Source organism: Glycine max, chromosome 12, assembly GCF_000004515.6.
Source record: "Glycine max cultivar Williams 82 chromosome 12, Glycine_max_v4.0, whole genome shotgun sequence".
NCBI classification, from domain to species: Eukaryota; Viridiplantae; Streptophyta; class Magnoliopsida; order Fabales; family Fabaceae; genus Glycine; species Glycine max.
In genome coordinates, this window is record NC_038248.2 from 41,138,972 (window position 1) to 41,211,060 (window position 72,089).

A 72,089-nucleotide genomic window follows, 5' to 3' on the forward strand; every position below is an offset into this window, starting at 1 on the left:
TTCTTTCACTCTTCGTTTGTTTTGCAAAAGTAGTTTTTCAATCAATTGTGATACAAGATATTAAAGCTAAATTCAAAGTTAAATCCTAAGATGCAAGTTGATTGTAAAAGCAATGAGTAACCCTTAGACCCTTGGATTAGACAATGATTCTTTAAGAAATGAGAAGAAAAATATATGAGACAATAATTTATACTGATTCAGTTCACATGGACTTAGATCCAATTGATCTAACAACCCTAATTATACCTTTCATTATAGAATAATGAGTTACAAACATTTTATACACACAAAATCCTATAGACCGGTCCTTCTTCTTGGACCCTTCAAGAAGTTAGCAACTATGTGGAACCTTACCACATATACCTTAGAAACCGTATCCAAGAACAAGATCCTAAATTAGAATAAGAAAGATATAGATTAGAGTACACCTAATCGTGTAGAAAATCCATCAATAATTCTTAAGAGTACTTTACTTCAATGACCTAGGCTTGATCCTTGATGAACAAACCAAACCATGTTGTAAGATGATTAAAGCTCTTCTGGAACAACCTCTAAGGTGTGTCTTCACTAACATATGAAAGTGAGTTTTTGAAAAGAGATAATAGGTTATTTTATTCGGTTACAAGCTGAATCTAATCGGTTATTTTATTCTTCACGTTTTAGGCTTTGAATTTGTATGCCTTTAATTAATCGATTAATACAACATGTAATCGATTAAAACGATAGCTAGACAACAAGCAAGAAAATAATCAATTACTACTTTTGTGTAATCAATTACACTTGAAACTTGTTCCTATTTGTCTTTAAGTCTAAGCTTGTGTAATTGATTAACTTGAGTGTAATTGATCACCAAGTCTTTTCCTCATTTTTCATATTTAATCAAAAACAATTTAATCGATTACATATTCATGTAATCAGTTACACATACATGCTTGCCCTCAAGTAATTATTCTAAATTAAAGACTAATACATTTTTTTATTAAATCAAGAAACCATTTACAGAGAGCCCCTCAATTTATTATGAACAAAAATGAAGAACCAAGAATGAACAAGAAACCACAATCACAAGATAAGTTCCATAGAATTTTGTTAGGCTTTCAATTTTCACAAACATATTTGGTTCCATAATGAGCAATAAATACTCATTTCACCACTCTTAGTGTTTCATAGGACAGAGACAAGTCACTCAAATCACAACTCAAAAAGCACACACTTAGTTCAACCCAAGCAAAAATTCTAGCATGCATGACAGGCATCATAAGGTGTATTGGGGCCAAGGTGCAATGAAATTATGAGTTAGTTAATTATGAAAAGATGGTCACTAACAAGTGATCAAATATAAATCAAAGTGATCCCTTCCAATATGAAAGTAAAGATAATAAAACGATACAATTAACTAAATAACATCGGAAAACTCAAATAAAATATAGAACTAGAGTACATGGGTACAACCACATCATAATTCAAACTCTAAAAGTTTAGCAATCATGGTCACAGTAAAACCAAACAACATACAAAATAGCATTGAGAATAAAAGAGATAAAAAAAACCCTTAAGAATTATGATCCCAAATGTTCGTTCCACAATCCTCTGCTCAGAAAACCTTCACAATAATTAAAAGTTAACCTAAAATGCCACCACTTTTCTATTTATGCTAATGACATTTAAAACAATAGCATGGAAATCAACATGGGTCGTGCTAAGTTAGCATGACCCATGTTGAGAGCAACATGACCATCTTTAAGAACTAGTGATGCTAATTCTACTTTTTGGTATTGTAAATAGTATGATTGTTCTTGGATTTGTGACGCTAAAGGAAGTTTTGTTTGCAAATCAGCATGATCATACTAGAACAACATGGCCTCCAAGTAGAGCAGGGGTTGTGCTGCAGTCAACACGGGTGATGTTCTTTGAAAATATCCAACATTACCTTTTTTTTCTCTCTTCTAGCTCTTTTCTCAACCTTTCAACTTATCTACTTAATTGTTTACACTTAACACACACTCATGAGCTCTGATAACAAAATAAGATCAATACAAGATAAAATGAGACTCAAGTATAGTCAAATAATGATTTATCAGTACACATTCAAATTCTCACTTAAAGATCAAGGCACTATGCACTTTTATGGGCTTCTCGGCTTAACAAAATATATATTACAAGCTACACACACATGCCTAGAGACTAAAACAATCAATATAGTTTCATTTGCCAAATTAGTTACAAATTTGTGGAACTTTGAATCAAAAACAAAACATAAACGGAACAACTTCTTTGTTGATTCATTTCCAACAATAATCCTTCTTATCTTTTATCGATAAAATAGTCGTTTTGTCATCAGCTATATGTCAATGGCGGCTGCTATAGCCGGTATTTCATCTTCTAACTATATGTACCTTCTTTTTTAACTATAAGTACTTGTTGAACGTTAGAAAAGAAAAAACCAAAACAAAAAATAAAATTAGAGAGTAGCAAGGACGATAGGTAAAGATCAATGATATATATATCAAACAAATTAATATATATGTAACATATTAAAAAATGCACATAAAAGCATTAACCTTACATCAAGAACCTATTAAACTTGACTTGGACACCCATGTGTTTCTGCAGCTCGCCTGAAAACACGGGCATACGCCAATTAATTGAGTTCAATTATTTTAAGGGCATTAATTGACACTTTTGATATAATGTTTGTACTGCATATACCACCCAATCAAATATGTACGCAAAAATGGTAGGAACCTAATAGTTTGATGAAACAATTTTGCACTCTCAATTTGCTGTACCTACGATCATCGAACAGCTTAACCAATGGCGGGTAGCAAATTCGGTAGAGCTAACGGAAATTTTCTTGTTTAAAATGTCTTCCTTCATATAGGGATGCTAGAAGTAGATACATTAGACATTTTCCAAAAAAATAAAAACTAAATACATTGGTAATTTATTTTTCATACATATGTACTTTTAGTAAATACATGCTTAATTAAATGAAGTTATGCTTGTGAACTAACTGATAAACGGATTAAAGCAAGATACTCCGTTTACCGCAAGCTTAATTTACACTAAAAGAGATTTGTCATTTACCAATGATCAGCTTTTGCAGGTATAGCTTTTATTTAATTAAAATTAAACTGTTAAAATAGATATATATTATTGTTGGTTGTTGGTTCACGTACATTAACTATATAAGATATCATATTAACAAATAATCATATTAGTATAGAAAATTGATAAATATTATTAATAAAATAAATGCCAGTATAAATTAAGTATTATATACATTGTTAGTATGAAGTTATAATATCTATACTAATAGTTTGCTTTCCTTAAAGGTTATATTAATAGAAATTATACTAACGCTTAGCAATTTTTTAGTGTTAGTTTGCCTGTTAAGTAAAATAGGAAGTTTAACTTAAAAAGACAACAAACGATTTTAGATCGTAGTTTTATATATCTAAACATATTTTTGAAATATATATGATTTACACAAGTAGAAATTAAATTATTAATATGAATATTGTACATTTACACTAACAATATAATATAGGTCTATTAACATTTATCTTAATATATTATATATCAAAATAGCAGACCTACAATATTTATCCTAATATAATTTAATTTTTGCTAGTTAAATGTCGCGTTACGTCAATGTAAAGGCTATTTTAACATTAAAGCGTTAGTATATGAAAATTTGTTTGTGTAAAATTATAATTTTCTTAGAATCAAAACTGATGCAAGATTATAAATTTATAGTTGTGTTATAAGAATTAAGGTGTAATTCTAAATTCAATTTTAATTTTACTTTAAATGAAAAGTCTAGAATTTGAAATCAAAATAAATTAAAAATATTGCATTAATTAAAAGGTTCTTATACTGCATTTTCAATATCTTTTAGTATTGATACATCGAATAAATAGACAGGTCTTATGAATAAAATAATATTATATCTTAATAGTTATTTTTAATCAACAATTTAATTAATTAAGTGCAGCACTTTTTTTTCTTTTTGCGAAGAGTAAATGCTGTCTTGAGAGATATACTAAATTGAATTGTTATTTCTCAAACGTATGTTATAAAATTTAATAATGAAGTCTAATTAATTTTGTCTCCAACTTTAAAAAAATTGCACATTTTACCTCTAAAATGCAACTAACTCTTTAAAAATTTGTATACAAATTACAAAACCTATTCTTTCTCTACAACTAACAAAGTCACTAAATATAGGATAGAACTACAATTATGTCTTTTTTAAGCAATATATTCCAATGTCTCTTGTAAAAATTTTACTATTTTCTAAAGAATTAACTGAACATAAATTAGGGGGGCAAAATAAGTAAAATTTTGAAGATAGAAGATAAAATTACATTTAAGTCTTTTTTTTTTAAAATAATATATTCTCTTGTTGCGTTGGTGACAAAATCTGTAAAATTATATAAGTTTAAAGTCAAAATACATACAATGCATGCACGTGCACAGACATGAAATTAAGAACGTGTCTAAGTGTTCAAATCTCACATCCAACACTTTTACTATTTTTTAAAGACTTATAAATTAAACACAGTTTAAGGGTAAAACGTTCAAAATTTTGAATGTAGAGGGTGCAATTAAGTTTTTTTGGTTTTTAAGACCAATTTGCCTGATTATTACAATATTAAAGACTAAATTGATAGATAATTTACAATTGAGGAGACTACATTATTCCATTTTATTTATTTTAAGGACCAACTTGACTATCTATTATAATTTCAGATGATAAAAATGATTGATAATATATAATATTATTAGTAATTATTATATGTCATTTTGTTAATTTATTGACCAATTTAATTGATCATACAATTTCAAAAACTAAAGTATCCTTCAAATAAATAACTTGCAGCATTCAACTTGTTAAATTAATTATTCTCTTTTGAGCTTCTAAAAATGATATTTAATGTATTCTCCATTTCTTTTTCAGATCTTATTATATCTCGTAATATAACTCATATTTTATGTTATGTTACGTTTCTTTTTATGAGCAAAGACAAAATATATTAAATAAGGGGATGTTTTATGTTTCGTTCGATCACATGGCTAGCTCCTCAAATTTTATGAAGATCTCCATATCTAAAATATGATCATTAATTATTAGCCTTCGTTGCCCAAGCTAAGTTTAAGACCCCATAAAATCTTTCCTCTACTGATGAATTGGGTGTTAATGCATGGAGCAGAACATATATAGCTTTTGTCTATCACTGTTTCTGCTGGCTTCGTTGTCACATTATTCTACTCCCAGCCATTATCTTCAAACGTTGCAATGCCTTTCATTTTCAGTCTCGAAGTTTTGTCCTCCCATGCCGACTAATCCCTTCAAAATCTTGTGCATCATAGTGTTCCACGTGTTGAAATCATGTTAATTGCTTCTGGAAACTTCTACCAAATCAAGGGACTTGTGTTGTGTATGTCAAAGGCAAAAGCAATGGAGTTTAATTACAAGAGGTAGGGCCTCTCACTCTATTGTACCTGCAAACTTGTAGTAGTGGTATTATAAAGAATTAATGACACGACAAAATATGTAGATGTCATTGTGTACAGGGTTGTATATCTCTTTATCAGTACCACTAAAATATTTCAACTTAATTAACATGCATGCGTGGTAAATTCCCCCTTTCTCTAGTCACTTCCCTTTTTCTCCCAAAGTCTTTTTCCTAGAGAGTATTTGATTCCTATTCCCCCATATTCATATGATTGTGACAATTAGAAGAATTCCCCCATATTCATATTCATGTGCGTGTGACAATGGAAAAAACCACTTAAATTTTAATCATCGTGAGATATACGGATGAGTGTATTAAAAATTTCACATTACAGATAACATGAAAAAAGAAAAATATATTAAAGTTGTACATTAATTAAAGATAATATCAAGATAGATTATATAGGTGAAGAATAATCATTATCTTATAGGTTGAGTTAGACTCAAATTTACTTTTTGCTATTTACATTAATCATTTTTCTTTGGAATCATGATTAGTTATATGATTTATCTCTATTGATATAAATTTTATTTAAATTAATAATAATTTATATATAAATATTATATATAAAATTATCAAACATGTGAATCAACTAAGTAGAATTATTTCATCTTAATTAGTAATCTCGTATTCAAGTCTTAGACACAATTATGTCGAATAATTGAAAAGAGAATTTAATTATCATTCATAATAATTTTATCTAACTCAAATATAATTATTTTTCATAAAAAAATAGATGAGATTTGTTAAAAAATAATATAAATAAATGATTACTAGTGCTCGTGCAACCACTTTACACTATAAGGTGATCTGCTTGTTTAAATTTAGAACATTTACAATATGTTATACTAGTTTTTTGGTTAATTTATTTTTTATATATACAAAATTCCAACTTAAACTCAAAAAAATTTAGAGTAATATATTTCGAGCATTCCAACAATACAAACACCATATTAGCTGCCATTTTTTTTATTTCTTTATTCTTATCCTATCATATTATTTGTTATATTTACACTTTTGATTTTATCTCATTTTAGGTACAAATAAACTAACTAATTAATACTTGAGTGTTTAAAGATTTTTTGCTACATTTTGAATTATGATAACAATGTATAATCGCACACATCTATATTATACATAAAAAAAAGTTAAAGAAAAATGTGTGAGAGCAACTGATAAGAATCTTACAGGGTGGTTCGTTTGATACAGGCTACGAAGGTTTGGATGACGCCACTTCCGGTGAAGGAAGATAAGTCAGGATAGACGCCACTTCCGGTGAAGGAAGATAAGTCAGGGTAGACGCCACTTCCAATGAAGGAAGATAAGTCTGGGTAGACGCCACAAGGATTACCTTGATAAGTCTGATAATTGGTTCAACAAGGAACCCAGAGAGAAACTCTCACCAAATTTTATCAAAATGCCAAAAGTTTTTTTATTCAAAACAAAAACCAATACTTATAGTGTATCTGAACAAAAAGATAAAAATAGACATGGGCCTTCTAAACAGTTTGGGCCAAAATTACAATAAATAAAAATTATAACTAAATAGAACATATTTATTATGGGCCTTCAAATTAATCTGGGCCTTCAGCAACAATTAATGGTCTTGATAGTGTCTCTGCCTCTGGGCCTTCATCCTTCTCCACTTGGGCCTTCATCCTTCTCCACTCGGGGGCTTTGTCCTTCTCCACTTGGGCCTTCGTCCTTCTCCACTTGGGCCTTTAGCCTGTATTTGGCCAGTTTCATGATTCTCATCATTCCCTCCTTCTTGGAAAACATTTGTCCTCAAATGTTCAGGATCATCACCGGGTTCAAGTACCACTTCCTTCCTTTCCTTGTGGGCTTGCTTGACATAGCTTTCGTTCTTCTTTGCAATTTGCACCTTTACTTGGTCATACAATCTTTTCACATACTCAACTTTGGCATGTGCATCCTTACGTTGAGTGTCTTGGGGATTGCTTTTGTAAGTTGGCCTGTTAGGCAATGAAGCTCCGGGGAGGAGATCAACTTGATGTTCTATGCCTCTTGAAGGTGGTAGTCCATGAGGAATCTCCTTAGGAAAGACATTTTTAAATTCCTGCAATAATGGTTGAACACTAGGAGAAATAGAAATAGTAAACTCATTAGAATTATCAGTAGAAATTTTACTGTCTTTGCAATACTGTAGATTGAGTGGTTCATGAGCAGGTAACACTTTCCTCACTTCACTCGCCTCTGCATAATAATTAAATTTTCTCTCATGTGTATCACTCTTTTCCTCGGGTGTATCACTCTTCTTTTTCATATTCCTTTGTGGTGCCTCACTATTTTCTTTCTCTTGTTCTCTCTTTTCTCCCATTCTGATTTGGTCATCACACACTTCTCTAGGGGATAGAGGTTTAAGAGTAAATGAGGAAGATTTGGCTATTCGTCTGTAGGGCTTTTCTTTGTTACGGTTCAACAAACGTTGCATTTATGTAGTCCACGCGTCCAGAAATAAGCGTTGAGATTCGTCCAGTTGATGATATACACCACCAGTGTCACCAGCTCTTGCCATGATTAAGGAACAAAGAATTTTGCAGTAAATTAAAAAAAATTCAGGACCTCACCACACTCTACTCACGTGTTTCTCTCTTTAATGGTAGTTCACTCGTGTTTGATGCTCTCAATATAGGCTTTTGTGTGATGTTTTCACTCTTGCCTTTTACCACTCACTCCCTCTTAAGTTCCTGGATGGATCGAATTAGACACACAAGGTAATATAAAATAAAAGGAAAGACAATATAATTATCAGAGTAACAGATTTGATTTGGGATAACAACTTGGACTTGATTTGGATAGCAAATTGGATTTGATTTGGATAACAGATTAAATTTGGATAACAAATCTGATTTGGATAAAAAATTTGATTTGATTTGATTTGGATAACAGATCAGATTTGGATAACAAATTAGATTTAATTTGGATAACAGATATGATAACAAATAAGATAACAGATAGGATAACAGATAAGATAACAGATATGACAAGTAAACCTCAAATGCTCATAACTTTTGCTACGGTTGTCTATTTGAGGCCCACTATATATCAAAACGCTCAGAATTCAGAGGAGAATCTAGATAAGGGGATTTGGTACACGATTTTCTGCCAAAAAAAAGCCTCTAACTGCCTCAATTTCGTGTTCAAAGATCAAACACCCACTTTCTCTTTTTTCTCTTTCTTCTTTTCTTCTCTTTTTTTTTTCAAAATTTCTGCAACTTTTTTTTTTTTTACTTGAAACAGAACCCAAACAATTTTTTTTTACGACACAAAGTCTGAAAGACACTAGAAACAAGAACAACAACAAGAACACAAACGTGACAAGAACAAGAACGAAACAAAGACACAAACAAGAACGCAACAAGACGCAAACAAGAAAAACAAATAACAGAACAAGGACAAAACACGAACCAAGACAAATTACAAAGAAAAATAATAGGATAAGATAGAATAGAACCTATATCAAGAGCCGAAGCTCTGATACCAGATGATGTGAACCTTACGGGGCGGATCACTTGATACAGGCTGTAGAGTTTTTGGATGACGCCACTTCCGGTGAAGGAAGATAAGTCAGGGTAGACGCCACTTCCGGTGAAGGAAGATAAGTCTGGGTAGACGCCACTTCCGGTTAAGGAAGATAAGTCTGGGTAGACGCCACAAGGATTACCTTGATAAGTCTGATATTGGTTCAACCAAATCTTACAGGGTGGATCGTTTGATACAGGCTACGAAGGTTTGGATGACGCCACTTCCGGTGAAGGAAGATAAGTCAGGATAGACGCCACTTCCGGTGAAGGAAGATAAGTCAGGGTAGACGCCACTTCCAATGAAGGAAGATAAGTCTGGGTAGACGTCACAAGGATTACCTTGATAAGTCTGATAATTGGTTCAACAAGGAACCCAGAGAGAAACTCTCACCAAATTTTATCAAATGCCAAAAGTTTTTTTATTCAAAAACAAAAACCAATACTTATAGTGTATCTGAACAAAAAGATAAAAATAGACATGGGCCTTCTAAACAGTTTGGGCCAAAATTACAATAAATAAAAATTATAACTAAATAGAACATATTTATTATGGGCCTTCAAATTAATCTGGGCCTTCAGCAACAATTAATGGTCTTGATAGTGTCTCTGCCTCTGGGCCTTCATCCTTCTCCACTTGGGCCTTCATCCTTCTCCACTCGGGGGCTTTGTCCTTCTCCACTTGGGCCTTTGTCCTTCTCCACTTGAGCCTTTAGCCTGTATTTGGCCAGTTTCATGATTCTCATCAGCAACTGCCCCCATAATGATATATTTCATGACTAGATCTGTTAATATAAATATTTTTTTTAGTGGAATATATGCGACTTCCGTTACAGTCTTATATTTTGAAAAAAAATTATTCCAAAATAATTGGTACATTTGCTTTTTTTAATATAATATTAATTTTATTTATTAATATCTCTAATAAATATCACTTAAATTTTTTAATCTAATATTAATATTACTTTTTCATCTATTTAATAATGTTAATTTTATAAAACTATTATCTTTTTATTTATATAAAATAACACTTATTTTATTATAAAGATAAATGGAGTAATTGTGAAAGCTGCTGCTAATAACAAGGCAGTACTAGTACAGCATGTAGTGTTAAAACATACGGAGTCGCGCTCACCACGTATATTTGCAACTCCATAGGTTGCCCACAAAACTAAATTAATGGCGTGCATGAGAAAATATTAATGTAGCATCGCCTGAGTTAGAATAGGTTTCGGAATTATCAAACCCAATTCAGACATCAAAACCAATAGTATTGCATATGATATTTTGTTGACCGACGAGACAGCAGGGAAGAAAATGGTAGAATTAACATCATCATTATGTGTGCAAAATGAAACAACAATCACTTCTAAACACGCCCACCCAAGAAAATGCTGGATGCAGACAAGCACATAAAAGAATAAATAAGGATATTCTCATCTTACGAGGGAGTGCTATTATATAAAAAATTAAAACTTCGAATTATTTATGCATAATTAATAATTTATAAATTTAACTTTTGTGATCTTTCTTAACTTGACATGACATGAGTATCCTCAAATATATTTTGGTGGAAGAAAATGACTAGAAAGAGAGATTTCTTTAGAGATCATCAGTTAGTCATTACTTTTTACTTTTGGAAAAAAAATAATCATAGGTGAAATATTTTTTTAACACGTTGTAATTTTATTGATTGAAAATTAAATAATTTGATGAATCGCATTTTTTACTTTAAAAATCATATTCATAATCATGTACTCTTTTTTTCACAATAAATATTATGTTAAAAGAAAAAGTAGGTTTTAAAATAAATGTATCATTATTTTTTAAGGTAAATTTATTAATTTTTATTTTATTTATATTCCTAATAATATTAGTCATAGACAACATCAATTATAAATAAATTAATCATATAATAAAATTAATTTTGTAAAATTATTAAATTATCTAACTTTTCTTAATTTATATAAAATAAATAAATTTTAGTCAGTAGAAAAAATATAAAAGAGAATGTGATGAAAGGTGTTGTTTTTCTTACAAAATATTTGGTTGAAGCAAGGTGATAGTTTGGTTACATCAGTTAAAAATACTAGTAATAGAAAGTTCTCTCTCTTTCGTTCTTCTCCCATAATCCCCATCCTCTTTGTGTGTGGTGGTGCAAGTGCAACAAACACACATAAACTCTATCTCGTGGGAGACAAACTGCAAGTCTAATCTCTGACTCTACCTTTGCCTTTCCCTTTCGCCTTTAATTGGCTTGCAGGGGGTAATTTCTTGACTTTCCACACACTTTGGCTTTCTAATCCTTTTACCTTGAAACTTACTTATATGGCACTCCATTCCCACGCATAATATATATCCACATTCTCTCTCACACACACTTATGCACCCTATATTCTTATATATCATCACCAAACAACCAAACCATATACCACCAAATTAAATTGCCTTTCTCCCACATCAAATTAACATCATTCCCTATGACAGATCCTCAGTCCAATTTGTTCCATGAATGGTTCAACTTCATGCTCCTCCACCCTCACTACTCCTCTTCTCAATCCAATTACCCTTTTGCTAATAATTACTCAAACAACAACAGGTTTGGAATTCAATTACAACAAGGAGCAGCCTCATCTTCATCTTCATCTTTCTATGCAGCTCCTCCTTCTTCCCCTCCTCTCAGAGAGGCCCTTCCTCTAATCAACAAGATAAGCCTCAAAAGTAGTGAGCAGCACCAACAAAATGAACCCTCCTCAAATGTTGTAGAGGAGAAAGAAGAGGACAAGAACAAAGTGGACAACAACAAACATCATGAGAGTGGTGAAGATGGTGATGAAGAAACTGTGACTGTTGCCCTACACATAGGGCTTCCTAGAATGGATACTTCTTCTTCTGATCTGGGGCCATCAAGGGTGGTCTCAACAACTTGTATGGAAATTAGTGAAAAAGAGGAAGTGAACATGATTTCTAAACACCCTTTGGATAATAGATTGAACAAGGGTCAGTATTGGATTCCCACCCCTTCTCAGATTCTCATTGGTCCTACACAGTTCCCATGTCCTGTGTGCTCTAAAACTTTCAACAGATACAATAATCTTCAGGTACGGTGTGGTCTCATTTGCTACTGTATATTTAAAAGAAGACTGATTCACGTATCATTACTCTCTTGCATAAATTAAAAAGTAGTAATCAACTACCCCTCTTGTCCTGTGTCTGTACTTTTCTATTGCTTTTTCCTAACTTGTTTATTAAAACGTCTTCTAGTTTTCAATTTTTTTTTCTTTTTAATAATTTTAACATTGAATCAGATCAGATATAGGCCCATCCTTGTGTGTTTCATCATTTTTGTTTCCTGTGTGTATGCAGCCCTTTTGCATGGTCTTCTTTTGTTTTTTGTTTCTGATCAACGTGCACTATTTGGTCTCGATCTCAGTACCTTAATTAAGATTTTGTTTCCTTTGAAAACTTGGAGTCTCTCTTGCTTCTGCTTTTATGTCACCTAGAACATTGTGCTGCACCAGACAGCAAAGTGCAAATGAATTGAAAGTAAAACAAATTATTAATAACAATGCGTCTCTCCTCAGGATTCAGATGTTCCTCATCAAAAGCCTGAACTCACTACAGCCTTTTCAAAGCACTGCAAACGGTAAAAAGAAAATAAATAAAATAAAATTGTTATTGATAGACTTGTTGTGTGGGATGAGATCATTAATAAAGAGCCACAGTCACATACACCAGATATAATTTAAGTAGAATTAGGAAAACATAATTTTTATTACTATCTGAACAAAGTTAACCTTTTTGTACAAATTGTACGAACTGAGTTACTGCTAACTTTTCCATCTTGTTGTGGAAATTAGAAATTAATTAGTTAAAACGTTGGCTGGGAAACTATGCTATTTGCCTATCAAATTGTGTACTTTGCTTTCTATTTTTATCATATGGCCTTCCAAATTTGCACATGAATATGAAGGAAGCCAAAAGAATCGAGGTTAATTTTGTAACTGTCTTCAAATTTATGATAATTAATCACTAACCACTAGTAGTATATTGTTTCTCTATGAAACTAATTAAAGCCCATGGAATTTACATATGCATCTATATACCCAGTAAAACTCAAATAAGTATTGTACATTCCCCTTAATTTCTCTTTCTGCAAAACCTGGTTCAATATTTGTAGTTGTATATGAAGTAATTAATTGGAAGCAAATTAGAACCTTTAATTGATTATAATTTTCATGACTAAGCATGCTAAATCTAAGATAACAAAACACGATTTCATTCTAGTGCATACTTTTTTCTTCTTCTTTATAAGCAAAGATATTATTATTTAAAGTATGTACTCTCTAACCCACATATATAAATAAATAATAACCATCATTTTATTATTTAGACTTAGAGTATAAGGAATACTCTAACACATATATAAAATTAATAAGCAATAACCATCGGTTTGAACAATTATTCTGGATACATTAAATCCAAAGGGCATGTGCATCAATCTAGTGCATGCCCATTAATACTGTTAATTCTGTTTCTCTAATGACTTAATTTTCAGATGCATATGTGGGGACATGGATCTCAATACAGAAAGGGGCCTGATTCTCTAAAAGGAACACAACCAACAGCTATGCTAAGACTTCCATGCTTTTGTTGTGCGCCAGGTTGCAAGCACAACATTGACCACCCAAGAGCAAGGCCTCTCAAGGATTTCAGAACTCTTCAAACACATTACAAGAGGAAGCATGGCATAAAGCCCTACATGTGCAGAAAATGTGGCAAAGCATTTGCAGTGAAAGGTGATTGGAGAACACATGAGAAGAACTGTGGCAAAATATGGTACTGTTTATGTGGGTCCGATTTCAAACACAAAAGGTCCCTGAAAGACCACATCAAGGCCTTTGGCTTTGGCCATGGATCTTTTGGCATTGATTGCTTGCAAGAAGAAGATGAAGCAGCCTCTGATATTGAACATGATGGGGAGAGTTCAATGTGAAAGTCTGAAAAATATATGAAAGGGTGAACTCTTATATACCCAATTTCACATATACATATGCTTGTAATCGACTGTCTAGTCGAATTGACCTAGTGTCTACTTTTCTTCTTTTGGGTTTTAGTTTTTCATAATTATGTGGGTTGCTACCTTCATTTTATATAATTAGCATATATTATATGTTCTATTTTAATTATGATCCTTCCTCCTTTTTCTTCATGGGATCCAGTGTGCAATGCTTAAACGTAGTTAATACGTACCCAATCTGTAGAATATATATATATATACATATACTGTTTAGTGTCTAGGGTTTGTGTAAAGTAATTCCAAATGAGCAAAATCACCATATGGATTATGGAAGTGTGAAATACTTTTGTGGAATATTTTTTTTCTCAGGTAGATTTGTATATGATTATATTATGCAATTTTTTTCTGTTTGTCATTTCAGCATAATTTTATAAGTCTGACAGAACTTCAGTTACTTAAATCTCTATATATAAAGTGATAAGTGAACAATTTTCTCACCAATATTTTATCATTTTACATGACAACTCTCCATATTGTCCTACTTTTCAGTGATCAGAATTCTAACATCGCCGCAGAGGAAAGTAATGGAGGGATCATATTTTATGAATATAATATATAGCACATCATGTACGTGCAACCGCAGCATCACGCCTCAGAAAGAAGTGTATACACAGAGTACTTATATCATAATTAAGTATCGGTGGCACTGTTTTTCTAATTATTGAGGCATCTATTTTTGTTACTAAGATAAAATGTATATGGTTACATTGAAAAGTCAACAGCAGTTACTAAAATGAAATAGCAGTTAACTAATTTTGACTCAAGAACAATATCATTAGTAATGATGGTATAATACCTAAATTTTGTTTCCAAAATTATGGACTTTAACTTGTTTGGGGTTTTGGCTAACAGACTGTTTTTAAATATTTGTATTATTACTTTGTATATCTTAAATTTAAAATAATTTGTCTAAAAAACAAGTCACTTTCTAAAAGATTTGTTGTTGATTCTTCAGAGAACAAGCTAATATAATGAAAGAGTATAAATTAAAAAGAATGTTGTTAATATTATTCTTTTATTTTACATGCATGGTGGAAAACGAACTAGTGATACTTATTGGTTTAATTATGCACTAGTTCCAACCATAAAGCAAAATCAATGGATCACCGACTTAACCTCTTTTTTCTTTTCTTTTGATAGGCAACCTCTTGCCATAATATGCCACGAATTTTATTACTTACATATATGTGTAATAAGCAAAGTTCAATGTTTCTTGCCAAAAGGTTTTCCAAGAGATGAATGCCTATGAACTCTTCTCAAGGTAATGCACATGAATCTGAATATGGCAGTTTGGTTGGAGGGCCCCCGACATGAAAATGCTGGTGCATGCGTAAGTGTTCTAGACTTGGGCTAGCTAGGCCTCATAGTGGTTGCGAGAAAGGAAACATATCTGCCTAAAGTCCAAGCATGCTGATAAATGCCTTGAGAACTATAATTTGATGATAAAATTGAAGGCAATTATCTTAATATTTTAAAATTTGTAAACTTTGTGAGACCTTGTTTAAAATTGATGGCAAAAAGCTGAAATGCTTCAGAGGCTTTTACAGAGACTATTTGAGGTTCAAGGACTGAATTGAACCTAACTTTTGGACGTGAGAAACATCAACTTGGTAGAGAATGACTGCTTGGAGATCTTGTCCATGGGTTTTCACCAAGTTTCTTCACTTTTCCATCATTTTCTATTTTCCTTTCCTTTATGAGTAGCCAAATTTCCCTTGTCGGGGTTTAATATAACTAGCCAAGCAACTTTCATGTAAAACTCTAAGTTGTTATTCAAGTTCATAGTTAAATTTTATTGTGTTTTTCTATTCTTAATGCTTTCATTGGATTGGCCTCCCTTTGATTGCTGATATGGTGTGAATGTTAACGGGAAATGATGTTTAAGCCTTGATATGAAAAATACAACTAATAGATCTTAAATTCTAGGAATAGAGTAAGGTATATTAGTCATATAAAAACCTTTTTTTCTCAAGGAAAGTTATTTGGTTAAGCTAATTAAAGGATTGATAGTTTATATAAGAAACTTATGTTCTTTTTATCTAAAGAATTAGAGATAGAGTAAATTTGTGGTTTGATGATGAAATAAATATTATGACTTGATTACTTAGCAATATTCATGATTTGGTGAAGTCAAAGTCAATGTTTTCATTACATTGTTAATTTTGCTTATTAATCACTAAGTGTTTGTGAAAAATCTCAAAAAAAGTTTTATTAAATTTTAGTTCTTAGTTTACTTGTTAATGTTTAATTCCTTTAAATCAAATTATTCTTGGATATCCATTTATTGATTCTTTGTCTTAGTTAATGAATTTTGCACAATTTTGCATGATATTGGCCGGGTAGGTCCTTGTGGATACGATCCCGATTTACTCGCTAGATACTACACGAATGGTAGGCTTGCCATTTTGTGAACACATGCAGAAAATTAAACGTGTTCAGAGTACTAATTAAGCACATGTTCAATATGACGAACCCCTTTTTTATGTAAAATTTGAACTTAAAATCTCATAAATTATTCAAAGCCCCCACTAACCACTTAAACTATGTAATGGTTGGCAATTATTTCTCTGAACATTTCAGAAATGGGTCAATCACATTCATAACAGTATCTACTGCATAAATATATATATATATATATATATCATGGATGCTATTTAAACTTTGGATCCGATCCAACATTATGAGAAATGCTTCTCTCTAATTTCTCAGTCACCACTCTATACCTTACCTGAACATCGAAGTCCTTACTCAGGTATGGCCACTTCACCATCATCAATGACTAAGATTGAACACAGTCACGCCATTTTATTCAGTCCCTGTGAAACGCACGAACATTCTCGATCTCAAGGTTCGAGAAGAACAATAGGCAACACACTGCAAGTGTGTTTTGTCCTTTCTTTCTCGTACTTTTTAGTTTTTATTTTGAAATGATAGAATTCAAAGATTATAATATATTTAAAGTAGAACACAGGAAAGATGTTAGCTTTCTTACCAGCTTACCTGGATCATCCCAAAGGCTACAAATTCTCAGTGCTGATCTCAGCAATCCCGAAAGCATTGGAGTTTTCCATGTTGCTACCCCAGTTGACTTTCAAGTAAAGGAACCTGAGGAAGTAGTTGATAGTGCACTAAGGTTTTTTGAAGACATGCCTCAATTCCAAGACTGTGAAGAGAGTTGTTTACACTACTAGCGTTGGTGCTGTGGTTTGCAACAGCGAAGAAGACCAAGTGATGGATGAAAGCTTTTGGAGTGATGTAGATTATCTTAGATCTTCAAAGATATTGAAATGGTCTTATGCAGTCTCAAAGACATCGACAGAAAAGAATGGATTGGATGTTGTGACGATAGCTCCACCTTTGGTTCTTGGACCCTTCATTTGTCCTAAGCTTCCAGACTCAATTTCTGATGCACTGAATCTTAGCATTTGGTATGTGATGCAATTTGCTTGTCCTGTTTTCTATCATTTATTGTGTGTTAAATGTGAATCCTACTCTCACATTGGATTCGCATTCAACATGCGTTGAACGGAAATACTAACACACCCTGAAACTCTTCTCACTACGATAAAATGAGTAAAACAAAGGATACATGTACGTGATAAAGTTGATAACAATGTTTCGTGTGCTTGCTTCAGCTTCAGATAGTAATTTGTACTTTTCCATTTAGGCTGAGTGCTTGTGCTTGTGCTTGCTTCAACTCAAATAATACGAGAATTGAGAAATGCCAGAAGGCAATATTGGTTGAAATTTATGTGGAACGTGTTAAATATGGAATAAAACTTAACAGATAAGGAGTGAGACTCGCATAAATTTTAACTAATAATCAACAGTGAGTTAAATTGAGTGTTTCAGAGAATGTGTTGCAATGTTGACTTTTCCGTTTAGCTAAGTGCTTGTGCTTATGATTGTTAACAAAAGGAAATTTATGCAGGTGACAAAGATCCATTAGCTTTCAATGATCGGATTATGGTGCATGTGGAAGATGTGGTTAGAGTGCATATATTTCTGCTTGAACATCCTGATCCAAAAGGGAGGTACATATGTTCTTCATATAATACACCTGTTGAAAGGGTATATCAATTTGTTTCTGCCAAATACCCAGAGGTTCAACAACGAACAACAGAGTGAGTTTTTATTGTACTTCTGCATGCTGTTACACACTTGACATTCTTGATTATTGTGAATTTTTTTCTTTGATCTCACTGTAACAAATATTTTAATATGAGAAATGCTAGCATTACTCTTTCTATACTCTCTTTCTAACACTTTTCTTATGATTGGCCGAAATTTGTTGAAAATCAACAATCTTGGTGGGTAACACTTTTATTAATGATTCTATCTCTTAATTTAAATATGAGATCCACCAAAATTGGTTATTTCCAACAAATTCCAGCCAATCACAAGAAAGTGTTGGAAAGAGAGTGTTACTAGCATTCATCTTTTAATATTTCTTCTTGTAGTGCTTTAAAACAAAATAAAGGTATCAGGATACCAGATTTATCGGCAAAGAAGCTGATAGATGCTGGATTCAAGTTCAAGTATGGACCTGAGGAAATGCTTGATGATACAGTTCAATGCTGCAAAGAAAAGGTTACCTGTGAGGTAGCAGTGTTCCCTTTTTATGTCAGAACGGTTATCCACATTCCTTATAATAAGGCAATGCTTGTTAGAGCTACCAATAGGGACTTAATTTCTTCTGGGATTGGACTGCTATTTACAATAGAAACTAATGTCTGCAGTTCTATTACTTTTTTCGTTTGTATTAAATTAATAATTAATAATATGTGCTATGTTGGTTGTTGCAAAGTTGTTTCTTACCTGTTATGATAGTAAGAACAACGAGAAGTTTTGAAGATGCATTCATGGAATATTCAGTTTCTTATTTGTAAGTTTGAAACCTTTTGTTCTCTCTTCAATATAGCCAAGATTTTAAATTGCGAGCACAATTTCATCGCGTTCCTTGATATATTGGGAAATTGCAGACAAATTGTGGTTGTGTTGTGGTTGCAGAGACTAAAAAAACCTTGATGTTACTGCTGAAATTACGGCCACAATTGTTTTTCATAACCTTGAATATGGCTAGACTAAGGCGTGAAGTGAATACAAATTCACTGTGAGACAAAAACAGAACAAAGATGAAACCAAAGTAAATTTTAGTTACTCATGAAAGCTAGACCCATGATTGGTTATACTAGTAGACATCAATTTCACAAGTTTGTATCTTCACCTACACCTCTAATTATTGACATCTGACACTGGCCATATCTCTAAGAAAAAACAAAAAGATTTATCACTCCAAAAGAAACCAAAAAAGATTTATCATTCAGAACAAGAATTGTAGCTAATACAAAGTAAAACCATCATCATAACAAACATGCCAGCCACGTCTACAGGGTGGGGCATTCTCATCATACTCAGCACAACAACTCCATCTTTTCTTCCAATTGGCACGGCCAGTGTTTGGCCTGTCATTCTTCTCATTCCATTTGTATACTATTACTCCAGATTTATCACTCCAATCCCCATCAATTCCTTGGTGTGGTGGAGCAAATGAAAATAGACCCTTATCTCCTACAACATTGTACAGGTAAATTATAGTCATGCTTTACAATATTACAACTAAAAATAGTATTTTGTAACCCAACCCAATGGTGAAAGCATGACAGAGGATAAGAATTGGAATTTCACTATAATAGCCTATGTTGACTTCTAATGTAAATTTTCATTACCAGAGGTGAAACTCTAATTCTAAATAGAAAACAGCACCAGTATCACAAAAGTTTTATCTTAATTATTATACTTAGCAAAAAAGCATCCCCCAGATGATTTACATATGTATTGCTTACCATTGGTGTGGCCATGGAAGGAGCAAGCAAGTGGGGAATTATCTTCATCTGAGTAAAGGGTGTTGCACCTCAAGCACCGTTTCTTTGTTTGAATATGTGACGTGGCTTCTTTGTTCTGTGACCGTGAGCAACACTTGACCTGATATGATGATGATGATGATGATGGCTTGCACAGAAGGAGGCTTTGAGAGAAACTAACAGCAAAAACCATTCAGATTCACCCTTTTGATTTTACTTAGCAGATATAAGAAATGAAAGAGGGAAGTAACTGGTAGCGAAAAGTGTGCTCTTCTAAGAGTTCAGAAGGATTCTGTGTTTCTCAGAAAGAGTAAAGAGCGATGATAATGTTGGATATTGTCAGTGGCACTAGCAACAGAAAACGACACGATATGGCAAATAAGATACCTTATAAGCTACCAGTTTTTTCTTCTCTTTTATGTATAATAGCTTTTTCTTCTCTTTTCTTTTTCATTTTTATCCTCCTTAATTTCCTTGAGATCTTTTTTTAACGTTATTTTAATCATATAATTTTTAGTATCTTATCAAAATTAAACTAGTTTATAAAAATAAGATGCCTTATAAGCTATAATTTTTTATTTTCTTTTTCATTTTTATTCTTAATTTAATTGAGATTTTTTTTACTTTATTTAATAAATTAATCAATTGTATCCTTTTATTTAATTTTACATTTATCAGTTAATCTTAAAAAAAACCTTCAATTCAATAAACTAAGTTATAAACCTAGTTTATAAATTTGGTTAAACTAACTTATAGGTTAATCAAAATATTTTATGAATTACTAAATGGACTTATCAAACACACTTGAAGTATAATATCTTCTATGCATGGTTTGTATCGAATGGTATGGATTTCGTTGATCACATGTAAACTCTTATAATTAATTGTAGAGTTAGTTAAGATTTTAATTCTTGAACTTTTTTAAATTTTAAGTTTTTGTCTTCAAACAAATATTTAACTAGTTATGATGTTTCATCTTTTCTTTCGTTAATACTTTTGATCTTTACCCTTAAGTTTTATCATTAAATGATGGAGTGACGATAATTTTATTAATTTTATATTATATTTTGTTGGGATTTATTTTGACATTTTGTAAATGTCAAAAATTGTTTTACTAAGGGCTTTTAAAAAATTTAAAAATTTGGCGTTTATAACCGCCATAAAATGTTTCTACACGTCTCAATCAATATTAGTTCCAAAATTAAAACGTGAGGAGGAACCAAAATTCCAGAAATGAATACGTTGGGAGTTTTCAAAATAAGTTGGTGGAATCTTCATTTTCTTATCTATTGACATTAACGACCTGACTAAATGATGTTTTGGTAGGCTGATGTGACGAGACATGCAACTGAATTTGTTTTTGGTGAATATGCAACTGAATTGATGAAATAAGAAAAATTGTTCTGGTTAAATGACCTCTTCAGCTCCAAGGTCTATGTTATAATGATTGAAATGAAAATATTTAAATATTTAATAAAACTAACTGTGAAACTAGAGTTGATCACAGTATGAATCATTTAAGTCCGATTGAATTATTAGCTTAAACATCCATTTATTACATGGATAAATGTTGTCTCATTATATGGGTAAGCGTCCTATAATATATATATATATATATATATATAAACACAACAACCTTATATGTAACCCTTTTCTTGGCAACATTGAATTGCGTCATCAACCATTTCCTCTAGTCCACACTTGAACACGAATCCAGCATCTATGAGCTTCTTTGATGATAAATCTGATAACTTGATTCCTTCAATTTGTTTTAACGAGCTGCAAGACGAAACAATCAAATATTTGTTACAATGAGATCAAAGAAAAATCATTTACTTAAATGAAGAATGTCGAGCATATAACAACTTTAAGAATAAGCAAATATATAGAAACTCACTCTACTGTCTGTGGTTGAAATTTTTGGTACTTAGCAGAAACAAGTTCAGATATCCTTTCATGAGTCACCAAACATTGTGAACAATTATACCTCCCTTTTAGATTAGAATGTTCAAGCAGAAATATATAAGCTCTAGCCACGTCATCCACATGCACCATTGGTGCCTGAAGAAGCAAACCAAATGGTCCTTTGTCACCTACGTAAACTTCCTCTTATTTAGAAATGTCAAGAGTAAGCACTTAGACAAAATGGAAAAGCCACCAATACCATCTTTACTTTGAAGAAAGCACATAAATTAAACATATATAGTCATCCAGTATGTGTATGAACATCTATAGCTCCTTTCTTTAGTGTGTGTTGGAAAAAGAATTGTCACACATTTTGTCCAAGTGATTATATGAATAGAAATTGAACGTGTTGGTTTAACGTTAGATTGGACGGACAAATATTTCAGTGCATGTTTTATGAGAAATAGGAATTCGTAAGTTTTAATTGTCTAATGATTTCTCAACGGTAAACCAAATTAAACACAGAAGCTAAAATTTATTTTTCATAATTTTCATCACATACCAAATGCGAAATTCAGTGTAGCATCGACTGAGCTAGGAAGCTTTGGACAAATGAAGGGTCCAAAAACAAAAGTTGGAATTAGTGTGACAACATCCAATCCATTTTGTTCTCCAAATTCAAGCACTGCCATTTCTGTCAATGTCTTTGAAACCGCATATGGCCAACCAAATGGCTTTGAAGATCTAAGATAATCCACATCACTCCAAAAGTTTTCATCCATTACTTCCTCTTCTTTACCGTTGTAAAACACGGCAGAGGAACTAGAAGTGTACACAACTCGCTTCGCAGACTTGGAATTGAGGCATGCCTTCAAAATGCCAAGTGCACCATCAATGGATCTTTTGCTCACTATTTCTTCTGGTTCTTTTGATTCAAAGTCAACTGGTGTAGCAACATGAAAAACTCCAATACACCCTTCAATGGCTGCGCTGAAACTTTCTGGAATGTTGAGATCAGCGTTGAAAACTTGTAGCCTTTGAGATGCTCCAGGTAAATAATAAAGAAAGCTTGCATCTTCTTCGTGCACTATTTTATTTATAAAAAAAAAAAAAAACTCATTCGGTTTAGTGGATTAATATATATGTTCGAAAACAACCATAGTGTTTTTTTTATAATAAATATATATATATATATATATATATATATATATATATAGAAAAATTGTCACTAACTTTATTTACATTATTAGATCACTCTTCTTTTAGGGAAAATTGGCAATGCATACCATTACACTGTCATCTGCCATTGATTACAAACAGCATGTATTATAAATTTGTTGACAAATTGTCTATTTCTTTTAATTAGAAAATTTGTGGCAAAAACAACTACTGTTTTCGGGTAATACCCGAAGCAACACGTTGAAAACTGCAACATTCACATAAAATATAGTATATTATTATAACCCAGACAGTACACAAAATAATGGATCTAGCTAGACTTTCAGCTCTAAATTTTATGGTTAAATTAAGTCATAAAACAGCTAAAAATGATAAGCACCCTGAATAATGGACCTATATACCACATCAAAAATTAAGTTATATATATATATATATGAAGGAAACAATGACAATTAGTACTGCAAATATATGTAAGGGATGATGAGTAGCTTCTACTACGTACCTGGGTCGGGTCTTACAGTGGTATTAACAGAGTAACCATCTTGAAGGAGCCTCTTGATGATCCATGAAGCAATATACCCTGCACCTCCTGTAACACACACTCTTCCTTTGCTTTCTTCCATTTTCTCACACGTCACTCCTCTGATTAATTAATACTATGCACCCTTCTCTATCAACAGGAGACTGAGTGTAAATTTTTTTTAAAAAAAGTACGAGTACGTGTGGATCCAATTTTCTTCACGTGAAGGTCATTACTCATCAGGCCCCACCTAAAGCTCTTGAACTCTAATTTTAGTATTTAAAAAAAAACAAGATATTTATTAATGATATTTTGACTTTTATTTTCAGAAAAAAGTACTATTTTTATTTACATGATCAATAATATTAATGTATTGGAAAAATTGGTTCATCTTTAATTTTTTTATTGCGATGACTTTGGCTATAAGGAAAATATTGTTTGTCATTTTCATTATATATGCATTGACCAGCATTATTTTTTTTTCTTAGTTATTGCTCCGTTAGACCATTACTACATAGTGTTCTTTTTTTTTAGCAAAAAAATGGGCGAGACTACAGTCTCAAGGTTAGGACAATTTAGATTGGCACCCTCCAACCCCAAGGTTAAAGCAAAACCCACTGAATAACATTAACTATGAAGAAAAGATAATCTTGAGGGACATGTACCAAACAAAAAGCATGAGACAAAGCCTATAAACTACCTGAAGGTAAAGCCTCACGTACAAAAAGACTATTAATTAAAGTAGGAAACAAAATCCCACCAGCAAATTAAAAGAATTGGCAGATATAAAACATTGTTAGATAAGTTTCTTTAGAAGTGGCTAAGAAAAAAAATAAAGCCAACTTCTTCATAGGCTTAAATTAATTTTTTATTAGTTAATTTATAAATGTCCCGTCATGTTTCAGAGAAATTATAATTATAAATTAACTAACTGAGAACAAATTTTAATTTATGAAAAAGTTTATTTTATTTTTTTTCTTATTTTCTTTGGATAGAAGGACTTATAGAGAAACCTATACTCAAATAGACCCATACGAGAGACTAATGTATCTGCAGAAGGTGTACGTTTTCCTTGTGGAAGATGTGCCCAATCAAAAAAACCATACTCTTTATAAGCCAAATGCAGTTCCTCCAAGGAACTAAATTGGGGTTTTTAAAAGCCATAATGACTAAGGAAGAGTCAGACTCTAGCGACAACATATGCCAGCCTCTTTAGAAGGCGTTCTCAATAGCCAAGACTGCTGCCTTATGATTTCTAAAAATACCTCAAAAGTAACACAAACCTTAGATAATTCCTTATTCAAAGAATTATCGGTTATCTTGGCAAGGAAGCAAGTTCACTTCTTTTTTATTTTTTATTTAAAAAATATACTTATCTTGGAACTCCATGTAGAAATGTAGTTCTTGTTCTAAATGATGCATCCTTTTTATTTCTTTTGACTTTTGCTACATTTATATTTGTTTTGCTTAGAGATGTGGAGAATAATCAGACGTTCGGGTGAAGGTGCAAACTAGGGAACTTGATTGCTTCAATAAAAATTGCGAGTTTAGCTTCATGTTTGCTTTTCATCACAATCAATTTGCATTGTCACTATGATTTCAAGATTAAACTGGTAGGTCCTGTGATGTCCAATTACTAATTTACTATCAATATTATGTTATGTAAATAATTCAAGCCTTGAATATGTTACGGTAATTAAACGGTTTAGCTTCTACCAAGTAGCAAAGCATGTTATTGTAATGATTTAGCTTTGAATTATAAACACGAGTAGTGAAAAACAGGAACAGGGAACTGAAGCTATTATAACCAGAGCAATATTTCTTGTTTTAAGCAATTCAATTAAGTCTTCACATCGCCCTACCTAAAATTTCACAACTACTCATTCTTGTTTGTTAGAATTCATTGTTCAGTTCAAGATAGAAGAGAGAATTGGGAAAAAATGTGATAAATTGAAAATGGATCATACTGATAATGAGAAGGGCTGAATACAGCAATTCAATTACTTCATCATATCTCCCTACCTAAAATTTCAGGACTTAGACCATTCTTGTTTACAAACATCCAAATTGAAATGCATGTTCCTTGAAAGCATTTCTAGAAGTCATTGAACACTCTCACACCTTTATTACTTTTATGAAAGATGTGAATGTAGATTTGTCACAATCAATACATTATATGTTACTAGATATATTTAATACAAACCATATTACACTGGAAATAGCAGGTTTAATTGCCAGTGCTATCCAATCCCAAAAGCAAGCAAATCCCAAACCGTGTTTTAGCACAGATAACTGTTGTTTCATTATATGTATAACAATCCTCATCCTATGATATATAAAAGGGTACGCAGCACAACTACCTCACAGGTAACCCTTTTCTTTTGCAGCATTGGATCGCATCATCAAGCATTTCCTCAAGTCCATACTTGTACACAAATCCAGCATCTACCAGCTTCTTTGATGATAAATCTGGTAGCTTGATACCTTCAACTTGCTTGGACAAGCTATGAGAAGAAATAAGCAAATTTTCGTTTTGCAATGAGATCAAAGAAAAATCATTTGATTAAATCAAGAAGAATGTCAAGTGTGTAACAACATTAAGTACAACAGAAACTCACTCCATTGTGCCTAGTTGAAATTCGGGGTACTTGGCAGAAACAAGTTCAGAGATCCTTTCAAAAGTTACCAGACACTGTGAACAATTATACCTCCCTTTTGGATTAGGAAGTTCCAGCAGAAATATATGCGCTCTAGCCACGTCATCCACATGCACCATGGGTGTCTGAAGCATGAAACCAAAGGCACTTTTTTCTCCTGCATAAATTCCCTTTTGTAAATCTTAATTAACTATATGAAGCAAGTATACAAAACATGGTTATCATGTGTGTTCAAAATAGAATTGTTTGCTACACTTGCTAAGTAAGTGACATGAATCATGACCTTCAAGCAACTGTTAGTAACATTAATAAACGGAAGAAAAAAGGTGAATAAAATTGCATCACATACCAAATGCAAAACTCAATGAAGCTTGGACCGAGCCAGGAAGATTTGGACAAATGAAGGGTCCAAAAACAAAAGTTGGAATTAGTGTGACAACATCCAATCCATTCTGCTCTCCAAATTCAAGCACTGCCTTTTCTGTCAATGTCTTTGAAACCGCATATGACCAACCAAATGGCTTTGAGGCTCTAAGACTATCCACGTCGCTCCACGAGCTTTCATCCATCACTTGTTCTTCTATGCCACTGGAAGTCACAGCAGAAGCACTAGAGGTGTAAACAACTCGCTTCACAGTCTTGGAACCGAGGCATGCCTTCAAAATTCCTAGTGCGCCATCAATGGATCTTTTCGTCACTACTTCCTCCGGTTCCTTTAGTTCAAAGTCAACTGGGGTAGCAACATGGAAAACTCCAATGCACCCTTCAATGGATGCACTGAAACTTTCTGGATTGCTAAGATCAGCACTCAAAATTTGTAGCCTTTGGGATGCTCCAGGTAAGCTGGTAAGGAAGCTAACATCTTTCTTGTGTCCTACATTATTTTAAAAAGTAAATATTATTTTGGTTTTATGAATCAAATTGCTAAACATAAGTGAAAAAGTTAGCAAGACACTCTATGACAAACTTATTTTAATATACTGCTTTTTATTGATTAAAATAGATTTGTCTAAGTGATTCCAAGTAAAATTAGGGTTAAATAATTTCATCTTAAATGACTAATATAAATTAGGGTTAAACTTACTTTAATACAACATTTTTTCTCTCTAATTTCAATTATGTGAAAAGCTAGAATCTGAGTGTATTTTAATTAAGATTACTCATAGTTAGATATTCACACACAAAAAACCTACACCTCAAGATTTAAAGGAAACAATAACAATATTCAAAATAATTATTTAACATACATGGGATGTCTTCTAGTACCTGGGTGGGGTCTCATAGTGGTGTTAACAGAGTAACCATCTTGAAGGAGCCTCTTGATAATCCATGAACCAATAAAACCTGTACCTCCTGTAACACACACTCTTCCTTTGCTTCTTTCCATTTGCATGGCTTTTCTGAATTCTCTCTTGCTGTGATGACTGCTATATATCCACTTGTTTGGAAAGAAAAAATGGAAAATCAATTAATTAGAAAGTGACACCTATGGACTTTACTTTTTGTTCTTTTTTTTGGAAAAATGTAAATTATATTAAACCCAAAATGATACAACAATAAACGGGACATACTCCATAGTTAGAGAAAATCAAAAGTCTCCCTAACACAAAAAGGCCTATATCAAGTTGCTAAAACAAATGCAATAGATACGCTTGTCTATACATAAGAAACTTAATCGTGCTAATAACCTCTATTACAGAAAATTGATAATCTTCAAAAATCAGTTTGTTCCTAGACAGTCAAATGCAGTAAATTGTAATTACTATAACCAAACAAACTTAATATCTGTTCCTAATTGAGTTAGTGATATACTCCAATTACTTTTTATTCTTCTGTCGGCGTGTTATGGACTTCGTTTTCTTCAACCCACGTGTTATTTATAACTACACCTAATTAATTTGGACTAGCGCCGAAGTCAACAAACAACTACTAATATTATTTTTTAAAACTAAGTGGAGTACGAGGACCACTTTAAAATTTAGTATTATTTTTTAATGATTAGTAACAAATATGAAAAGTGAGGTATATTCTGTCAACAAAATGAAAAGTTGGGTATATTATTAAATAATGAAATAGTTAGGATGAATGAAACTTAAAATGGTTTTTGTATTGCTATTCAGTCCTCGATCACACGTTCATCCCTCGTGATCATGGACTCCAAGAATAGTCCAGCATTGTCGTGCTAATTGGTGACTTTATGAATAAATGGTTGAAAATGAGACGTACGTAACAGGCTAGTCCATGCTCCATATGAATATGATCAACAACATTTTTCCTACTTTGTCGCCTAATTTACGTAGCTTTTTTTTTTCTTTTCTTTCTTTAAGATACTTACTTAGAAGTAGTGATGATATATATGTAGGGCCAAATCTATGGTTAAGAAGGATTGCAAATGGTTCATGAGAGGAAGTATGATAAACGGCAGATTTAAATATTTTTTTAGTTTTTATAATTTAGTATTTTTTTTTGTTTTTTATTCTTAAAAAAATATTTTTCTTGTTTTAAAAACTTACAAATTATGTTTGTTTTGTTTTTAATTCTTAAAACACTTTAGATAGAACTTTGAATAATGAAAAAAAAAATATTATCTAAAGTGTTACAAAGACAAAAAAAAAATATATATATAATTTATAAGAACTAAAAATAAAATAAAAATTAGAAAGACAAAAGAAATTAAATTACAATGAATAAAAATATATTTAAACCTAAATTATATTATCTATTTTATTTTTTGAATAGAAAATTTCAATTATGCCCCTGTTTAAAAAATCCAAATGACGATGGTGTCCCATAATTGTTTGGAAAGTAAGAGGAGTTTTTTTATCTTCTTATTCAAAACTGAGAAGGGCCAACAAGGACAACAGGAGGTAAATGAGAGTGATGCATGAGTGAGCTAAATCAGTTCCACTCTATTTCTTCGAAACACCAGGTTGAATCATTGGGAACATGGACCTTAGCTTGAAGAAGGATCTGCAGCAAGTGTGTAGTTAATTAGCTAAGGTTTATTTGGCAAAGGGAAAGCAAGATCTGGGGTTGGTGATGTTGAAGCAATGAGTGTTTTCGCCAGCAAAAGACCGGGTCGATGTCATTTGAACCTTCGGATTCAAGCTAAGAAATGTTCATGGGTAAAAAAAAAGACATAATACTAATAATTGTATGGCTAATATAATTTCTATATTTATTATAAATTAATATTAGTAATAAAATATAAAGTTATTTGTTTTAAAATTTTAGTATTTTGTATTATTTATTAGATTTATAAAAAAAATCAAATTCAATAACATTATTAAAAAGTTATCTAAATTTTAAATATATAAAATATATTAAATAAAAAATATTCAAAAAATATATAAAATATTTTAAATAAAACAATATTAAAAAATATATAACATATTAAATAAAATCATATAAAAATATATATAAGATATTAAATAAAGCTAATAATAAGAAAATTTAAAATTATTTATTTAATAATTAAATAAATAAATAAAATTATTTACAATTTTTAAAAAAATTGAAAGCAAAACAAAAGAAAATAAAAATCCTAAAAAAACTTTACACGTAAAAAAAAGTTACGACTTCAAAGTCATAAAATATAAAAATAAAATAAAAAATTAAACTTACAACTTCAAAATTATAAAATAAAAAAAAACATATACAACTTTAAAGTAGTAAATAAAAAAAATTAAACTGAAATCATAAAAAAATTTACGACTTCGATTAAAAAAATTAATAAGTCATAATAGATGTCACATATTCCTAAAGGTATGTTTGGTTTACATTTTCATTTTCTGTTTTTAATTTTCATTTTCAAAAGATTGGAATTCTAAAAACATGTTTGTTTTGACTTCTTGTTTTCTACTTTCAAGAAATAAAAACACTGAAAATGTGTTTTCAAAAGGAAATATATTTTTATATTTGTTTAAAATTACATTCCTTGTCACTGCGTTTTTATTTTACCCAAAACGAGGTTCCTGGTTTTAACTGAAAACAAGATTTTATTGTTCCCATCTTTTTATTCGTTTGAGAAAATATTTTCAAAAATTTAACCAAACTCATTTTCATCACCATTTTCTATTTCCAGTAAAAATAAAAACAGAAAACTGTCAAACCAAACACCCCTAAGTGGCCCACTGAATACGGTTTCTATTTCCCATAGAGTTATTGCAGCTACATTTATTTTTGGTAATGCATCAAGTGGCACCATGTCTAATGCTATGTGATAATTGCCTTTTATTCATACATTTTAGCGTAATACCTTTTAGACTTTTGAGTTTTGTTTATGTTCATTTTAGTTGAGTTTTTATTAAAAACTTTATTTAGTTAGCATTTTTAGTTTATACCTTTTCACACTTGATCTTTGATTATTTTCTTGTGATTGCATGAACTTTATTAAATTCTATAATATTGGAGTTCTCACGAAGACAAAAGAAGCTCGTTGAAAATCATGGGAACTTCACACACTTTGTGCAAGATTTTGCACACCGCGTGTGAAAGTTCAAACACTACTAGAAAATTAACTTTTAACATCGTCGTGTTAACATCGGTTATGACAAAATCGATGTTAAAAAATACGCGATAGCATTTTTGTAAATAAGATATTATCATTAACATCGATTTTTTACAAACTGATGTGAAAAGGGGGATATCAACATCGGTTTTTTAAAAATTGATGTTGTATAAGTAATGACAACATCGGTTTTTAAAAAACCAATGTTATGTGTGCTTAAACAACATCGATTTGTTAAAAACCAATGTTGATATCCCCCTCTTAACATGATTTTTAAAAAACTGATATTGTCTTTGCTTAGACAACATTAGTTTTTTAAAAATAACCCATGTTGTTGGGTTTTTTTTTATAAAAAAAGGGTTTTGGCGTCTAAACCCTTTTTGTCTCGTTCAGTTCTCGGGTTCTTACTCTCCTCCTCCTCCTCGTGGCGCTGCAACTCTCAGTCTCCCTCTGTGACTCTCGCTCTCTCACTGTCACTCAACTCCTCGCGATGCGATGTGCCCACCATGCCACCACCGCATTCTCGTTGTGTGACTCTCGCTCTCACTCTCGCCCTCTCATTCTCGCTCTCACTCATAGCTCTACTCACTTTGGTTCTCGCTCTCGGTCACGAAAGGTTAGTCTTCTATAAATCGTTGTGTCTGTGTTTGGTTTTGATGGTGATGGTAAGCAAAAAGCTAGGTGTGGTTCCTTCTATAAATGCTTATTTATGTGTTTAGGTTTGGGTTCTTCTATAAATGTGTATTTCTTTTGTTAATGTGCATATTACTAACATGAAAATGTTTGTTAATGGAACTTTGTGCTAGTGTGAGAATTTTGTTGTAGCCTTAGGCCCACAATTTTTTTCAAAATAGGAATATCATTCTTGGTTTTCAAAAATGGGTATATGCACTACTGTGTCTTTCAACTATGTGGCATGTACTCAACCAAACTCATATGTTTTGGTTTACTATTAGTAGGTAGGCATACATATTTATTTTTAATAGTAACTTTAATGTTACAAATGGAGTTTAAAACGATGAATGAATATCAACAAAACTAGAAGGAAATGACTAAGACAATGATAAAGATTAACAAAAAACCAAAGGAAATGTTCAACCCATTTCATATTATGAATTAGGTTAGAAATTTCAAGACTATTCTCAAATAAGCATGACATGATATAATACATTTGCTTATATTATTTTGCTTGTTAAATGTAACCTTATGGTGAAGTCAGTAGGTCATTTGTTGTAAGATGGAAGGATGAACTAGAGCATATTTGGCATCTGCTAGATAGTAATGACAACATGCACTCTGTTACATACAACCAAGATCTGGTGAGCCTAACTCTACTAGCTGAATGGACAGAACCAGAGATTTTTATGGACTCGTTGCAAATCATCAGTGACCATAACCTATCTTGGACAGTGTTTTCTTCCTCACCATCTTCAAAAGTTGCTCTGAACCAAAAGCTTATCCTAAATGACACTCCTTGTACCACCAAGTTGCTAACTCAATCACTTTTAGATTCCTACTAAGTGGATACAAAGTGACTTACGGCAGGTTAATGAGTAATTAAGCACTCCTCAGTCTCTCAAGTTTTAAAATCATATACATATCTAATATGAATTTAATGTTAATGTCAGGGTGTGCAGAGTACCATATACTCATTTATGAAAGTTGCAGATTCACCCATCTAAACTTGTAAGAAATCACGGAGTGTATGATTATTTATAATCATTGGAGGAAGACTGCAAAAATTGGAAATGGATGGAGGACTTTTGCGCAATCACAAATTTTACAAGTTGGAACTCAAATTTACCAGATGCAACTTCTAACTTTGTTTTATTTTGGATTTGTTTGTAATTAAAGTGCATTATGCTATACTACTATCGATTTGTAAATTGTTTATAAGTCTTTGTGATATATTTTATGGGAAGTCGAACATCCTGAACATATTTGTGAGAAATTCTTGTTTATAAGTACTTTTGGTGCATGGTATATTTTGTTTAGAACTCTTAGTGATATGTTAATTTGTGTAAATTTTTGTTTATAAGTTTTTGTGGTATATTTTATTTATAATTTAACTTATTTTATGAGGTTTGTACAACTTTGAATGATAAGTTGTCGTATGAATAATTATAGGTTAGTAATTAAAAAAATAGATATGATATCAAAAAATCCAAAAAACAACATTAATTTAAAAAAAAACCAATGTTGTCAATGAAAAACAAAATCGGTTTTTCTTAAAATCAATGTTGGTAAGAAGAAAACAACATCAATTTTTTGGTACACCGATGATGTTTTTTGAAAAAAATATTGATTTTTAATCAAACGTTGATACTTCAACATGGTTAATTTGGTTTCAACATCGGTTAAGAAAGTAACCAACTTCAAGGAGTCTCTTGATGATCCATGAACCAATAAAACCAGTACCTCCTGTAACACACACTCTTCCTTTGCTTTCTTCCATTTGGCATTTTGTGAATTCTCCCTTGCACTATTGACTGCTATGTATGCACTAGTTAGATGAACAACAAAGGATATTGAAAAGTGACGTCTATGGACTTCATTTTTCTCGAGCTACATTGGAAAATGACACCCCTGGACTGTTTCTTTCTTCATGCCAATGTTTTCTTTATAACTTGTAGTTGCACCGGTGAAATCGACAATGAAGTATTGCATTTTATATTTGGTAAATTGGTATGTGATGCAATATTCAACCAACGTTTTCTTTAAAAACATTTTTTTCCAAGATTACTAATTAGTATTAATAGCTGGATATATTATTAAAAAATTAAGAACAAATTATATTAACATCCTTAAGGTTTTTTTTTAATTACACATACCACTCTTATTTAATTGTTATAACAACCTTTGCTATAAGATTGTCAGCGTAATATTTTAAAACATTAAAAAGTTAGTATAATATATATTGAGGTGTCAATGTAATATTTTTAAGAGATTAGTGTATAGGAATAAGGAGAAAAAGTTATGTGTAATTTGAAAAAAAATAAAATCAAGATGTAGAAATATAATTTGCTCAAAAAATAAAGAATTAATTAAATATGTTTTGCAACCTGAAATTGGGAATCTATATATTTATAAACCTCTAAATTAAAATTTGTGTTTTGTAGTCCTTCAATGATGTTCAAATAAGTCATCAACTTGTTCAATCGTATCGACCATGATGAAGAGCATGTATTCGCTCACTCTCCAGCTCGCCAAGCACTTGAACGTGCTTTTTCTTAGGCTTCGTCTGCTTTCGCTGCTTAGTGTTGTTGCCATTCTTCTGGGACTGGTTGTTGCAGTGGCTTCCAAATGGACCTCATTTTTATGGCAAGAAAATAAATAACCTTCATTCTTCACTGTTAGTTTCAGAGTGAGGAATAGTTAGGGCCATAAATGATTTTTTTTTTCTCTCATTGGTTGATTTATTCTTTGAAAGTTTGATTTAAATGGTGTCTTTTTTTAACATTCTTTGAAAGTTTCATTCCAATGGTGTCTTCTTTTTTCTTTTGTTCTTATAACATTCTTTGAATGTTTGATATGAATGTTACTTAAAAATCAGTGTTCAACGAGGCCAAAATAATGATATTACTTTCTTTGTTAATGACTGAAATAATGTCATTTCATCATAAAAGCAAAAACATTATTTGAAGAAATCGCATGTCTTTTTAAGGGATTAATAATAATCTTATTTTAAGCTCTATATAGAACCTAGAGTTTATACCGGTAGGATATATTTTGTGGCATTGAGAGGTGTTTTTGGACCCTTCTCAGCCCATTAAGAGGGGAACTATTATTTCCACAATCAATAGTGCTGTTAGCATTATCAATCTTTGGAAATTCCTCTTTTTTTCACTCAATATTCCCTTCCCTTTCCCTTGGATTTTTTAATCCCTTGCATTAGCAATTGTGGTGGTGTCAATAGTAACATCTGTTAATAGTCTAATGAGTCCACACTTTTTAGCCCAATAAAGACCTAACATATAAAATATGTTTGAATGTCTATTCAAAATGGCGTGCACGAATTTTATGATAAATCTAGTGGTCCATAAACTCCTTTTTATAAAAGGAATAATATGGATGCTTCTTGGAAACAGAGGTTAGTATAAACCTAGGTTTGAACTGTAAATCCAAACACGCACGCACTAAGCACCTTACATGGACCAAGGTTTCACTTGCTACTTGGAACTTGAAAGTCAGAAATTCTAACATGGAAGGTGGAACATGTTATTCTAAAAGGAGTGTCATTCTCATGTCTAAAAGAATAATGTAGTATTCATTAAGGAACATAAATTATCATAAGAAAAAGAAAAAATATATTAAAAACAAATAAAATAAGAATGGATTTGAAAAGGGATGGAAAGGACATATAAAACAACGCAACAAAAAGAGTTGAGGAAAAAAAAACATCAACAATTGTGATCTTTTTTTATCTCTAAGAATTGAAGACACAATGTCAATGTTAGAAAATATGTACAACAATTTATATATCTTTTTCAACGAACTAAACTAAATTCTCTTGATGAAAAATTATGATCTATATCATTGTAATTGTGTTAAAAAAATGCAATGAGACAAATATTTCTAAAAATGGATCAATTCACAATACACTCCCTATAAAATAGAAGATTGACTTTATTTGTTTTGATTAAGAAAAAAAATCAAGTATCTAAAACTTTTAATGGAGTTTTGACACTACGGAAAAGAATCCGAAGGGAGAAAAAGTTTATTAGAGGAAAAAAAAGAAGTAAAAATGAGACTTTTTTTTTCCTCTAATCAATTTGTTGTTTGGATTTATGTAAGGCGGTAGTTCAAGATATTTATATAAAATATGTGTATACATATGTTATTATTGGATTTATTGATTTGTGTTAATTAAGGTTGATTTATCGTTGGAGATAGATTGTTATTAGATAGATATTATTCTAAAATTTTCAAATTATTGTATGCTTGATTTTGAGCAATTCCAATCTCTCTAATTGGTATGTCACATCATAATTATTAATTTGTTATTCTAATTATTTTATTTTATTATACTATCTTAATATGTAAAAATTTGCCGAACTCGAATTTGTGTCACTTAAGAATAATATTTGTCTTATCCTTTTGATAATGCACACCATTAATTCATCAAAAAAAGTTTATTAGAGTTTAGAGGGAAATAAAAGTAAAAATATCTTTTACCCAATCACAAGAAGCGTGTAAAATAAGAAGATATTATCAAGTATTTTATAAAAGTGACAAGTTATTATTTTCACAAAATAAATTTCACATGTAAACTTGATGGTTGAGATAAAAAAATAATTATTTTGTAAAAGAGGAAGAATGATTATATTTGATAAAATTAATTAAAAAGATAGTTAAAAGTTAAAAAATTATTTGAAAGTTAGAAAGTTGTTGGAAGTTGATAGTTGAAAATTTTAGTTTATTAAATTATAAGTATTTATAAAATTATTTTTTAAAATAATTAAAAAAAATATAAAATGATAAAAATAATAAAATTATGATTTACTAAAAAAATATAAAAAATTAAATAAATATATTAAAGATAAAAATATAAAAAATTAAAAATGAAAAGATGGCGTCTTAAAAGAGTTTCGTGTTTCAAAAATATTAAAAATTGTTAAAATAAGTTTGCTTATTAAATAGTTAAATAAATTTTTTAATTAATAAAAAAATTAAAAACTAACTAAAATATATTAATTTCTCGTTTTTAAGAGACAAGATTGTAAAATTAAGTAAAATAGGAAGAATAAAATTATATTTTATCTTTTTTAATTTTGTTTGAAAATATTGATTCAGGTTCGGTCATAATCAACCATTAAATCATTTTTCAAGTCAAATCTACAGTTCAAAATATACAGATATATTGATTCAGGTTCAGTCATAATCAACAATTAAACTCATTTAAAAACAATTATCATAACACTAATTATTACCGTTAATGTTCTACATTTCTCAATCTCACAAGCCTCTCCATTCTTTTCTTTTTCTGATCGGTTCCATCGCCTGTAATTCTTAACTTTTAAGCAAAAAAAGAAAAAAAAAATCCTAACTTCTAAGCAATTGAAGAAAAATGAATTAAATTCCCAACGTCAAGCAAATAATCAAATCCAAAAATCATTATAAAAAGAGAAAAAGAAGAAAGTGTAAAGAAACATTATTCATAACTCCTTCTCCTGTTTCTGTAGCCAATAAAAATAAATTAAAAAACAACACGAGAAACATAAAATAACTGGATCTAAGTTATATCCATATAGCATATAAACATACATAATATATAGCATTACATAATTAATAATAAAAATGTAGAGAGGATAAAATCCCTGTTATTTCACCATAAGACCTACAACAAATAATAAAATAAACTCTGAAGTGGTAACGTGGAAAGTCTCAAGTTTATTATATATGTTATTTTGGAATATTAATTCATTCATGAAATGCAAAATAAGAAATCCTAGAACTTGAAGACCGCCATGAGAGACAAAACGAGCGAGGCACCGATCATGATGGCGGAGCAAGGCACGGAGTCTGCGGCTCCTGCTTCAGGCGACGGTGCCGGAGACGAGGCGGGGGATAATTCTTGAGCGGAGGCGGCGGAGAAGAGAGCGAGGAGGAGGAAAAGAGCGAAGGCCTTGAATGTTGGTGCCATAGCGAATTAAGGGGGTGCAGAAAGTAAAGTAGAGAGAAAATGCACGTTCAATGGAGAAGATAAAGAAGAAGGGGCATTAATTTATAGTGGAGAAAACGCGGACAGTTGGCAGAAGATGGAAGGCGCGTTCTTGTTTGGAGAAACCATTTGCGTGAAAACTCCGACAACACCAGTAAACGTTAATATTCCCCTGGTATCAACTATCCACTTTTTCATTACTATTTCTTTATTTTCATTTTAATTAGGAAAAAAATCACACAATAAATATTTTTTTTTATATTTTAAACATGCTAAGGAATAAATTGATTCAAGAGTGTAACAAAATATGCACAACATAATTTTATATATTTCAATAAAAAAATTATTCTTTTAATTTCTTAACTTAACTAATACCTGAAACATTAATTAAAAATTATTTCTTTTTTTCTGAAAACAATTTATCTCTACATTTGAAAGTCACCAATTAATCCTCTAGATGTAGAACCTTATGACTAATAACATTAACTAATTTTATAAAATTGTATTCCTCAATCATAAATTTATATTTTTTTTAATAAATTCTAACTAGCAACAAATAATTTGTTAGAGAAAATATATTAAATGGTTCAAAAAACAGAAATATATATTAAAAGTGTATACTATTATTGTAATTAATAATTTGTCATCAATGTTTATTTATAGTTTAAAAGGATATATACATTGAATTGAATTTATTGAATATATACTGATAACAAGTTTTAAAATTTAATAGACATTTATAAAATTAATCTATTAGTATTTAATTAGTTTGGAAATTACATTATTTAAAATTTAATATTAAAAAGATTATTAAACCACTGACACACACTTTATTCTCTCTAGAACTTAGAAGTGTGTGCTGTTAAATGCCATTGAATATTGGTTCCAATCCCTCTTGTCAGTTCGGTTCCCGGAACCCTCCAGAACTCATCATGCATGCTATATCAGGATAGTTTCTTGTCCTCTTTTTACCTAACTTTAACACTCCTCCAAAAAATATTTATTTCAGTGAATCAAATAAGAATTATAATTAAGAAATATTTTATTAAATGTGTTCCGATCTATTGGCTATTGAGTTGTCTACCAGAACATAAATGTGTGTAATATGTCCCTCTATGTCTTATATATATAGACCCTTTATTCCCGATAAAATATCATGTTTCCTTTACTATAGGCTAGAATTTTGTTAAGATAAGATTAAATGTATGTCACATATAATTGAATATCGTAAGTATGATAATATAATACAGATGAGATCTGATATGATCTTCTGCCCTAAAAGTCCAGGTTTGGAGAGGAGATAGTTAAGCAGGTCAATCGTTTATCGACTAAGCATAAAATTACTGGGCTGGTCTAGCCAACATCGACCAAAGGAAACCTAGTTCCTAAGGCTCCAGTGTGTATCAAGAAGAGGCTAAAAAGCATAAGTTGAATCGATTCAATTTTGAAATAAAATAGAATGTCATGTGTGTTGTGTATCTGGAGAGAATTCCTTGTTGGTCATGCATATCACATGATACAGGAGCTGACATGTTTCATTTTGAATTCAATAATCAGGGTCTTATTCTTGAAGTGTTCACCACAGCATAACATTGCTTGTGTGGTGCCAAAGTGACTAAGCTTGGAAAATTTAGGAGTTGTCAAAATGGTTATGCTGTGAAATCATCCTTGAAAGCTGAAGATAGAATTCTGTATCCCCTTGAGAAGAGCTTCTTCTTTTTACCTAAGCCCATATCTATAACTAACTGATGCAGCAGCAGCAACAACAATACCAAAGACTTGTCCTACTAGGCGAGATCGGCTACATTCATCATGCTGCGATTCTGCATGGTTAAAACTTAAAAACCAAAGCTGTTAGCATATATGATATTTATACAAAATAGGTTTTACTTGTTTTTTCCTTTCCCATTAGATTGACTATGTTGAATTTAAGCGGCATGCTGGGGGTGGTTCCAACTTCCAATATGCATTATTTGACTTTGTTATCAGACTAAAATCTGAACAAGAGCATCTCTTCCATAATATTCAGATAAATGAGTAGCATTTGGTAAATTTGTGTTTAGAAATCAAGGAGACAAACATATATTTATGTTGACCAACAACATCTGAATATAATTTGGCATGAAAAAACTACTAGAAGCTTACATTTCAGTTTCTGCAATTCTTGAACTTACTTCCATAAGATTGCAGTTGACCTTTCTCCTATTTTAAGTTTCTTGTGCTCTATGTTTTGCTTGCTATTATGTTTTTGTGCATTTGTCTTGTGCTTCTTTATATATGTATTCAGGTTGCATTTGTTCTCCACTTCATGAGGATTCAGATTTTGTTGCTGACAAGGACGATAAGGTTCTCCTACACTGATGATTATGTGATGCCAGTGAAAGTGGCGATGAGAAAGAGGTAAGTGATTTTTGTTTGCCTTTGTTATCTTTGTGATATATACTTCTCTACTCTTTAAATCTATGTTCTTGTACCCAAATGTTATTGGTGACCAATTTTCGGAAGCCTACCAAGAAGAAATCAAATAAGGGTCAAGTTATGGAACTCAAAGTCAGTCAGATAGTCCTCGGGATTGTCGTCATACATTCTTGGCACCCATTGCCAATAAAAAGGAAATAAGGGTTTCTTGTTTATATCACTTTAAAACTTTTGTATGATGTGGTGAACGGTCTGAACAGCGGTCTCTCCTGATATTAAATTAGTGACATCCATCAAGCATTATCCATTGGCCTAGTTCGAAAATGATGAAGGAATAATAGTCCGATCGTTGGTTCCATCCTAAAAATTATACATAACAACACACCGAAAGCCTTGAATGGCCACCCACCCATTCGGATGAAGTTGAGAAGGCGCCACATTAAGTATGTGAAATCATCAAAGGAAATTTCTATTCGAAGATCCCAAAAGATGCAATCATACACGTAAAAAATATTCCCTTAAAGGTATTACCTTGGCAGCCCCCTAGGAATTGGCCTCGGCCTCGCCTTTTCTAGGAATACTCAAATCTAAGTGTCGGTACGACAACACCAGAGATGAATCAGGTTGATCGCCTCGTCCATGAACATAAATACGTTTACACAATTGATTAAGTTAAGAATATTGATTTTATCGTTGTACCGTGAATAAAAGGAACCCACTTCACCATCAACCCAGGAGTACCCGTTTATTGTTGCAAAATGCCTCAACATTCGCCAAATGATACCTCAACCGGATCAACCAAATTCTCCTCGGCAATAGGTTGCGCCTCAGAAAGTGTAGACACATCTTCATATCTGAATACCTCTGGTCGCCTCAACCACAAACTTGACCCCTCAGAATCACCGGAGTTGTTGGCCTTTGAACCCAAACTCATGAGTCAAAGAAAAAGCATACCTGAATGACAAGTACTCGGTGCAGAGCATAACGATCACTTTTAAATGAAGATATGAAGGACGAACCCCAATTTTTTAGAAAAGCCCAACAATGTCTTCAATTGTTGGATTCATAGAATGCCTAGAGATGCCGCGTTTCGCACAACATAACGATCACTTTTAAATGAAGGATATGAAACAATGCCTACGCACGAATCCCATGAGACAACGTTTCAACTTCAACTTTCAAAAAATAAACTTAAAAGCCTTTCTTATTCACTACGTTTTAGAGAAGCTTGAGGGGCTTGGATATGGTATCGATATCTAACTAAGCAGAATACTTAGAAATGTCCCTAGTAAAACCTTTAGGACCCTAAAGTATATCTTCCGAAAGTCAAATAAACTTAAAAGTCTTTCTTATTTACTTTAGAGAAGCTTGAGGAGTTGTATATCCTATGGGTATCCAGCTGGACCAAATTCCCAAAAATACCTCTGATAAAACCTTTAAGATGCTAAAACATACCCTCAAGAAGTCCTAGATATTTGGCATGACCAAATACCTGAGCACTAATTTCACCTTGTCCTTTGAAGATTAGTTAGTGTTCACTCTAGTACTATTGATCATGCCGAATACTTGTATCACCTTATCCTTCAAAGATTGATTACTCTTTAAACTAGTATTAGATATTCAATCATCTTGAATACTTGAGCACTAGTGTCACCTTGTTCTTTGAAGATTATATTATTGTTCACACCATTATTAGGTATTCAACATGATTGAATACCCGAACACTAGTGTCACCTTGTCCTTCAACGATTGATTATCGTTGATACCAGTGCTAGGTATTCGGCATGGCCAAATAATCGAGCAGTAGTGCTACCTTGATCTACAAAGTTTGATTGTTGTGTACATCACTGTCAAGTATTTGGCCATGCTGAATACCCGAGCACCATGTTACGCATGATTTCTATAGGACACTATTCGGCATGGCCGAAAACCTGAATACTCTCCCCTCACCCATGACTACTTGTTTAAAGGTAAATTATCTAGATTAACTAATTAATAACCATTATGAGAGAATTCAACTCCCTCAATATAATTAGAGGTACATTACCTAAAAAGGTAATCTTGAGAAAAGATCCATAGGTACAAGGCCCATTAAGATTTGTTTAAATAGCTACATGAATATCGAGGTAAAGTTATTGTTAATTGTCATTTATTATCCTCATTTATTTCTCTGGATTGAAACCTTAGTTAAGTGTTGGAGTGTCTTTTGCAGATACCTCACCACTCTCGGGACTCTCGAGTACTATTTGGAGAAGAAAGGAGGTCATTCGTAAAACTTAAGTAAGAAGAAAAGTTACATGTTTATCACGTTCAAGTACATCTACCTTTATTTATTAATCACTTAACAAAGGACAAATCTTCTCGAAGGACTTATTCTATACATCGAGGGATTGATAAACTTTATGTTTGGATAAATTTTTCAATAAATACTTATAATTAAGAGAATAAATTAAGAAGATAAAATAAAAATTATATTTTTATTCATAATTATTTTTGTATAAAATACATGATGTAGTAAACAAATTCTTTCATATGCAATAAAAATTATTTAAATAATTATTATTTTCGACAAACTTCAAGCCATAGGAGAGACACTCTTATAATAAACAATTTTGTATGTATATATTACTCAAATAATAATATTAATTCCTTACTAAATATTAAAGGATGATATTGTCAAAATATTATTTTCAAATTCAACTTACATAATATAATTTAGTTTAAGCCTTATTTTTAAAATATAATTTCATATTTATTTTAACGTTGGGTGAATATTTTTTTTTTAAATTAAGTTGAACCAAACAGCTTACTACTAGTATTAGAGTTAAATAATAATAACCGTTTAAAATAATAGTTATGACTCGCTCAAACAGTTTAGATTATAGTTAAAAAAAATATTCCGGTTATTTTTATGAAAATAAATATGCTATCTCAGCTCGATGGATAAAAATCAAAATACATTAAATAAAAGAACTCTTCGGATTAGAAATGAAATAGAAAAAAAAAGAAAAAAAATTATAAATAAATGAAAAATACATTAAAAAAATATGTTATCTCAGCTCGATGGATAAAAATCAAAATAAAAGAAGCAAAGAAATTTCTTTTCACTTTTTTGGATTAGTGGAAAAGGGATTAAAATAAATAAATTATTTTAAAATATTTATATGCTAAATAAAAATTTAATTTATTATTTTCTCAATATAAATTTATTGATTAATATAAAAATAAAAAAGAGAGATATTGTTTATCTCCTCTTTCCTTGCAGTTTAAGAGGAAAGTGTTTTTCTGGTGAGTCACATGAGTTAAATTCCTTCATTTTTATTTCTCCAGAAAAACAAACTAAAAAATTCAATATTTCTATCATATCTCTCTTTTTCCTATTTTTTTCTATCACATTTCCACCAAAACGAACAAAACAAAGGAACAATATCAAAATATGAATAATACGTACACTTTCGATCATCAAACATGTCCTTATTAGTTTTTTTTTATTTTACACATTTCATTTATTAAATAAACTATATACGAGCTCTATTAAAGAAAATAAAAATCCAAACCATTTAACATAATTTTGAATTTCCATAAATTATACTTAATAATATTTTTTTAATTAACTTGTGGTCTCTAATGAGTAGTAGAGTAGGAGTTTTACAGTCTCAGCACGTAATGAGAAAAACAGGGCACGCTCCCATCCCTTTCACCGAAATGGGTAAAGCACACGTGCGAGTGGCGAGGGACGAAGTTGACTGGGGTAGCAAGCACACGTGTCAGTGACGATGGGACGAAAATGACCTCTGAGAAAACTGGGTCAGATTGGGCGGCCAGCTTCTTCCTTGTTGTCGCTCACCATTTTTTACCCTTCAATTTTCCCACTTTACCCTTTTCTTTTCACAGGTTACCAACAGCAATATAATAATTAGAAAATAAAAATATAAGGTTCAGCCACTTTCCCCATTCACTTTTCCCTTGTGTTCAATAAAATATACCAATAGTTTCCTCAAATCGTATCAATTAGTTCAAGTATGAAATATAAATTTATAATAAATAGTCTATCACTCAAAATGTAAAGGATTTTTTCACTTTCATCTAATAGCCTGCAAGATAGATTTATTAATTTTTATGATAATTATTTTAAAAATTATTTCTATTATGATTTATGATTGGTTAATAGTGTAATACATACAAATTCAACTTATAAACTTATTTTTTATTCTCATGTTTATTGTTCTTTTCCTTTTTTTTAAGAATTTTCTATGAATTTTTCTGTAAAAAAATACACCGATATATAAAATCTTGTTTTTTTCAATTTAATTGATTAAAAAAGATGCATAAATATTATAAATCTTTACGTCGAAGGAAGTTAATCTCACAAAATATTAATATTTAAAGAATTAATATCTCACTCTCTTTAGTGGGATATCCTACATTAAAAAAATGGTGGATTAAGTGAGTCAGAAAAAATAACTCTGGATTTTGCGATAATGGAGACTATAAAAATGCATTGTGCCTTGTTAGAATGGCAACAAATTTATATAATTAACTTTTTTGTGCATGATTGGCATTGCCAACCAGCCCCTAACAAGATCACTTTGATGTAAAGTCTGCTAGATTTCTTTCCTCCTTAGTTCCATCGTTCAAATCGTTAAGTTCGGGCCAACATGTTTGGATTAATCCATATTCCAAATCTGTTACTTCGTTTGGCCAGACATATAACTCAACTTTATAGTATTGTAGTGAAAATAGAAAAAGAAAAACCACTCTTCGTGATGACGCTAAGAAAGACAAATAATTTTTAAAATTACTCCGTCATTATAAATTTATAGACTTTTTTCTTTCTTTTAAATAATTGTCCTCCTAAAACTTCAAGGCTTAGCCAATTTTTCAATCATATCCTTGTTTAATAATTAAATAGTTAATTTATAATTATTGAGACTGAGTCATGGGACAAATCCATTAGATTGAAATTGAATTATCACAACCCATAAAGTTCAACTAGGCTAAAATGTGAAAGGAAACCCAAATCAAGGTTTAGAAAGAAGATTTTTAAGATGAAACTATAAAAAGTGAATTATATCTTGGCATGAAATAAAAACATAATTATCTGAATGACGTTAAGGTTTTGCAGCGCAAGCCAAACTTGGGCAACTCTATGATGATATAATGTTTTTAACCCAAGAATTTATAAGTAATATTTGATTGAAGTGATGTGGTGTGGACAAGTTGGTAATTGCAGAAAGGAGATGGCATGAAAGAAAAAGGGTTTCCAATACGCGTCTCTACCAGGTCCATATTCCCAATCTCCTTTCATTACCAACCTCACAACACAAACTTCTTTCTCTTCTTACAATTACAAATCCCTTCATCTCTCTCTCTCTATTCTCATTTCAATCCCCTTCTTCAACCCCTCTCTCTCTCTCCAAAACGCCAAACCAAAAAATGGCTCAGAAGGCCGAGAAAAACGACACCGACTTTAAGGTCCCCGAAACCATCATCACCCCCTGCACCACCACCACCGCCACCTCGATTACCGAACCTTCTAGATTCTTCGACGCAACCACCCCCGCCACGTCATCGCGCTCCCCCAAGCGATCCCTCCCCCTCGACGACGAATCTCAGACGGACCAAACGGCGTCGTCGGAGCCCAAACGCGTCGTGAGCCGCTGCTCCTGCTGTCGGCGGCGCGTGGGGCTCACTGGATTCCGGTGCCGCTGTGGCGACCTCTTCTGCGCCGAGCACCGCTACTCCGACCGCCACGACTGCTCCTACGACTACAAGGCCGCAGGGAGAGAGGCCATAGCGAGAGAAAACCCCGTCGTGAAGGCCGCGAAGATCGTCAAGGTCTGAAAACCCTAAATCGGAGAACAAAAATCTCCCAAGAGATCGAACAAATCGCTGAGAAGAAGAAGGGGATAACACGAAACGACGTCGTTTCCACGCGATCGCGGTTCGGTGATTGATTGATTAATTAATTAATTAATTACTCGCGTCGCGTCTTTTCTCCGAGACGCGACTCGGCGCGTGGGTGGAAATCTGGGAATTTGTATAATTTCTAAATTTTTATGCCTTTTTTTGTTTAATTTGGGTTGGAAATTTATAAATTATTATCGTGGTTGTTATGTGAATCAGTGGAATGAATGGTTTTTCGTTGCCTAAAATATACTGTACTGTTCGCCCTTTTCTTAATTTTTAATTTTAGTTTGTTTTCTTAAATTTTTTTTTAAAAAACCTCATTTTACTGTCTTCAGTTTTTTTTATTAGATCAAAGTTGTTCATTTATTAGGTTTTTGTACGAAAATTATTAATTTTGGTTGACGCAGGAAATGCATATATAATTTGACATCTATTGCAACTTGTTGCTCATGTTGCCAAATTGACATCTTTTACAACTTGTGTTAAATTGCTCCAAAGACATTGATTTTTTAAAATTTAACAAACGAAATTAAAATTGTTAGCTAAAGGACTCGATAAGTATTTTAATTTTCTTTTTATAATGAGAGAGCATAGGATTCAGGGGAATGTTGAGGGAAACTAGATTGGGGTGTGAGGGTATAGTTGTAAAATTGCGTTGTACTTTGAAATTGGAATTTTCGAGAATAGTGATGATGATAGAAAGTTGGGTGGACCCACATGATTTGTAATGGGAAGCTTTTTTGAAATATTATCGCGAGATATTGGGTGAGTGGGTGAGATCGTGTCGTGATGTAGGCGCTGCGAGATTTCGCGATTGCGATTTCTATTGTTCGTGATAGTGACACTCAACTTTTTTGGCGCATCGGGAGCCAATGGAGTCGCGCCACGTGGAGGATTATGATTGGGCTGCGTCTCGCTGATAATTGCGATATGCTTTTTTATTTATTTATTATTTTTATATGGAAGAATCTCGAGGGAATGTCATGATCGAACGCCTGGGATTTCGTGGTGGATGCCATTCTGGGCTTCCTTTGGCTAAAAAGTTTGTTTCCTGCTCTTGTTTATTTATAGTAACAGTAAAATTATTACAATACGTTATACATGTGTAATTGATTATTTAATTGGAAAAATAGGTAATGCAGTACAGAGAATTTTTTAAATAAGAAATCTTAAATATTATAAACACAAGGATTTGTGAAAGATAATTTAAAAATAACTAATATTTGCTTTAAATTTTATCAAATAGTATTTAATATGAAGGTGCCAGGTGCTGTAAATGCTTGATACTTGAATTGACATATTAAAATGGTATAATTTAAGAATTTCAAATAAAATTGTTAACAGGGGTGGGGTAAGGTATTTATAAAAAGAAGAAAAAAAAGTGTCTGCATCAAAAGTATTACAATATGTTGTTATTTTGTTAATACGAAAGTGTGCGGGTTAGGAAAAACTCAAAAAGTCTAGAGTGCGCATGAATTTTCTTCGTTTTTTTTTTTTTCCAATTTAGAAAGCATGTCATGGATTCTGCGTAAATCATGCGTGATGATGATGTATGTATTCTCTAATAAATTTATCACTTTTATTACATTAGCATCTAATTATAAATGGTCAACTTTGTTTATCATTTATTTTTATAAAAAAATGATTTTTTCACCAATAAGACTTGAATTTAATAATTGACTTTGGTACCAATTGGTTTCTTTGATTTCAATTTGACAAACATAAGGCATTATTTGGGTTAAAAGAGACCGGGAAAATAAAGGAATATCGTTTTTTTAAAAAGAAAAAGAAATTAATATTATATTATATTATATTTTTAAAATAGATAAAAAATTATAAGTTTAAAATATTTTAGTCTAATTAATATAAACAAATATTTGTTTCCCCTAAATTGAGTAAAGAGAGATTTTGGTCTCTTCATTTCTCTTTTCTTTCTAATAATATACTAGTTTTAAATAAGATAGGAAAAGTTTATAGAAAAAAATTGCCTACTATTCTCTTTTTCATTCATCGTGACCAAATTTATTAATTAATAATTGATGACGATGTTTAGAAATAATCTTTTCTAAGAAAGTCCCCAAACAAAAATATTTTAAATTATTATTAATTTTTTATTGATCGGTGATTGTGTCTCTTGTATAAGGCATGTTTGAGAGAGAGAAAAGGCACAAATAACTAATTTTCCTTACAAACAATAATGGTGAATCCTTTGCAAATAAAAATTACATCTTCCTCTATTTTAAAAGAATTAAATCCTATTAACCAATAATAAATAATTTAAATCACCTTTTAAAATTATTTCACAGTTATCATATCTAAATATAAAAAAAATTCTATAAATATTTTAAAAAATATAACCCTATTCTAGATTAGGACATGACTTACGAATCACAACTATTGGATCCAAGTTGAAGAGATATGTTCCACTATCAATAAGATAAGGATACTTAACTCGTCAAATTATCTTCAACCTAATTTAAACTAACTTAATAAAGTTACTCATACATGATCTCTGAATCACACATCTAGAATCATGATTATAAAGTATTTTTCTCATACAATTTTGTCTATTTGTTCTAGATGGTGACATGACTTCAAAACGGTCAAAGAGATCACAAGATGGGTTAACCCAATACTTAAATACAAGCATATCCTATATTATTTGACACATGTCAAATGATGGTCAAACATTTAAACTCCATAATTGACAACAATCCAATAGTATCAATCCATCACATTGATATTATAACTTCTATTTTTTTCTCTTCATTGGACAAAAATATAGTATACAAATATAATTCAAATGTTTTTTACTCATATTTTAGTGATTTTTTTCACATACCATTGTAATGATAGTTGTAACCGCTTGAAGATGATCGGATACTTTTTCTTTTTGTCATGTCCTTCACTTTGGGGTGTCCTTTTCTAGTACTCAGCGAAACAACCTTTTTGAATGGTAGGATATCTATAAAAGACACTCCGATGTTCAAGTTAGTTCTCAACATGAAGAGAAAATGAGTGTAGAAATGTTAGTAGATAGAATAATGTGTGTTATCTTGATCATTTGACCTTTTATACACACACACACGCACACACACACACACACACACATATATGGACCTCAAGGTCCATGGGTCTTATCTCTTAATTAAAGAGATGTAATATGAGATTATCTAACAATTAATGTTAATATAGTGTTAAGATAAGATGAGATAAGATAAATTTTTTAACCTCCATGGGGTGGTGCCCAAAGGGGTCCTAGGCCGTGGTCGAGCCAAGTACCTAAGGTTTCTTTATGCTTGAGGGGGTTAGAGGTATTCAAGCTAGTTGAATACTTTATGTCTCACCTTTGTCAAATAAGGTCCAAAGTATTTAGATATTCGATCTAATAAAATACTTAGGTATTTTCTTTATCGAGAAGACACTAAGTCGTGACTAAAAAGGTCAGGTCATGACCGATAGGATACTAGGTCATGACCAAAGGAGTTATAGGTCGTACCATTGTAGTAGTCATATCAATTTTATACTAGAATGTAATGAATATTCTATAAATTTGATATAATTCAAACATGAATAAATCATATGTTATTACTTTGTTAATTTATTGTTCAATATAAAAATATATTATTAGTGTAAATATTTTCTATAATTCAAATGTTGAATGACATCGCACGTAGAAATCTAATTATTGTTGATCATATGTGATGTAATTAAATTTTGGATTGAAAATTAGTTTTATAGTTCACTTAAAGATTGAAGATTGCAAAAATATATTGGATTCCACCAAAAAGTTAAAAATATCAATTAGGGTAGTTAAAAGAATTATGTTGAATTGAAAAAAATAGTTAACTTCTATAAATTAAGTATAAAGATGCAAAGTGAGAAAGTAAAAATATATTTATCAACGAGTAAGATCACAAAGTATTTAATTTAAATCAGATCTTTTTATTTTCGATATTTGCTCACTTATAAATTAAATTAAAAGTAATTTCTTGTAGTTAAAAAGAAGAAGCATAAAACAAATATATAGATGTTCTTGGATATATTAGGATTCTTCAATCTTCAACTTTTAACTTTCTCTTGTTGGCCGAACGAGATTCCTTTCCTGTCCTTTGCATGTCAACATTTAAAAAAAAATAAAATTGGGTTGAATAATGGCATGTACAACGAATGACAAGATATGGCTTGGAGCAGTTCACAATGGACATTGATCACAATAATCTAGGCCTACCCCACTAACCATATGGTATAAGCAAGAAAAAAAATCAAAAATTGCTTCAGTCTCTTGAACTAAATGATATTGCTCCCCAGTTTTGGTTAACAAATCATTTGCACCAATGCTGACTCATTTTGGGCAAGAAAATTATATGTCTTTTAGCAGATTATTATTGTTTTAGCTTAGGTGATATTGTCGTGTATTTGGCTTTAATTGTGTCATTTACTTTCGTTTTCTAACCAATTTGTGTAAATTTGTGAGAAATAATGTAGAAGCCATAAATTGATAGTATAAAATGTAGAATCAGACGATCACTATATGTTAAGTTAAAAGGTAAAAAAAGAAAAAGTATAAAGTCAATGTCAAAATTACTTAATTTGTTTTTATAAAGATACTATAAACTAATGTTTAAAAGTTATAAGTGCATGAGATGAATTTACATGAACCTTCTCATTTAAAAATTTCAGTAGAGAGAATCCTTTTCCTTTATGACCCTAATACTCTATAAAAAAATAATAAAATTATTAAACACATGAATCAACAAACTTTAAATTATTTTAACTTAATTAATCGTTTCAAATTTAAATTTTGAGTTGAGTAATCATAATTCATAAACGTACAACAGTTTCTATGACAAACAAATTGAGCAACTCTCATCACCCAAAAAGAGATGTGACATGTGAACAAAATGAGAAATACGACAAAAAGGTAATATAATATCAAATTAAAAATCTTCTTTGATTAAATTAATTGCAAATCTTTCGCAAATCACATTTATGATTGATATCAAATTCAAAATCTTTAAAAAAAAAACATTACTCTATCTTGACATTCATTTACCTTCTCCCACATTGGTGAAAATCATAAATGTTCTATCATTATTTTATTATAAAACAATCACTCTTGCTATTATTTAAGCATGTATCACAAACAACTAATAACATATTTGGATATGCTTTAAAATTATGGTGATATAAAAAATCATGATGTGATCATAATTTTTCCAAAACAATTATATGTTGTTTCACATTTATGGTAATTTGATAATTGATTTTGGTTTATCTTACCATCATCCCAAACATGCTATAAGAATAGCAGAGTTCAACGTTATAAATCATTCTACCATTCAATCTCTCATTCATCCTAAAGACAAACAACACTCTTACCAAGCTTCATGACACAATTACTCTATTTCTTAATGTCAACGTTCATGGTTTCTTCCTAGAGCAGCAATGGCAGAGAGGTAGAGACAGGAGAGATCAAAAAACGTGAAAACCCGATGATCATTTTTTTTTTTTTGTATAAAAAACGTAATCAGGATTCGAACACTAATTTATCTTTTTTTTTATAATGGAAACTAAATTATCTTTTTTGTTTGTTAAATAAAATTAAAATTTGAGTTTTGGCTGATGTGACATTCGTTGTACAATTTATTGTAGAAACTATTATTCGTCTATCTATCGTTAAGAGTAAATGAAAATTTTCATATAGTAAACCTATTTATAAATTAGAATTATTCTATACAGTAATATTATTTATTATTTCTTATATTTTTTTATCAAATTATTAAGTAAGTTTGTTTAAACTTAAAAAACTTATTATATAAGTATTATTTTAAAAAATAGATATGATTTATTTCTTAAAAAACAAAAAAAACTATTTATTTGAAGTAAAAATAATTTAAATAAATACATCACAAAATCATAAAACTGCATATTTTATAAAAAACACTTATTTAAAAAATAAATTATAGAAAACTAATCCATTTATTTGTTATGTTAAAAGCTAATTTACTTTTTGTTTTATTTATTAAAAAAAAGCCCACATTCCGACATTGGACTCAATATAAAAAACATTCTCCTCTCCCGCGCGAGAGTGAAACCCAGCCTTTCGTTCCGTTTTGCATTTTGATTTAATTTCATCACGCGACCCTCAATGGACGAAGAAGCAGAGACCGAGAGAGTTCCCCATCCACACTCTCCAAAACTAGGGTTTCCCCTCCCCTCCGCCGCCGGTGACGCAAACCTCCTCACAGCCCTCAGCACCATCCTCGTCGCGTCGATTCAGGACGCCAAAGACCGCATCTCGCAGATCGAGTACGTCTTCTGCTCCCAGCTCTACCCTCACTTAAAATCCGACGACGCATCAAAACGCTGCTGCATCGAACAGCTCAAACGTGACGCCGACGAGAACGCCAAGCTTCTACTACACGCCGAGGAGAGGCGAAACGCCGCGTTTTTGAAATCGGAGAGCTGCGAGGGCGACAAGGCGACGCTGCTGGCGAGAATCGCCGAGTTGGACGAGACATTGAGATTGAAGACGCGGGAGATTGAGGAGGCGGAGACGAAGCGGATCGAGGAGGAAGGGAAGCTACTCGAGCGCGTGGAGGCGCTGGCGTGTGAGTTAAGGGATGAGAAGGCTAAGAGGAACCGCGTGACGGAAGCGTACAAGAGGCTTAAGTCTCAGCACGTTTACCTTCGAAGAAAGGTTGGTCTTGGTGAGGAGAATGTGGTTCAGGAAAAGAAATTGGAGAGTGGAACTGAATTGGGGGTGCATCAGAGTCCAGTCGTAGAACCTGGTATTGTGCAAATTTGTCTTATGATAGTGTGGTACAAATAATTTGTCACATTTTTTTGGTCATTAGTGGGTCTGTTCATGAATTCTTCAATTGAAAAAAGTGTCATTTCAGCCAAATTTTAAAAATATTTTTTTTAGGGGCCAGTGCTCCCCTAACGTGGTAAACCATGGGTCGGATTTTTGTCCCGAGAGGAGAGGTGGTGTCTATATTTAATATCTGATAAGATAAAATTGGTTTTGATGGAAATAGTTTGTCACATGTTGATATGTGTCATTTCAGCAAAATTAAAAATAAAAAAAAGGTTGTAATGGCTAGTCTTTCTCGACAACGTGACAAACTATGGTTCGGATCTCTGTTGAGAGAGGTGCCAACATATAGTGTCTAACAGTGCCACTGGTAGAATTGATTCCAAATGAGTATACCTGTAAGGTATAAAAAATAAAACTAAGGCTATGATCCGATATTTAATGGTGAGTGGAATGAAGTAGAATGGGATATAAGGGAATTGAATAGAGTAATTAGATATTTTTGTGATGGGATGGAAAAAAAAAGGCTAGTTTTGTCCCATGGCTATTGAGGAGAATTAAAAGAAGAGTATTGGATAAAATGGAATGTAATGCATTTCATTAGGTTACATTCCATTCCTTCCCATCAAGTTTTAAACAATACATATCATGGAACCTATTTACATTTCATTCTATTCCATACCTTTTTGTCAAACAGTCTAACAATTTAGGGCAAAGATGTTGCAAAAGAGATATTTTTTGGACAAATCATAGAACCTGGTATTATGCACGTTTCTGTAAGTAGAATTAGTCTATCTCATGTTTTTGGGTTATTTGTGGGCCTGTTTATGAAACTGATTTTAGCTTTGTGAAGGGAGGAGTGTGGAGTGATAGCAATAAAATTTCTAATACTCTATTATTGGTTAAATTTTAGGATACAATTTAGTTATAATTCCATAGATATTTTTGGTGCAGTTCTCTAATTAGAATTGGTGTTTTACCTTGGTAATTTATGTGAAGCGAGACTCACAAGGTGTCTTAATTTCTAATAAATTTCAGTCAATAGTAGAGAGCGTGTTTTAAATAGTACGTTAGAGAGCGTATTGCTAGTATTTCTACGTGAAGATTCATTTGAATTGAAACATGCACCATAAGCCATCTTTTCCCTTTTGTGGTTTAACTTAAATTCCTTCATTCGATTGAAAAGTGTCATTTCAGTGGAAAAAACAAAAAGAAATTAAAGCTATGTTTGGATATTTAATGGTGAAGTAGGATGAGATATAATGGAATGGAATAAGGTTATTATTTCATTGTTTAGATATTTTAGTGATGTGATGGAAAAAAAAACGGATTTGTTTTGTCCCATTCCTAATATATCCCCAAATTGGAGGAGAATAAAAAGAAGAGTTTTGGATAGAATAGAATGTAATGCATTTCATTGGGTTCCATTCCATCATATTTGAAACACTCCATATAATGAAATCTATCAATTCTATTCCATTCCTTTTCATCAATTCAAACAGCCCAAAATTTGGAGGGGAGATGTTGACATAGTGATTTTTTTTTTTGGCTAAGCTGTCTTTTTTCCATATGGAGGGGTATGCAAAGAGACTGGTAAGGAGATAAGTAATTTGATTCTGGCATGATGCTGTCTTTGTGTAGACATTGGCTAAGGCTGCATCTTTTTCTCCTTCTTATTCACTAATTGTCTTTTGCATGCTATTGTAGGTCTTGCATTTGAGAACCCAAATATGACTATGGATGCTGGTGATAGTGATACAGCTGAAGGGAGGAACGAAATCCCAGAGGAAGATTTTGGAGGTAAATTGAATTGTCTCTTGCTATGCACTCAGCGTTAATGTTTACTCAACTGTCATGTATGAAATGGCCTTCACTCTGATCCATCTATATCAAATTGCATATACACAGATTTTTTTTGCTAAATGCTATGTTGAGTTATACTTGATAACCTATCATCTACTTCCTATTACTTCAGGCCTTGAAACGCAAACTCCAGATGTGTTTGTTGCCGCATGTGACATAAGCAGAGTCAAGGAGAAGCCATCTGAGATTGACAGAGGATGGAATTTGAGTTCTCCATCATCTGGTTTTCGTGATGTACCAAAATGTCCATCCAGTACAAAATTAGTCTCTGCATCTAGTACAAAGCGCCCTGCATCTTCCTGGAGGCAAACCCGGTCCCATCAAAGTCGAGCAGGTCCTGATCCCCATGATGATTTTCTTGATACTCCTCTTGAGAATATCAGAGAAAATTTCAATAAGGATTTGAATAAGGAAGACCAACCATGCCTGATTCAGAAAGACATTAGTGTGGACAGCTCAGATGATGAAACACAGGATATGAATGCCAAAAGCAGTCCTCAGAAGAAGCAAAAGCAATCTTCTGTTACAGTGGCCAACACAAGAAGTTTCAAGTACGTTGAACCAGTTAGGAAGAAAGCTGAGCGCGAAAATTTAAAAGGAGTTGAATGCAAACAATGCAGGAAGTTCTATGATGCTGTTCTTCCTAATGCTGCTGGCAAGGATACTGACAGTAAGCAGAACTTCCGCTGTGAACACCTTGATGGTGTTTCTCGGCATCGATATAGGTATGTTCCGCCCATGACTCCTGAAGGATTTTGGAATATTGGGTTTGAATCTGAAATGTAAGAATATATTATAGAGAGATTACTATTTGATTTATAAATGGATTCTATATCCAATTAACAAATTTGACAAACTTTTAGTTTTTTGTTAAATCTAGAAAAAGGACTTTAGAAACCTTGGCCATTAGGTATATTATATTATTATTGGTACATTGATCATCTCATAATGCCAAGAGGCAAAAAATTTCCTAGCTAGTTCATGCAGTAGACATGCTAAACCCGGTTTGGACTAATGCATGTACTAGTAGTTGTAGATACTAGATACCTTATGTTGACAAGCAAATAAAATTTTTTCCATAGTACTATACTCTTCTAAACAGTATCCCCGTGCTTAAAATTTATCTCTTATTTATGTTGTGTAACTATTTATATTTTTTTTTTCCTGAAAAGGAGGGCACGCGTTCTAATTATTTAGTACCTGATCTAAACTGTTCAGTGTTAGTGTTATTGTAAACTTTCTTTTGTTTTGGTCGGGGGATTAGGGGATGGGATGAGGAGCTTGTTGCTGGAGATTATCCCTTAGTTTCCCGGGTCTATATCACATGAACTACTCACAAGGGACATTTTGTTAAGGTGATACTGATATGCATTTTGCTAAATGAATTTGTATTAGTGAATGAACTTAGGGCCGTTAAAGCTGGCCAAAATTTATGTGGATTGACTGATTGAGCCGGAAAGAAATTCTGATGTTTTTTTTTTCCTGATGGAAAGGGGAAGTTCTGACCCTTTAAAGCTTTATATTTTTAACCTGACTCATTGACCTATCTATAATACTTTTCTGGAAAATAATCCTAGTAGCAGTTCGACAATTGTTAAATCTTAAAAACATGTTGATCCAAAAACTACTCAAAACATAAAAATGAAAACTATGAACGAATTTCAAAAACTATTTTTTTTTCCAAAGTTCTCACATCATTTGATGACTTTGCTTTGTAGTTTAGAAGCTTGGGAAGTGATGACTTTCCTTTAAAATTTTGGATGCTGTATGACTTTGCTTTGAAATTGCAAACTTGGATTTGGTACCACGTCTATTTTATTATTTTTTTTGTCGATAATTGGGGTAACTACAGAAACACTACGGTGCTACGAAGCCCTTGAAAACAACTCCCCAAGCATCATCAGACAGAATCAGTCGCAAAGGGGGAGGGAAAGTATCAATAACAAGACAACAAAACTGTGTAGTTTATTGAAAATGACAATTTATTGGTTGAATACCTTTTCTTATTGATTGAAATTTATTAAAAATGATAAAATTTTGTGGGTTTTATATTATATTTAATGATTCTTTATCTTGATTTTATAGTTTTTAATAAACTATGTTTAAAAGAATATGTTAAAGAATTTGTTTTTATCATTTCTTCCTCTTAAAATACTCTTTAAATGGATTGAACTTTGGACTGGTATAATACTAATCCATATAACTCTCTTTAGGCCTTACCTGATCCGTCTAACAAGCCCAAACATATGATTAATTGAACTTCAAGCTGAATTTTTGCTTTGACTTCCTTATAAGGTGAATGCTTTGAAAACGAACTGGGCATTTAATTGACTACAATGCTGATTTAAGATTTAAATGATATAATCGCCGATGAATGGGTCATTATTAAATCATATAGTTTTTAAAATGTTAATATGTATTAAGGTATATTAAACAAAAAAATCAACATAATATTCATAACTTCATCAAAAAATAAAAGATAAACATCATTTATAAATGCTAAAACTCATTACACATAACATTCACAATTACACAGATTCTTAACAACACAATGATATCTATTAGCAATACTAGTTGGTTTGGTTGAAAACCAGTTTTCACCGATTATCATTCATCGAAACGGTTGGTCCAATCTGGTTTTGATCACAACATGCGCCAATTTGTCTTTCCTTTAATCATCTGTGTATATTATATGCATCATTTTCTCAGTGATTTTTTTTTTTGTGGGGTTGGGGGAGGGTTGGAAAAACATAACTCTGATTAACCAGAAAAGAAAATACTACAGTTTACAGTTAGGATATAAAAGATTTCATAATTACAATGCCCGAGAAAGGATAAAGTTAATGCATGGAACACAAATTTCGGTGGCTTTTTCTTCTTTGGAGTTTGTAATCTTTCAACTAACTTTTCTGTACTTCATTCACATGACGTGATTCCATTTTCTGTTGTAATATCGGATACGCACGCCTTTATTTCTTTCCCCATGTTAAATTTCACAGTTGGGAAACGCCTTGTTATGGCCCAGCTTCCTCCTTTTACTCCATCTCAAATGTAGCGCCGAAATCATTCACCAACCTTAATTAGAGAAAGAAATATGCGATGATCACATGAAATTTTAGAGAAGTCTATAAGGGAGACACTCTTGGGCAATGCAAATTGCAATGATAATCATGAAAAAAAAAGAAGAAAAAGAAAGCTTCTGGGTGCTCAGGAAATGTAAAAAGTTAAAGTAATAAACATGGATTAGGGAGTGAAAACCACAGAATCATCCACTTTCGGAAGAGAGGCACCTAAAATATAGGCATTAGTGATGTGGTGGGCCGAACGCACATTTTTGCAAGAAAATAAGTGGGCCAAGTTTACTTTGTAGTAGTGGTGTGCAACCCACCTTTTGTCCCGAGCTATTCATTTATTTTTACTTTTAAATGGTATAACGATTTGCACAAAGTTAATGATATGGGAAGAGGGATGAAGGACATCAGCATGTGCTCCTAAAGTGGCAGTAGTGGCCGTTTTATTTTATTGAGTAAACATTCAATTCTGTTCATGGAAAAGAAATTATTTAATCCAAATTAATTTTTAGAAAATGAAACAAAATCACCTTCTAGATTACAAAATGCAAGTTGCTTTGTTTTTTTTTTTTTACATAATTAGTGTCTAAAAAAATGAACGAGTACTAATCTAATCCGATCATTGGTGACTCAAATTGATACCTACATATATTGAAATAGACCAAGGATTAAAATATCTTGCATTTGAAGTTTTGAAAGATTATCTTGTTCCTTTTTTTCATTGGGACTAGATTGAGATGAGTGATGTATTTTTTGGGAATTGAACAAGACATTTACTCTTTTATTTTATTTCAAGAAGGATTGTAGTACAATTTATATTACTTGAGCTGTTACCAGTACCACTTTCTCAACATAGCTAGCGTCTGCAGGTATCCCGAGAGACAAGGCTGATTCATAATCAGACAAGTGACATTTTTAACGGGTTCCCGATGTTTAAGATGTTGTCATAAGAAAACTAGACACATTACATAATTTTTTTTAATTGGTTAAAATTTCAAAACCTGAACTACGTACCACTAAATTAAAAATCTGAACTTTTGAACATAAATAATGTCAACTTGGTAAAATTAAATCGTTTGGGAATAAAAGTCTAGTAGCATTGGGATGATCGCATTATAAACTTTTCCAAAATATGGTGGACTTTGGTTGTAGAATCAAAAGACAAATCTAGGAAATGGAATCATGATCCAAATCTTTCACGTTATCCAGCTCTTAAACTCACATGCAACTCCGAAACCCACATGCAACACTAGCATATTCAGAACTCTCTTGACCTATGCTCACTTATATGCACATGCCACCAGGAGCACCCTCATAACTTTTTGTCCATTTCAACACTTGCCCTAAATATATTATATTACATCACAATTCACATGACAAAATACTATCACATCAAATGAAAATCACACTTGGGCTCCTTCACTACAACCAAATCACTATATCTTGGAACGATTAATATTCACCAACAACAACCCAATACTTATTCGGGTCACCCATCAACAAGCCTTCAACGGGTTTCCACACAAACAATCATTGTTACTAAACGAAGCCGCATCAAGGTGTTCAAACGGAGACCCAATAGGGATGGTTCCACATAAGTGGTTGTAGCTCAGATCCAAATGCCCCATGAACTTGGATGCGGATAAGGAGCCGGGAATCCGACCCGAAAAGTTATTAAACGACAAATCAAGGACCATAAAATAGGAACCTGCTCCAAAAACATCGGGTATGGTACCCGAAAACCCGTTTCGGCTAAGGTTCAAAATACCCATACCCGTATTACTCAATAAAGTGGAGGGTACTGGACCCGTCATAGAGTTACCATCCAATTTCAAAGTAGAGAGAACCTTCATTTTTCCCAACTCTACCGGGATGGAACCGCTTAACCGGTTCGATGAGACATCTAAGTCCGCGAGCCTGTTTATTCTGGACACGGACTTAGGGATCGAACCGGTTAATTGGTTTTCACTCAGCAACGCCCGACTCAGCATGGCGAGTTTCCCGAAATCATAGGGAATTTCGCCAGTGAGTCGGTTGTTGCTGAGGTCTAGATGCTTGAGTCTGGCAAGGTTTACAACTGACATTGGGATCTCGCCAGAGATCTCGTTGTCACCCAGACTCAATAGGGTGAGACTCCAGAGGTTCCCGATGTCCGTCGGAATCTTGCCGGAAATGCGATTTCCGGAAAGGTCAAGGATTTGGAGAGTGTAGAGTGAGGCAACGCAAGCGGGGATCTCGCCGGAGACGGCCTTCCAGTCGGCGACGATGAGGGTTGTGAGGTTGCTAAGGTTGCAAATCTCCGGCGATATTTTCCCGGTCATGTAGCCGGAGCGGCCAAGCTTCTGGAACATTGGGTCTTGGGACTCGCCGCGGAGGTTGACGTCGGTGACGTGGCCGGTGGTGGGGTCGCAGGCAACGCCGTACCAGCTCCGGCAACAGTCGTTGCCCGACCATGTGTTGAAGATGCCCAAGTAGGGTTCGGTCAGGGCAGCTTTGAAGGCCAGTAGTGCTGCCCGTTCTGACGGCGGGCAGGGGGTGGCGGCGGAGATAATGGAGAGGAGAAGCAATGTTAGAAAGAAGAAGGAGGAAGCCATGTGTTTGTGTTTGTGTTGCGTTGAATGCAATGAAATGCATGGGTTAGGTTTTATTTATACGATAGGTGTTTGGTAAATAACTGAATCAAACAAATCTAGATAGCACCTATCATAGTCATTAATGATTAATATAATAATAATACTCATTATATAGTGAGTGGGTTGCACATGCTGGGGTTAATTAAGTCAAGCCCTTCAATAATGATGCTAATAAATAATGAGCTGGTTACTATTGATTTTCAGGTATTTGAAACTTGGTTTGGTTTTAATGTAAGAAGCTATACTATACATGGACACCTTCTCTCCTTCTTCCTTCATCCAGAACACTTTACTATAACAACCTAACAATAATGGTTTACGTACGAACATACCTGTTTATATTGCTAGAAACAATTTTAGACGTGTTCAATTCCTGCTTCTAAAATTACTGCTATTGATTACGAATTAACGATTAAAAGGTAAAAACGTTAAGAATGAGACGAGACAAGATAACTAGCTTATTTGAGTAAAAATAAATAAATTCTATAGCTGTACGTGCATATATAGGCAATTAAGAAAAATGACTAGATTGTTTTTTTTTATTTGATAAGCTAATAATGGGAGTAGGGCACATGATATGGCTCAAAAGTTAACCGCTGCATGATTTTTACTTTTCCAATTTTGTCTTTATTGGTTTCTTTCAAAACATGGCAACTTTTCACCATCCCCTAATTAATACCTCTCTTTTTGATAAATTATATTACATGTCTTTTCACGTTTTCTTTATTTATTTTATGAAATAATGTTTAGTACTTAATGATAATAATTATAGATGAATTTGGAGTTTAAATGTTATGTACTGTAAAAATTTACATTGTGAATTAAAAATAAAAATAATTGGTAAATTTTTTTATAAAAATCAATAAATTTATCATATTGATATGTTATTCTATTACATATGCCTTGAATTATTATTGTTATTTCTACCAAATGGATAAAAGCCATTTATTACGGATGGTTACAAAGCATGTATAGTAATATAAATATATGCATATGATTGTAAAAGTTCAATCAGAAAAGAGAGAAAGTATAAGGATTCAAATCCTTTAGAGTATACTTGTGAGACATTAAGAATTCATATAGAATTTTTCTTTGTAGTTGTATTCTTTTCTAGCAATAAAGATTCTTCTACGTTACATTTATAGTTTGTATAATTAGATTTCTACATCAAAGACAATCTGTCACAACAAACTAGTATAAAAGCTATGACATTTTCCAAGTTTGACATTGAAAAATTTATTAGTAAAAATAACTTCAATATGTGGCGTGCGAAGATGCTTGCCCTCCTCACACAACATGAATGTGAGTTGACATTAGAAGGAGAAGCAAAGCTGCCACCCAAGTAGAGATGTTTGCACAAAAGAATGCGATAATGAAAATGGCGCATAGTATAATATTATTATTCCTAGGTGATGAATTTTGGGAGAAGTCTTTGGAGAAAAGATTGTTGACATGCTTTGGACAAAGCTTGAAAGTCGGTACATAACAAAGTCTCTCCATAATTGTCTCTTGTGGAAAAAACAATTATATACCATGCAAATGCATGAAGGTGAGTCCATTTATAAACATATTGACAATTTCAACCAAATTGTCCTTAGCTTGAAAAATATTGATGTTGCAGTGGATGATGAGGACCAAGTTATTCTTCTTCTTAATTCTTTGTCAAGAGCTTATGAAAATTTTGTTGACACAATAATTTTTGGTAGAAATTCACTATCAATGGAGGAAGTGAAAACAACCTTACAATCTTGGGAATTAAAAAGGAGAATTACTGATTCGTATGGTGGTATTAGCTCAAGTGATCAAAGGTTTAATGGTAAGAGGAAGAATGAAGGAAAGGAAGAAGAATTTCCAAAGAAGGTGACCAAAGTCATGCAACACAAATAAGAACAATAACAAATGTCATAACTATCAAAGATAAGGGCATTGGAAAACAAATTGCCCAAAGCTTAAGAAAGATAAAGCAAGTACATCAGAGTTTCACTACTTCAAAAAAATCTTTTAAAGTCAATTATTTGACACTTTTCATGATGACTTTCAACCATCTTTGAATCCACCGTCGTGGAAAGTCAATACTTTTGACGATGATTTTTAAAGTGTTTTAGAATCTAGGTTTTTACATTGATTTTTTTAGAAATTGTCTTAGAATCTTTGACTTTTTGTTTGAATAATATTTAAAAAAACTAATAATTTTTAAGATGATTTTCAGAAAATTATTTTAAAATATTTACTTTCTAAAATGATTTTTAAGAAAATTAATATTTTTTTTAATGTTTATTTTGTTTTACAATTAATCCTTTTTAAGACGTTACAATTATGTATTATTGGTTACTTCCACGCGGATAAATTGATTGACACCATCTTCATCTTTGTCAACATTTTCATGTTATAATTCTATCTATTTTATTCTAAAAATTTATATGCAAGGCCAAACAAATTTGCAAATTTTATTCTAAAAAAGCTATTAACATTAAACCGTGCCCCCCTCCGCCCCAAAGAAGATCCGCTACTGGTTGGTAGCCCACAAGTCCATGATTTGATTCTAAATTGTATTCAAGCTTTGAATTTAAATGAAATAATATGAATATTTTGACTTAAAAAAAAGGAAGTCTAAAACAGTATGCAATATTAGTATTTGAATGTGAAAAAATGAATGTTGGAGCCATGCATGTTTAATGGAAAATTTAAAATGTACTAGCAAAATATATTTACAACTTTAATTTTTATTGTAATTATAATGTTTGAAAATATTTCTTGTCCCTATATTTTACCTCAATTTTGGTTTTAGTTTAGACTTTAAAAAATTGATTTATATCCTTAATATTAGTGATAGACGAAGAAATTAATTTTACATTATAAATATAATACTCATATACATAAATTTGTGGAGACAATATTTATACTAATTATAGATTTTTTTATATTACATTTTAAACAATGAAAACATACGTACATGCACACGAAGCTTGAACAAAATGAGATCACTTGAGGAGCTAAAACTTAAAAAATTAAGAGTGTGTTTGATTGTGTTTTTTATATTTTAAAAATTATTTTATAAGAACTTTAAAACAAACTAATTTTTAGATAATAATTATATAGGAAAAGGATGTAAAACTGCAAAGAACTTGAGTTACAGAAAACTAAAGTAGAATTTTTTTTTTATCAGGAAACTAAAAGTACAAATTAAAACTACTTAGAGTTTTTTTAAAATTTTAAAACCAATTATTAGTATTGAAATTAATTTTCAAAACTACTTTTGTCAAATAAGTTTGTTCTGTTTTTCTTTTTTCTTTTTCAAGTCTTTTAAAAAAAATCCAAAAATAAGAAATAAACAGTGTCTAAAACTATGCATACTAAAATTCCATTACTTTCGACTAAATGCTTCAATCAAACGAATCAGGAGAAGAATTCAACTTCAAATTGAAAGTTAAGAATGAAGAGTCTAAAAGATCAAATGAAAGCACTAACAACTCGTTAATTAGATGATGATGAGATTTCACTCATGTCAAGGAAATTCCAGAAGTCATTAAAGAAGAAAGGAAAGTACAAATACTATCCTAAGAAAAAGGACAATATAAGAAGAAAAAAGTACTCAAAGGAAACAGAGACCTCTTCTACTTTGAGTGCAAGAAACTTGGACACATGAAGGTTGAATGTCTAAAGTTGAAGAAGAGATGGACTCTAAGAAGAAGAAAAAAGGTCTGATGGGTACCTGAGAGGACCTTGATAGTAGAAACAATAAGATGAAGATGAGGCAAAAGAAATAACCAACATTTGGAGCATTGGCATTTAAAGATTTTGGAGTAACTCAGATTCTAAGCAAGTTTTATTGCTATTTGGCTGGTATGAAACTTTAAAATATAGTGAGGGAATTAGGAAGATAATGTCCTCAGCTTATTGTTTTACATTATTCTTTTTCTGAATCTTAATTATTTTGTGTCAGCTCATAATTTGCTTGTATTTTGGATGCTTCATGCTAGCATTTTGACATGGCATAAACGCATAATGTTTGCCATGGACTCATCAGTTCAGATAAGTAAACAACTAAATAATCTTTAATGTTTTGAACAAATTAAATTAAGTGAAATTTTTAAGTTGTCTTCTCTGTATTTATTTTTTGTGAAGCATTTCCTCTCGTCAATAACGGCGCTTGAATTGGAAGATTTCCTCTTTACTTTAGTGTTTGGTAATGTAAGAATCACTGTCAACTTATCATGATGTATCATCCAGTGGAATCTGTTCTCAACTGTGCATATTCAAATTTCTACTATCATTATAGATTTCATAACTCAATGGCTTTAATGTCTTGTATATTCAACATCTCATGATCAAGATTGGTAGTGATTTTTATTGTTTTGTTGATGAAGTTCTGTTTGATATTTTTATTTATTGTTCTTGTTCATTTTGTTAATGACCTATCTTCTATATATTAATACTTTAATATACAACATTTTCCCTCTTTAAATACTTAAATGATGTTATGTATTCAAAAGAAACAAAGTGTGGCTTTAAATTTAACTTCATTTTTTCAGCTTTGAAGTTTTCTTAGGGATCGCTACGTAACCCTTAGTATGTGATGGTTCATTCTTGGAGAGGTTCAAGCAGTTTCAACAAGAGCAGGAGAAGGGGAAGAATGTAAAAAGAGAGTAATGATGCACGAAAAACTTTGGTTCCAGTGGCTAATGTGATACTCAAGGGGAAAAATCATTTTGGTTGAAGAGGATAGGAGTGACTTTGGTGTGTTCATGAATTGGGATAATAGAGGTTTATTTGTTGGAATATGACAGCAAGGGCTAATTTTTATTTTTATTTGTTGGTTGAAAGATCAATGGAACCTCAAATGTGACCAACAATTGTGAGTGCAATGATGGTAGGTGTGCGGAAAATCCTATGATTTGCTGTGTGTGCAAGTAGGAAAATGATTAGCCTTCCTTAACCAATGAAAAATATATAACTTATGGCTCTTTTGCATGGGTTGAGCATGGCATTTGATAAAGACTTCATGAATCTCATATGTTATACTGAACCTTTACAAGTTATGCAGGGGATTTCTACTTCTCACCATTATGCTCCTATAGTTGGTGATGTAAAAAAACTACTATATCCAGGGAATGGGCAGTTAAATAAGAGCATACTTTAAGGGAGGGAAATCATGTGGCTGATTGATTGATTGGCCAAGAATGGGTAAAAAAATCATGTTTCATTTCTGCATAGTGCTATGCTCTCTGATGCTATGGGAATTACCCCATCTTATGTTCTAGTTTTCACTAGTTTTTTTTTTTTTTTTGCTGAATAAAAAAAGAAGTTATATGGATACCTCAATTGTAATTAAGGATGATATTATAGACAAAACCATTGGAACGTATGATTCCCACTAAGCTCACTTCAAAAGAAGCCTCGGCACTTGTTGAAATTCTAGTCTGGTACCTGATGGAGAAGATCTTTTGTGCATTACTTTGTTATACTTTTTCTTATATTTAAACTTGTTCAGAAAAAAAAAGTGTACTAATGTTTCAATTGTTTTATTACCTTAAAGGTGATATCAATATGAAAATGGTGTAATGAAGATGTTTTACAACAGTTTTTTTAATATACGCTGGTGGGAACATGAGAAGTTAAAAATTGATAACTTGATAAAAAGATATTTATTATATAAAAAATACAAAAAAATTGTTCAATGTTTACTTCTTTTAGTTATTTAAAACATTTAATAAAATGTTTACCTACCAATCTATTTCTAAACCCCTTTGTTTTGCATTTTTACTCTCTGCCATTTAATAAATCAAATTAAGTTTAATCTATTAGAGACTGAAGAACAAAGCCAAGAGCCTAGATAACAAAGCCTTAACAATTAAATGCGTATATAATTGCTATATTATTTCAACTTATAGAGAATTTTGATGTTGAGTCTTGTTTTGTATGAAAACATGATGTGAACTTTGATGAAAAATGATTAAAACCAAACATATTTTTAGAAAAAAAAGAAAGTTAAATGAAATTAAACAATTACATACAGTACAAGTTTAAAATACTCTCTCAATCTCATTAAAATTATTATTATTATGTAAAGAAAAAAAATTATCTCAAAATAATTATTATTTTAATTTTTTAATATAACATTAATTATTTTTTCTTACTTATATTTCTTATAATATTAATTATAAACTACGTAATCTGAATTAATGATGATTCTATAAAATTATTATTCTTTTTTATTAATTTATTAATTTATCTCATAATCTAGGATAATAATTAGGAAGTAATATCTCTACACGTACACGAGTGATATTATTATACTATAGGAAGTAAGAAGTGCCACGAAAATCAAAAAAGCTTGTTGGAGAAGAGACAAAATAAAACAATTGATTATTGCGTAATCAAAAGGCGTATCCTGGCAAAATAGATAAAAATCCGCAGGTGGTTGAGGCAAGCACAAACGAATATAGAAACAAAAAAGCTTATATATTTCTGCAAGTAGCTGAAAACGACCAATAATCAGAGCTCATGACAGAAAAGCTCCAAACTTTTCTAGCATTGTCGCTTTCAGTTTCAGTACTGGGAGACAGTTATATATGCATCAACAATATAAGGATATCAGTTTATGCATCGGGCACTAAAAAAGATTGAATTAAGAATCACTATATAAGCTTTGGTATAAGAATATTATATATACTGTTCTGGACTTCTTTCAGGATTTGGCTTCGTGTTATAAATTAAGTTAACGTGCTAATTTAATATTCGAAATTTAACAACCAGGCTTTAAAAGTTTATATCAAGAACCTCGATCTCATGCACATTCGATTACAGGTTTTTATTGGTGGGACTCAATCCCGCATTTTGTTTCAGCTGAGTTCAATATAGTAATAGGATTAATTGGCCTTCTAAACTATGGGTTCAAAAATAATTATTTTTTTTTCATGAATTTGGTCTATGTTCCCCCATTGCTTTTGTGTATATGCCTCCTTTTGATTTTTGGTTAATGATAATATGCTTGGTGGTGTCACCATAATTGGAATCAGCTGATCATGAATACCTGCGGAGACTTTTCATTCAAATTAATATTCCACTTTCTTAGACCATTGTTGAACATATACTAATTTTAAAAAACCATAACTTATGTCTGATAAAATTTTACTTAACCAAAAAATTAAACTATTAATAATAGACTTATATTATTATTTATAATACAGTACACCATATTAATTAATTATTCTATTAGTATAACATACTACTAATACAGATTTATAATATTTATCAGTTTAATGCCTATTAACAGATCGATCAGGAATCAGAAAAAACACATTTAAAAATATGACTTCTCTTTTCGCAGTAATGGGGTCGAGTGCTAAATATTTTTTTTATGCCTGCATGTGTTCCAGATTCCTTTTTTCTTCTTCTAATTTTTAATATTGCAGATTCTTATCACTCCACAATTCTTACTTATTCTTAAATCCACTGAAAGGACAAACTACATCAGTAAACAACGCTTGGTAATGTCATATCATAAATTGACATAACAAACTCATTAATAATATGATATTTCAAATGAAATCACTTGAAACCCATGGTTTCTATACTCCAATAATGGGAATGGGATCTGATCAATAATAGATTGATGTGCTACATCTCAGCATTCCAATATTAAAGAGTACATACGTACTGCTGAGAACTCTACTGCAGCATGTTCTCTGAAATGTCACGGACGACATTGTTAATTTCTTATTAAAATAATTATTGAAATGGTGTGAAATAGTAAATAAAAGAGAAAAAAACAAGAGAATAATAAAAGAAAAAAAGTGAGAGATATAATAAATACTTTGATAAAAAAAGAGAAAAATAAAAACAAAAAAGTGTAATATAAAATATAAAAATAGAATTATTTAATCAAATTATCTGGTTCAATACTGTACTATGCTCCTACTTATAATAACTAACTAACTAACTATATATATATATATATATATATATATATATATATATATATATATATATATATATATATATATATATTATGATACATTTAAATGAATTCACTATATTTATAAAACTAGCTAGTTAATGACTTTTTCTATAAAATTTTAGCTCATTTTAAGTATAATTCTTACTATAAAAAATTTCTGAATAAATTCTTATTAATAAGATTTATTAAATAAATACATATGTAAAATGAGCCTTTTTTTTTTATATGCAAAGCAAATGTACTTGTTTTTCTTTTAGCTGGGAACTTTTTTTATGACGATTAAACCCTCAGATATTGTATAAAAAAACCCCTCAGATATTAATTAAGATTACAGTTCCTTACTCCGTTTGTTAATGTGTTTGTCTCTACAATTGGATACGTGCTACCTAACATATTCAACCCTTTTCACTTTAATTAATATCCTTTTCCACAAGGAGGACACATCATGCGCACGAGACAATGAAAAGGTGGAGAAATCTTAACGGATTAGGGCATGCCTCTTGTTAAGGATAACAACAAATTAATTATTAATTATAGAAAACAAATTAAAGGTCAAAGTAGAGGAAAAAGTGATTATTTATATAAAGTTTAATATCTATGTATTAATATTATAAAACAATTTTACATTATCATCTAATAATAAATAATTATTTAAATTATTTTAAGATAATTATTTTAAAAGTTAATAATACATAAATTATGATTGACGGATTGTATTTTACATTTGTTAGTATAATTTTTTTTTCTAATTTATATGTGATGTTTATCTCTGACTATAGAATAATGAATGGTGATTTATTTTATATCTTTAATAATATTCCTTGATCTCATAGGGTGGCTTATTCGCATGCTACCAATCGAATTTCACAAAGGTGGAGTTATCTGATTCTGTAATATGATTGTGAAAGAGAGGTATAGGTTCCAATTACCCAATCAACAAAAATTCTACTTTTCATTTGCAAACCTAATCATATCTTTAATATCTTCATTTTATTGAAGACTATATGAGAAATGAAAAGTGATAGCTAAAATATGCATAGTGGTAGATGCAAAATGCGTAGTGGGGCTGTTTTCTTTTCTTTTAGGGAATAAGGGAAGAAACAAGAAAGCAAAGTTTATGCTTTTTGGTGTATCCCAATTCATGATTTTGTACCTTACACGTAGGGTAATCAGGTGCCAATACTCAGGCATTTTTTTTTTCTTTTTTAAAAAAATATGTTGGCTATCAAAAGTTTGTATATCAGCGCTGGATTATTTTTTTGAAGGATAAAATATAAAAAAGAAATCCATGGTATTAGTTAGACGGTCTCTTTTCCTTTATTTTTGTTTAGAAATATTTGTGGACTTCCCTGAAAAATTAATTTTAAGTGAGTGAAAAGAAAGGAGTCTGCATTCCTTGTTAAAGTTGTATATTGTTTAATCACTGGTAAATTATTCTTATATTTCTAATTTATTTTTATGAAAATTAATTTCAATATAATAAATTGAAAACAGTGTGTTTCTACTTCGTTCTTGGTGTTTTAGAATTTAGTTCCATATCAAATTGTATACTTAAACAAGCTTATTTGTGTTAAAGTTAGATAGATTAAAATCAATATGTTATAGATCGGGCTTAAACTTTGTTTGCCCTGCATTGTTGTTAAGCTTCAAGGCACATACGAAAGTTGATTAATGTCAACTTTTGGCACTAATAAAGTCACAAGAATACACATCAATGTAGTGAATGTAGTACTCCATACCACATATTTAACAAAACTCAAATCTAACACCTATAAAAACGTCACTATAAAAGGTACGAATTTATTACACAACTTTTGTGTGAGATTTTTACAAACTTAAATGTCAAAATACCTTTTTAGGTATATCCACCATTGCTCGCATTGTGCAATTTAGAGGAGTTAAGACATATCAAAACCCACCATTACTTTGGTCAAACCCCTGTCTCATTCACTTCGATCAAGCCATTTGTTAGTTTAGATTGAACATTTATAAAGTATGATCACATACCTATTTTTATTGAGTTTCAAGCTAAAAAATAAGATGTATTTAATGCATAGTGAAAATTGAATTTTTATTACTAAGATTTAGGTGATTTAAATGCAAAATGAAAAATTATATTTTACTAGATGAAACTTATTTGAATGGATAGATTGGAAGTTATTTTTGTTTCAATTTTTAAGAGAACTTATTTATTATAACTGGTAACAATCTTTATTATAAATAGAGAAGATAATTCGTGCAGAAAAAATACATGAAAAGAGAGTGTGTGAGAAGAGAGATTGAAACAAAGTCACTTTATTGAGAAAAAAATGTATTTGTGTAAGAGTATTATCATTTCTTGTAACCATTAAGTGAGATACTCGGGTTTGTAGAGTGATACACTATTTATGGTGAGTTACAATCTTATAATCATTTTTTTGATAGAAAAATACTTTTGAGACGATTTCGTGAACGTAAGTAAGAAGTGTCAATTACGTTAAATTCTTGTATTTGTTATTATTTTTCTTACAGTGTAATCTTTGTTGTGTTCTTACAATTCTTTGTGCGTAAGGGTAAAACCCTAAACCATTTCAAACATATCAATATTTAATTAATTAATTGCTATAGTATTCAAAGAAATCTAAAAGTTTTGATAAAATTATTTTTTGAGTGAATAGTTAAATAAGTTTAGGTACACTAAAGAGAAGAATGTGTGTGCATGGTTGAGTTTCCGTTCAGGGTTCCTCCTCAAAATCGAGTTTCCAAAAGGATATCAAGGAAGTCTTTTGCCGATGGTTATTGGATCCTTCTGGAAACATAAGCTGTAAATGCGACACTCCAAGTCTCCAAACATATATAGCCTGTGTGTTCTCTCAAAGAAAAAAAAAACAAGAACGCGTGTTCAAAATAATTTCAAGATGTGAAGAGTTGACTCGTAACATAAAACAAACAGTATCCCCTAAAATTGAACTAATCTAATTAAATTATATATAGTTGAAGACATTCTTAATAACTCTGCTTAAAAAGAAAAAAATTATATAAAAAACATAAAGCAAATAAGCTATTAATATATCAGTTCCGAATGTTACTTCTAATTTTTATTATTAATTTGTAGCTTTACAACAATTGAGCTTCAAACATGAGGCTTCAGTGTGCGAAAGACTTCAGTTGAAAACGATTGTGATAAGCCTAGATAGTGCTACAGCACACTAATTGGCCTTTCAAATCGATTGAAAGCAATCTTCAAATTTGGTTGTAGATTACACACGTCGACAAATTTAAGGTCGTTAAGACTAAAAAGTATGTCGACTTTTCGTACACCCCTTTATTACTTTTATGTGTGTATATCTAGGTTTCGGTCTTTGCATAGGAACGTTTAATTGTTATGAGATCATCACAAATAATTGACTTTGTATAAAGTTCGAATGTCAACTCCCAGAGCTAATGCATGTAGCGTGTGAATGGGCAATGACTTTGAAAACAAATCAATCCAATCTCAAAATTTCAAGGTTAGAATAATGGGTTTTCTTCTTCCATTATGGGAAAACCAAAAATGTAAGACTTCAGTGTCTGAAGTTCTCAAATCTTTCGGAGAAATTAGTATTCATCATGTCGGTTACCATGTAAGCCAAAATATTGTCTTGGACTAAAAATATATTGGACGAAAGCCAAGTTAGTCAAGAATTTTCCAAAATATACTGTTACTCCGAATGAGTACTCCGACAACTAGGGAGGAATCAATACTCAATATTATTTTCCAAAATACACTGTTACTCTGAATGAGTATAGCATGAAACAAAATTTGCAAGGTCAAATCATGCGTTAACGTTATACACTTATTATTCTTTTTTAGAAAATATTTTAGAATAAAATAGATAGTAAAGTCGAATATACAAGAATTGGTAAAATTTACATTTTTTTATTGATATTAGAACAACAATAATAAATAAAAAATAGGGAGGTTTGAGTAGGAATTGAGTGCAAATCAAACGAGA

The 72,089-nt window shown here is 31.5% G+C and overlaps 7 protein-coding genes, 1 long non-coding RNA gene and 1 pseudogene across 10 annotated transcripts; 5 read left to right on the forward strand and 4 right to left on the reverse strand.

The window, feature by feature from the left end:
* The first annotated feature begins 11,235 nt into the window (after positions 1 to 11,235).
* LOC100794446 (zinc finger protein WIP2) lies at positions 11,236 to 14,762 on the forward strand. Of its 2 annotated transcripts, XM_003539592.5 has the most exons (3): positions 11,236 to 12,165; positions 13,623 to 14,083; positions 14,634 to 14,762. In XM_003539592.5, the coding sequence occupies exons 1-2, from the start codon at positions 11,545 to 11,547 to the stop codon at positions 14,058 to 14,060; spliced, it is 1,059 nt and encodes a 352-aa protein (XP_003539640.1). In that variant the 5' UTR covers positions 11,236 to 11,544; the 3' UTR covers positions 14,061 to 14,083; positions 14,634 to 14,762. The 2 variants fall into 2 exon arrangements, with proteins under 2 accessions (XP_003539640.1, XP_014620599.1); XM_014765113.3 differs by lacking the exon at positions 14,634 to 14,762 and having other exon boundaries at positions 11,238 to 12,165; positions 13,623 to 14,253.
* A 2,091-nt stretch (positions 14,763 to 16,853) lies between these two features.
* On the forward strand, positions 16,854 to 19,298 carry LOC100794969 (vestitone reductase-like; annotated as a pseudogene).
* A 142-nt stretch (positions 19,299 to 19,440) lies between these two features.
* Positions 19,441 to 20,402, reverse strand: LOC100795502 (uncharacterized). Its single transcript, XM_003539594.5, has 2 exons — positions 19,991 to 20,402; positions 19,441 to 19,715 (listed from the first exon to the last, which is right to left on the reverse strand). The coding sequence occupies exons 1-2, from the start codon at positions 20,199 to 20,201 to the stop codon at positions 19,486 to 19,488; spliced, it is 441 nt and encodes a 146-aa protein (XP_003539642.1). The 5' UTR covers positions 20,202 to 20,402; the 3' UTR covers positions 19,441 to 19,485.
* A 1,116-nt stretch (positions 20,403 to 21,518) lies between these two features.
* Positions 21,519 to 23,750, reverse strand: LOC100786878 (vestitone reductase). The gene is made up of 4 exons (XM_003540485.4): positions 23,595 to 23,750; positions 22,476 to 23,000; positions 21,906 to 22,101; positions 21,519 to 21,787 (listed from the first exon to the last, which is right to left on the reverse strand). Exons 1-4 carry the CDS (start codon positions 23,713 to 23,715, stop codon positions 21,646 to 21,648), a joined length of 984 nt encoding a protein of 327 aa, XP_003540533.1. The 5' UTR covers positions 23,716 to 23,750; the 3' UTR covers positions 21,519 to 21,645.
* A 1,792-nt stretch (positions 23,751 to 25,542) lies between these two features.
* On the reverse strand, positions 25,543 to 27,704 carry LOC100796029 (vestitone reductase). Its single transcript, XM_003539595.5, has 4 exons — positions 27,536 to 27,704; positions 26,619 to 27,143; positions 26,231 to 26,426; positions 25,543 to 26,116 (listed from the first exon to the last, which is right to left on the reverse strand). Exons 1-4 carry the CDS (start codon positions 27,660 to 27,662, stop codon positions 25,969 to 25,971), a joined length of 996 nt encoding a protein of 331 aa, XP_003539643.2. The 5' UTR covers positions 27,663 to 27,704; the 3' UTR covers positions 25,543 to 25,968.
* Positions 27,705 to 36,672: 8,968 nt separating this feature from the next.
* LOC121173228 (uncharacterized) lies at positions 36,673 to 42,236 on the forward strand. The gene is made up of 3 exons (XR_005887662.1): positions 36,673 to 37,615; positions 38,998 to 39,840; positions 42,071 to 42,236. It is a non-coding gene; the product is annotated as an uncharacterized lncRNA (long non-coding RNA).
* A 2,714-nt stretch (positions 42,237 to 44,950) lies between these two features.
* LOC100787421 (zinc finger A20 and AN1 domain-containing stress-associated protein 5) lies at positions 44,951 to 46,013 on the forward strand. Its single transcript, XM_003540486.5, has one exon. It carries the CDS (start codon positions 45,295 to 45,297, stop codon positions 45,700 to 45,702), a length of 408 nt encoding a protein of 135 aa, XP_003540534.1. The 5' UTR covers positions 44,951 to 45,294; the 3' UTR covers positions 45,703 to 46,013.
* A 5,807-nt stretch (positions 46,014 to 51,820) lies between these two features.
* On the forward strand, positions 51,821 to 55,538 carry LOC100797086 (protein gamma response 1). 2 transcript variants are annotated; one of them, XM_014765115.3, is made up of 4 exons: positions 51,848 to 52,562; positions 54,143 to 54,181; positions 54,296 to 54,388; positions 54,564 to 55,538. In XM_014765115.3, exons 1-4 carry the CDS (start codon positions 51,920 to 51,922, stop codon positions 55,235 to 55,237), a joined length of 1,449 nt encoding a protein of 482 aa, XP_014620601.1. In that variant the 5' UTR covers positions 51,848 to 51,919; the 3' UTR covers positions 55,238 to 55,538. The 2 variants fall into 2 exon arrangements, with proteins under 2 accessions (XP_003539645.1, XP_014620601.1); XM_003539597.5 differs by lacking the exon at positions 54,143 to 54,181 and having other exon boundaries at positions 51,821 to 52,562.
* Positions 55,539 to 59,018: 3,480 nt separating this feature from the next.
* Positions 59,019 to 60,116, reverse strand: LOC100787943 (DNA-damage-repair/toleration protein DRT100-like). The gene has a single exon (NM_001254578.1). The coding sequence runs from the start codon at positions 60,114 to 60,116 to the stop codon at positions 59,019 to 59,021; it is 1,098 nt and encodes a 365-aa protein (NP_001241507.1).
* Between the last annotated feature and the right edge of the window lie 11,973 nt (positions 60,117 to 72,089).

Bases quoted from the DNA above. Each gene is read 5' to 3' on its own strand.
- LOC100794446 (XM_003539592.5), top strand. From the start codon at position 11,545: ATGACAGATCCTCAGTCCAATTTGTTCCATGAATGGTTCAACTTCATG. The intron at 12,166-13,622 runs GTACGGTGTGGT...CTTAATTTTCAG, and splicing joins ACAGATACAATAATCTTCAG to ATGCATATGTGGGGACATGG.
- LOC100795502 (XM_003539594.5), bottom strand. From the start codon at position 20,201: ATGGTTTTTGCTGTTAGTTTCTCTCAAAGCCTCCTTCTGTGCAAGCCA. The intron at 19,716-19,990 runs GTAAGCAATACA...ACAATGTTGTAG, and splicing joins CTTCCATGGCCACACCAATG to GAGATAAGGGTCTATTTTCA.
- LOC100786878 (XM_003540485.4), bottom strand. From the start codon at position 23,715: ATGGAAGAAAGCAAAGGAAGAGTGTGTGTTACAGGAGGTGCAGGGTAT. The intron at 23,001-23,594 runs GTACGTAGTAGA...TAAATAAAATAG, and splicing joins CACTGTAAGACCCGACCCAG to TGCACGAAGAAGATGCAAGC. The intron at 22,102-22,475 runs GTATGTGATGAA...AAGTTTACGTAG, and splicing joins TACACTGAATTTCGCATTTG to GTGACAAAGGACCATTTGGT.
- LOC100796029 (XM_003539595.5), bottom strand. From the start codon at position 27,662: ATGCAAATGGAAAGAAGCAAAGGAAGAGTGTGTGTTACAGGAGGTACA. The intron at 27,144-27,535 runs GTACTAGAAGAC...AAAATAATGTAG, and splicing joins CACTATGAGACCCCACCCAG to GACACAAGAAAGATGTTAGC. The intron at 26,427-26,618 runs GTATGTGATGCA...GAATTTATGCAG, and splicing joins TTCATTGAGTTTTGCATTTG to GAGAAAAAAGTGCCTTTGGT.
- LOC100787421 (XM_003540486.5), top strand. From the start codon at position 45,295: ATGGCTCAGAAGGCCGAGAAAAACGACACCGACTTTAAGGTCCCCGAA.
- LOC100797086 (XM_014765115.3), top strand. From the start codon at position 51,920: ATGGACGAAGAAGCAGAGACCGAGAGAGTTCCCCATCCACACTCTCCA. The intron at 52,563-54,142 runs GTATTGTGCAAA...TTTTTGGCTAAG, and splicing joins GAGTCCAGTCGTAGAACCTG to CTGTCTTTTTTCCATATGGA. The intron at 54,182-54,295 runs GTAAGGAGATAA...ATGCTATTGTAG, and splicing joins AGGGGTATGCAAAGAGACTG to GTCTTGCATTTGAGAACCCA.
- LOC100787943 (NM_001254578.1), bottom strand. From the start codon at position 60,116: ATGGCTTCCTCCTTCTTCTTTCTAACATTGCTTCTCCTCTCCATTATC.